We start from the raw sequence: 72,089 nt of genomic DNA on the forward strand, positions 1-72,089 counted from the left end.
TTTCTATATGCTTCCCTGTTCTTTCTCTGTTTCAATTCAAATGTTACATTAATTGGATGAACCAATGCAATGTTTCAAATTAGCACTGTGTTGTTGCGCGAGCCTGGTAGAACAATCATTGTCCTCATTACCATCTCCATACCACGTTGAATGCAATGTGTGTCTACGTGTTGCTTGTTGCATGCGGGCTCGTGCTTGCGTGAGTGCGATAGCCAACCCAACTGCGTGTCCCTGCCTGCTTCTGTGTCGTAGGATTTTGTCTATCTCCTTGCAAAAGTAGCACGTCTTCGCTCGCAACTCTCCGCAGGTCTTTCTGTCCCTCGATCTGTGTGGCGCTTTCCCCCGCGCTTCAACGCATCTTCTGCGCGTTCCTCGGTATAGCCCATTCAACCTATTCTCCGCAGTGCTGAAATAGAGAGTGAGTGAAAGGAGGGTGGCAAAGGAGAGAGAGAGGAGCAAGGGGCGATACGGGGAAACAACCGAGAGAGAGTCAGATAGAGGAGAGAGAGAGAGAGAGAGAGAGAGGAGAGAGAGGAGAGAGGGGGCGATACGGGGAAACAAAGAGAGAGAGTGAGAGAGGAGGGAGAGAGAGAGGGGGGGGGGGGGGTGCAAAAGGAAAATTGCACAATCCGTCAAGGCTCCCTAGCGCGCGGATCTTTCGACGGCTGCACCATTAATTTGGACGGTCGGAGAGTGAGTAGTGCCTGTTGCTTATATGTCATCATTACGCTATACAAATGAACATTCGTTTCATAAACCGTCTTGAAAAATGTCTCATCGTACATCATCATAGTTTTTCATTTTGGGTTATAGCAGTTCACACGTTCATGATGATGTCCGTCTGTCAGTGTGTTGTGGGCTACAGTCAGTCTGTCTGTAACATTTGCTGCATCTATTTAGTCTGGCTGAATACACACAAGAAATGCATGCGACTGACATTTGGGTTTGAAATTCTGAAAAAGCAGTCTGTCATTCTATAATATACTGCCTTGGGTCTCCCTCTCTCTCTCGCTCCCCGCAAGATGTGCGTGTGGCGGGCTCTGAGAATGTTACCTTCATGAATATTTCCTTCCCATGACATGTCTTGACGATTAGAATAATTTCCGTGTCGCTTTTGCCACTGGTGAGCGTTGTTCATTGCAGTGCAACAGCGCACTGTAGTGTGTGGTAAAGCTCTGTGTGGATGTTGTGAAGAGAATGGGAATCACGACAATGTTGGTATGTAGTTGGTATGGGAGACTAAAAGTAACGCCTGTTACTTGGGGAAACCTGAGGGGAATGTGATGGTATATGATGTGTGCTGCAGTAGCTAGTTGTTCTGTATCTGGGTCCATGTGCATGTTTAAAATTGTGTGTGTGTGTGTCGAGTTTTTGATTGGGGTGGGTGGGGGGGGGGGGAGTGTGGCTTCTGGGTGTCCAGTTTAAATGCTCGGATGGGTTATCCCTGTCTCTATCAGTCAGTTTTAATAGCTTTCAATGCCTCTGCATATAACGCTAAAGAAAACAGACATGGCCGTTTATAGATCCTGGATGTATTTGTGAATGGTGGTTGGTGCCCGTCACTGTAAGAATAGTGGGCTTTGTACAGGCATGTGTAGGTTCAGTCAGAGCTCTTGGATGCTCCTACATTTTTTGGGGCCATGGTCTTTCCCTAGACTTGTCCCCACCCAGACATGTCTCCTCCCCGCCCCCCTCTCCATCACTCTCTCCCTACAGTTGATCTTCTTCCCCCATTGAGCACATTTGATGTTCGTTATCTCTGTATCATTCATGGATTCCAATGTACTACACTCTGTACATTCATACAATGTACTGCACTCTGTACGTTACTGCGCTTTTCATGTACTTTCTCCTGTGCATGGTTTTTCTCATTCAAGAAGCTGATGTCAGACCTACTTTCCCGTCCCTGCTTTAAATACTGCGTTCTTCATGCCAGTTGGCCGAGCCTGCTGACAGTGGAACATATTGCCGCCTCAACAGAAAACGACACCCTTCCTGAGCCTTCATTGGCCACTTAGCTGGGAATATCAACTGTGGGGCTGGTCCCGGTGCCTTGGGAGTTGTAGTTTCTGTACCACTCAGCAGTTGTCTTTGTCCACTTGACCCATGATCGGTCCAGATTGCCTTATCCATCCATCCCTTCTTCTTTCCATCACACTGTCCCACGATTCAACGCTGTTCTAGGGAGACAATGCACAATGAACCGCCGTGACTCTCCGTAGTGTTCCAAGTATTTCTCCGTATTGGATTCCATAAACGGCTGTGTGTCCTTGAAAGTCGCTGGATCTGCTACATTTCATTGAGAGAAGCCTAGTCCCATTGGACTGTACCTACATGTATGTCATAACACGCTCATTAGAACTACGAGTTACATTGAATTACATTGTCATGACACGTGGGGACATTTTCGACACCAATGTTTTCATGCAGGCTGACATTGGATCCGCTGCTAATGTCCCATCATGACATGTTAAGATAATGGATAATGCTACTCTTGTGACAGCCCTATATGCTGCATGATGCAGGGCACAATACCTCAAGTAAAGTGCCTATTCCCAGACTCCATTCCTCACTGGTGGAAGGTCTCAATTATTCAAAAATATTAGTATTATTACATACTTATCACCTGTATGCTAATGACCCAACATTACTACCTTAATGAATAAACCTATCTAATTAATTAAGTGTGACGTTTGTTATTTAAGCTACAAAAAAGAGCTGACCCATTACAGTAGTGTGCTTGGACCCATGCATGAGACTATAGGCTAATAGTGTCCTTGGTTTTACGCTCTTACGSTCTTTACGGTCTTATGATTTATATTATCTTGTTTGATATTGTACAWTTAAWTGTACAATATCAAACAAGATAATATAAATCATAAGACCGTAAAGASCGTAAGAGCGTAAAACCAAGGACACTATTAGCCTATAGTCTCATGCATGGGTCCAAGCACACTACTGTAATGGGTCAGCTCTTTTTTGTAGCTTAAATAACAAACGTCACACTTAATTAATTAGATAGGTTTCTGGTATTTCAGCACCTCACTCATGGACAGCTCCACACTCTAACCATGACCTCAAACATATCCCCCTTAGCCAGCCTCTCTCTCTCTCTCTCTCTCTCTCTCTCTCTCTCTCTCTCTTCTCTCTCTCTCTCGTCTCTCGTTCATCTCTCTCTCTTCTCTTCTCTCTCTCTCTTCTCTAGTTTTAAGCTTTCTATTATTCTGTTATTTCAGCACCATACTAGTGGACAGATCCACACTCTCACTGACCTCAAACATTTTTCCTTTGAAGCTTCTCTCTATTTCTCTCTCTCTCTCCAAACTCTCCCTCTACTGATCCCTTCTTTTATTTATCCCTTCATGGATTCACTATTCATCCCCCCCATTCAAGTGGCATTCCGTACATTTCCTCCCAGAAACCTAAGCTCTCCCAGTCCCAACACAAAGTGGTGGAGCCTAGAGCTGGGACGATAGACTAAAAATAATCGACACCGACCATACCGATCACTTATCGCATGCTTTTTGCTGATCAATACGATAAGTAGCCTATACAAGAGACATTTTAACATGAAATACGTTTGCTAATATTGGTCATTTTTAATGGGACAATTGATTTGACCAACCATCAAACTAGTAGCAGTAGTTTAAAGGATATCAAAAAAAAATGTGGTGCAAATTCATGTTATAAACTTATCATTCTATTTGTCATTATCACATCAATTCAGGCAATTCATTGCAATATAGATGAATGTCCAAATTGCCCAGCCGTAATGGAGCCTAGCTGAGGGTGCAGCATGGGAATTGTGGTTTATTCTGTAGGCTTTAACTACAAAGGGAATCTCATCCACCCCAATGCCCCATCTTAGAGAAACATAGGTCTCTTCATGTTACTGAAGCCCAGAGTGTTTCAAGGGAATGAAGAATCAAGGGAATTGTTCTTTCTCATCTCTTTCCCCGCTTCAAAATGTGAGAGCCCATAATGAATGATCCATGAGGGATTGACCCGGTCCACGATCCATGCCTCTTACTCTTACTTTTGTCCATCCGTAAGGCCAGATGGTATCTATTACCCTTTCCACACATCGTGCCGAACCCAACCAAACTGTGCAGGCTTGGATATTTAATTTTTTACGTTGCCCTTTTCAGAACGGTTCCAACAACTGTGTATACAGTGCATTCCATAAGTATTCAGACCCTTGTCTTTTTCCACATTTTGTTACGTTATAGCCATATTCTAAAATATCTTAAATGAATGTTTTTCCTCATAAATCTACACACAATACCCCATTATGACAAAGTGAAAACCAGTTCTTAGATTCTTTTGCAAATGTATTGAAAATAAATTTTTGCTATGAGACTCGAAATTGAGCTCAGGTGCATCCTGTTTCCATTGATCATCCTTGAGATGTTTCTACAACTTGATTGGAGTCCACCTGTGGTAAATTCAATTGATTGGACATGATTTGGAAAGGCACACACCTGTCTATATAAGTCCCACAGTTGACAATGCATGTCAGAGCAAAAATCAAGCCTTGAGGTCGAAGGAATTGTCCGTAGAGTTCCGAGGCAGGATTGTGTCGAGGCACTGATCTGGGGAAGGGTACCAAAACATTTCTGCAGCATTGAAGGTCCCCAAGAACACAGTGGCCTCCATCGTTCTTAAATGGAAGAAGTTTGGAATCCCCAAGACTCGTCCTAGAGCTGTCTGCCCGGCCAAACTGAGCAATTCATGGAGAAGGGCCTTGGTCACCAAGAAGGTGACCAAGAACCCGATGGTTACTCTGACAGAGCTCTAGAGTTCCTCTGTGGAGATGGGAGAACCTTGCGGCACTCCACCAATCAGGCCTTTATGGTAGTGTGGCGGAAGCCACTCCTCAGTAAAAGGCACATGACAGCCCGCTAGGAGTTTGCCAAAAGCCACCTAAAGGACTCTCAGACCATGAGAGACAAGATTCTCTGCTATGATGAAACCAAGATTGAACTCTTTGGCCTGAATGTCAAGCGTCACATCTGGAGGAAACCTGGCACCATCCCTAAGGTGAAGCATGCTGGTAGCAGCATCATGCTGTGGGGATTTTTTTCAGCGCCAGGGACTGGGAGACTAGTCAGGATCAAGGGAAAGATGAACAGAGCAAAGTACAGAGAGATCCTTGATGAAACCCTGCTCCAGAGCACTCAGGACCTCAGATTGGGGTGAATGTTCACCTTCCAACAGTAACAATGACCCTAAGCACACAGCCAAGACAACGCAGGAGTGTTCAGAAAACAAGTCTCTGAATGTCCTTGAGTGGCCCAGCCAGAGCACAGACTTGAACCTGATCGAACATCTCTGGAGAGACCTGAAAATAGCTGTGCAGCGACGCTCCCCATCCAACCTGGCAGAGCTTGAGAGGATCTGCAGAGAAGAATGGAAGAAACTCCCCAAATACAGGTGTGCCAAGCTTGTAGCGTCATACCCAGGAAGACTCGAGGTTGTATTCGCTGCCAAAGGTGCTTCAACAAAGTACTGAGTAAAAGGTCTGAATACTTATGTAAATGTGATATTTCAGTTTTGAAAATGTATAAAAACCTGTTTTTGTTCTGTCATTATGCAGTATTTTTATCCATTAGGATAAGGCTGTAATGTAACAACATTTGGAAAAGGTCAAGGCGTCTGAATACTTTCCGAATGCACTGTAGGTTGGTTTTGGCTTAGTTCGGTTGCTCAGTAGTGTGAAGGAGATTTTACTACAAATTGTCATAGTATCTGTTTGAGACTGGTGTTTTCCCTCTCTCTGGCTGCCATGTCTAGCACTCACAGTCAACACTGTTTATAAAGAAGCCTCTTCTCAGCTCCCATTCAAATTCGACGGCGTGCCTCGTCTTCACATTCTGTTTGACCTTGCAGACTCAAGTACACAACTACCGAGCACAACAGATGCTAACTGTTTCACCTCCTTGCCACCTCCTCCTCTATCCAATCATCGGTGGTTGCCTTGAGGGAATCTTGTGAGGGAATCTTGACACGTACACAGTCCTCCCTTTACCCTCGGTCACTGTCTTCTTGAGTTGACAATGTTTATTCAACAGATTTCTGAAGGTCTGGGTAGACTATGTTCACGCGAGGGAGATAGAACGGGTGCTGCTTCTTACCATATCAAATATTTGTAACTGGTGAGTCATCATGAGTGAGAAAAATCCATTGTGACATTCGTGAATGTGCAGTGCTGCATCTCAGATCAGTGATGAGGTCATTGGTTTCGGCACCACAGTCGCTCTCCTCCTCTCCTCCTCTCCTGCTCTCTTCTTTCCCTCGTGCAGGTTTTTCTTTTTTCTTCCTTCTCACCGGTGAAATGGTTGAGTGGGTAAAGCCACACTGTCATCAGTGGAGGAGCCTCACCTGTAATTTGCAGCACGCTGCTCTGTGGTGGTGAGGTCGTTCCATTCACTGGCATAGCGGGCTGTGCAGTCATGTGTTGCATTTTTAGCACTGCTTATGTATTCACCGCTTATGCTACCTATAGCCTACCCGCTGCACGCAGACGTCAATTCGACGTCTATTCCATGTTGGTTCAACGTAATTCCGTCCAAATGGTGTGGAAACAACGTTGATTCAACCAGTGTGTGCCCAGGGGGTAGTTAAACCAGACTGACTGCAACATTCAGCTTGGTTTAACCAGGTTAGTATGTGCAGGATATGTACCAGTAGTCACCGTTATGTATCCAAAGACACTGGCAGATAATCCTACACTTTCCTCTGTCTTTGCTCTTTGAAGATGAGTTGAAGACAGAAAACTGTTCTTTGGTTAATTATCTTCACTGAAACGTGAAGCATTGTGATAAAAGGGATCATTCAGTCATGTGGAGAAGCTTTCTCTTCCTCTAAAACTAACCAAGTGATAAAACTAACCAAGTGGTTCCTCTACTGTAAAATCGTCTCTGTTGAGTTATTCTGATGAGAAAACCCACCAGGGGAGAGGCCAACTCCATTTCAACCAGGCGTTCCATTCATCTGCCGAATTAGCTGAACTGAAATAGACTCGACCCCAAACCTCACCTGTCCGCTCACCTCCTCTCTCTTCTTTCTTATCCTCTCTCCTCTCTTCCTCAGATGAGCATGTTCAGCACGCGGGCACTCACACTCCTGTCCTCGGTGTTTGGGGCGTGCGGCCTGCTCCTGGTGGGCGTGGCTGTGTCCACAGACTACTGGCTGCTGATGGAGGAGGGCGTCATTCTGCAGCAGAACCAGAGCATGGAGGTCAGGATGGCCCTGCACTCCGGCATGTGGAGGGTCTGCTTCGTGGCAGGTATACTGGAATAGACACATTTAGTTTATATGTACAGAAGCACGCATGAACGTATAGTACACATAATGCTTTGTGGCAGGTTTCACGTGAGGAAAGCAACACGTATAAACAGTAGTTCATATGTACAGAGGCACACACATCTACACGTACCTTACTGTAATGCTTTGTGGCAGGTACTGGAATAAACATAGGCTATATTTCACATTTCGTTCTGTCACACACACACACACACACACAAACAAAACATATGCACGTGTTTTATTGTTACCCCTTTGTCTTGCGTCAGATCGCATCACTCATACAAGGCGCTCATCCCTCAATGGTTGTCACTAGTTACCAAAGCCACAAAGTCAAAATTGGCTATATCGTAAAAATGTATAAAAAACAAAAATGTGCTTTTTGGTCTTAATTTAAGGTTAGGGTTAAGCATAATGTTAGCAGTGTGGTTAATATACACTGCTAAACATTTATACCACACCATATACAATCGTTCTAGCTATAGCTATAGATATAGGCTGAGCGTACAAAACATTAGGAACACCTGCTCTTTCCATGACATAGACTGACCAGGTGAATCCAGGTGAAAGCTATGATCCCTTATTGATGTCACTTGTTAAATCCACTTCAATCAGTGTAGATGAAGGGGAGGAGACGGGTTAAATAATGATTTTTAAGCTTCATCACTCATCACAAGCAGGCTGTCATGTGCCTTTTACTGAGGAGTGGCTTCCGTCTGGCCACTCTACCGTAAAGGCCTGATTGGTGGAGTGCTTCAGAGATGATTGTCCTTCTGGAAGGTTCTCCCATCTCCACAGAGGAACCCTGGAGCTCTATTAGAGTGACCATCGGGTTCTTGGTCACCTCCCTGACCAAGGCCCTTCTACCCCAATTTCTCAGTTTGGAAGAGTCTTGGTGGTTCCAAACTTCTTCCATGTAAGAATGATGGAGGCCACTGTGTTCTAGGGCACCTTCAATGCTGCAGACATTTTTTTGATACCCTTCCCCAGATCTGTGCCTCGACACAATCCTGTCTCAGAGCTCTACGGGCAATTCCTTTGGCATCATGACTTGTTTTTTGCTCTGACATGCACTGTCAATTGTGGGACCTTATATAGACAGGTGTGTGCCTTTCCAAATCATGTCCAATCAATTGAAATTACCACAGGTGGACTCCAATCAAATTGTAGACATATCAAGGATGATCAATGGAAACAGGATGTACCTGAGCTCAATTTCGAGTCTCATAGCAAAGGGTCTGAATACTTGTACAAATAAGGTATTTCAGTTTTTTATTTAATACATTTGCAAAAATTTCTTAACCTGTTTTTGCTTTGTCATTATGCGATATTGTGTGTAGATTGATGAGGAAAACATTGATTTAATACATTTTAGAATAAGACTGTAACGTAACAAAATGTGGAAAAAGTCAAGGGGTCTGAATCCTTTCCGAATGCACTGTATACTTATATTGTGTATTTAAAGAGTAATACACTGAGTATACAAAGCATTAAGAAACCTGCTCTTTGGAACGCTTTTAACACATTGAGTCAATGTCCCAACCAATTGAGGCTGTTCTGAGGGCAAAAGGGTGTGTAACTCAATATTAGGAAGGCATTCCTAATGTTTTGTATACTCAGTGTATAATTAAGTGGTAAGTCCCGAGAAGCCACTGTTTTGGAGGATATATTGGCACGGGCGCTGTTAGACCCGAGACGAAGAATAGTAACTTAGGGCACCCAAACAAAACTCTAATTAAAAACTCTTAAATCAATTGCTATAGTATTGTAATGAGGTTTTCTCTAATGCAGATCATGGTCACACAGGGATTGAAAAACGTTGTAAAAAGTGGGCAAAATTTGTAAGAATGAGGCGGGCGGATTTGAGCGTGCTTTATCACCCGAGCATTATCACAGGCTTCAGTGAGCATAGAAGTGAACCGGGTAAGTGAAAGAGCTACTATACCTCTATGCTAACGTTATCTAGCTATAGAGCTACTGCATTTAGCTCACGACTTCCATCTAAATAACACTGATAAAACGAACCAAATGCTAACATGTCTGCCAGCTGTTGGTAGCTAACTGCTGGTGCTATCATACTATGCATAAACTCAGCAAAAAAAGAAACATCCCTTTTTCAGGACCCTGTCTTTCAAAGATAATTAGTAAAAATCCAAATAACTTCACAGATCTTCATTGTAAAGGGTTTAAACACTGTTTCCCATGCTTGTTCAATGAACTATAAACAATTAATGAACATGCACCTGTGGAACGGTTGTTCAGACACTAACAGCTTACAGACGGTAGGCAATTAAGGTCACAGTTATGAAAACTTAGGACACTAAAGAGGCCTTTCTACTGACTCTGAAAAACACCAAAAAAAGATGCCCAGGATCCCTGCTCATCTGTGTGAATGTGCCTTAGGCATGCTGCAAGGAGGCATGAGGACTTTTCACAGCAAGAACTGGCAAATCTGGTGCAGTCCATGAGGAGGAGATGCACTGCAGTACTTATTAATGCAGCTGGTGGCCACACCAGATACTAACTGTTACTTTTGATCTTGACCCCCCCCCCCCCCCCCTTTGTTCAGGGACACATTGTTCCATGTCTGTTAGTCACATGTCTGTGGAACGTGTTCAGTTTATGTCTCAGTTGATGAATCTTGTTGTGTTCATACAAATATTTACACATGTTAAGTTTGCTGAAAATAAACACAGTTGACAGTAATAGAACGTTTCTTTTTTTGCTGAGTTTAGTACAAGCCTTTGGGAAAGAGTAGTTTTGGCTACGCCAGAGGTCACTGTTAGTGTGTAGAGCCCTATGGCTGGTGCCAGAACTATGTGCGTGGATGACTTGTCGGATGGATCTGTCTGCGCGTGTTGATGCGACACCTCCAGTAGAATTCTATTCTACATGGACTAGGGCAGTGTTCTCCAAGGCTTTCTTCTCTAACACTTCTGTAAAAAGCCCAACGATACCCTTGCTTTCCTATTTTTTATTCGTTTTGTGTTGTTTGCGGTAGCAGCACGTGATTCAGGTGCCATGGATTTTTAACCATGTTATTGCGTCTGAAAGTACAAACTGCACCAACCCGGCAGACACTGAGACCAAATGAAGTGCACAGATTGGCCTACCGCTGGTCAATCAGATAGCTCAGATCCCAGTGTCTGCAGAAAATACGGAATGTCATTGGTCTGCAGCTTTCACGAGCCCACAGCGAAGTCGATAGTCAACTCTACTGTGTGAGATCTCAAATCTTTAAAAAACATCACTAGAGAGAAAGACTGACAAATACAGCAAAGAGCTGCTGTTTTTATGAGTGAGTTCATGTTTAAGATTTTATTCAGCACTGTCAACACTTTATTCAACACATTGCTTACTTATTATATATATATATATATTGCAGATGGATTGTGGCTTCCATCAGCTTAATTGTCTGCATAATTTCCAATCCCCCACATCATTGTTTGTAAATATATATATACCTTTTTCGTAATACATTTTCCTATATTATTTTCCCCTAACCCTAGTGTCAAATCAAATCAAATCAAATATTTTTGGTCACATACACATGGTTAGCAGATGTTAATGTGAGTGTAGCGAAATGCTTGTGCTTCTCGTTCCGACCGTACAATAATATCTAACAAGTAATCTAACAATTTCACAACTACTTTATACACACAAGTGTAAAGGAATGAATAAGAATATGTACATATAAATATATGGACGATCAATGGCCATGCAGCATAGGCAAGATGCAGTAGATGGTATAGAGTACAGTATATACATATGAGATAAGTAATGTAGGGTATGTAAACATTATATAAAGTGGCATTGTTTAAAGTGACTAGTGATACATTTATTACATCCAATTTTTAATTAGAAAAGTGGCTAGAGATTTGAGTCAGTATGTTGGCAGCAGCCACTCAATGTTGATGATGGCTGTTTAACAGTCTGATGGCCTTGAGATAGAAGCTGTTTTTCAGTCTCTCGGTCCCAGCTTTGATGCACCTGTACTGACTCCGCCTTCTGGATGATAGCYGGTTGAACAGGCAGTGGCTCGGGTGGTTGTTGTCCTTGATGATCTTGTTGGCCTTCCTGTGACATCYGGTGGTGTAGGTGTCKTGGAGGGCAMGTKGTTTGCCKRCGGTGATGCGTTGTGCAGACCTCACTACCCTCTGGAGTGCCTTACGGTTGTGGGCGGAGCAGTTGCCGTACCAGGCGGTGATACAGCACGACAGGATGCTCTCGGTTGTGCATCTGTAAAAGTTTGTGAGGGTTTTCAGTGACAAGCCAAATTTCTTCAGCCTCCTGAGGTTGAAGAGGCGCTGTTGCGCCTTCTTCACCACGCTGTCTGTGTGGGTGGACCATTTCAGTTGGTCTGTGATGTGTACGCCGAGGAACTTAAAACTTTACACCTTCTCCACTACTGTCCCGTCGATGTGGATAGGGGGGTGCTCCCTCTGCTGTTTCCTGAAGCCCACAATCATCTCCTTAGGTTATTTTCCTGACACCACACTCCGAGGGCCCTCACCTCCTCCCTGTAGGACGTCTCGTCATTGTTGGTAATCAAGCCTACCACTGTAGTGTCGTCTGAAAACTTGATGATTGAGTTGGAGGCGTGCATGGCTACGCAGTCCTGGGTGAAGAGGGAGTACAGGAGAGGGCTGAGAACGCACCCTTGTGGGGCCCCAGTGTTGAGGATCAGTGGGGTGGAAATGTTGTTTCCTACCCTCACCACCTGGGGGCAGCCCATCAGAAAGTCCAGGACCCAGTTGCACAGGGCGGGGTCGAGACCCAGGGTCTCGAGCTTAATGACGAGTTTGGAGGGTACTATGGTGTTAAATGCTTAGCTGTAATCGATGAACAGCATTCTTACATAGGTATTCCTCTTGTCCAGATGGGTTAGGGCAGTGTGCAGTGTGATTGCGATTGCGTCGTCTGTGGACTTATTGGGGGATAAGCAAATTGGAGAGGGTCTAGGGTGTCAGGTAGGGTGGAGGTGATATGATCCTTGACTAGTCTCTCAAAGCACTTCATGATGACGGAAGTGAGTGCTACTGGGCGATAGTCATTTAGCTCAGTTACCTTAGCTTTCTTGGGAAGAGGACCAATGGTGGCCCTCTTGAAGCATGTGGGAACAGCAGACTGGGATAGGGATTGATTGAATATGTCCGTAAACACACCAGCCAGCTGGTCTGCGCATGCTCTGAGGACGCGGCTAGGGATGCCGTCTGGGCCGGCAGCCTTGCGAGGGTTAACACGTTTAAATGTTTTACTCACGTTGGCTGTGGTGAAGGAGAGCCCACAGGTTTTGGTAGCGGGCCGTGTCAGTGGCACTGTATTGTCCTCAAAGTGAACAAAGACAGGGCTGGTTTTATTTTTGTAATCCGTGATTGACTGTAGACCCTGTCACATATGTCTCGTGTCTGAGCCATTGAATTGTGACTCTACTTTGTCTCTATACTGACGCTTAGCTTGATTGATTGCCTTGTGGAGGGAATAGCTACACTGTTTGTATTCGGTCATGTTTCCGGTTGCCTTGCCATGAAACAGTGGTTCGCGCTTTCAGTTTTGCGCGAATGCTGCCATCAATCCACGGTTTCTGGTTGGGGAAGGTTTCAATAGTCACTGTGGGTACAACATCACCGATGCACTTGCTAATAAACTTGCTCACCGAATCAGCGTATACATCGATGTTGTTGTCTGAGGCTATCCGGAACATATCCCAGTCCACGTGATTGAAGCAATCTTGAAGCGTGGAATCAGATTGGTCGGACCAGCGTTGAACAGACCTGAGCACGGGCGTTTCCTGTTTTAGTTTCTGTCTATAGGCTGGGAGCAACAAAATGGAGTTGTGGTCAGATTTGCCGAAAGGAGGGCGAGGGTGGGCTTTGTATGCGTCGTGGAAGTTAGAGGAGCAATGATCCAGAATGCTGCCAGCCCGGGTCGCACATTCGATATGCTGATAAAATTTAGGGAGCCTTGTTTTCAGATTAGCTTTGTTAAAATCCCCAGCTACAATAAATGCAGCCTCAGGATATGTGGTTTCCAGTTTACATAGAGTCCAATGAAGTTCTTTCAGGGCCGTCGAGGTGTCTGCTTGTGGGGGATTAACAGTTGTGATTATAATCGAAGAGAATTCTCTTGGTAGATAATGTGGTTGGTATTTGATTGTAAGGAATTCTAGGTCAGGTGAACAAAAGGACTTGAGTTCCTGTATGTTGTTATGATTACACCATGAGTCATTAATCATGAGGCATACACCCCCACCCTTCTTCTTACCAGAGAGATGTTTGTTTCTGTCAGCGCGATGCGTGAAGAAACCGGGTGGCTCTACCGACTCTGATAATTTGTCTACCTTGTTGTCAAGAGACTGGACATTGGCGAGTAGTATACTCGGGAGCGGTGTGCGATGTGCCAGTCTACGGAGCCTGACCAGAAGACCGCTCCGTCTGCCCCTTCTGCGGTGCCAGTGTTTTGGGTCGCCTACTGGGATCCAATCCATTTCCCTGGGTGGTGGTCCAAACAGAGGATCCGCTTCAGGAAAGTCGTATTCCTGGTTGTAATGTTGGTAAATTGACGTAGTTCTTCCCAGCTGTATGTAATAAGACTTAAGATTTCCTGTGGTAACAGTGTGTAACGGTTCTCCTCTTCCTCTTCATCCGAAGAGGAGGAGCATGGATTGAACCAAGACGCAGCGTGATACTTAGACATGATATTTATTTAGACACGACAAAACAACGAAGACAAAAAACGAACTATACTTGAATTAACTAACAAAATAACAAAACGAATGTAGACAAACCTGGACGTAAGAACTTACATGTAACACGAAGAACGCACGAACAGGGAAATGACTACATAAAAACCGAACTAACAAAATGAACAAACAAACCGAAACAGTCCCGTATGGTGCAACATAGACAGACACTAACACAGGAGACAACCACCCACAAACAAACAATGTGACCCCACCTACCTTAATATGATTCTCAATCAGAGGAGATGAAAACCACCTGCCTCTAATTGAGAACCATATTAGGTACCCAAACCAACATAGAAACAGAAAACATAGACTGCCCACCCAAACTCACGTCCTGACCAGCTAACACATACAAAAACTAACAGAAAACAGGTCAGGAACGTGACACAGTGTAAGAAATAATACATAAAAAAACGAAATACTGCATAGTTTCCTAAGAACGCGAAGTGAGGCGACCATCTCTGTCGGCGCCATAATTAGTTCTCCCCTAACTGGCGTAAACTAATGCACAACTACTCTTAGGCTTCAACTTCCAGCTTATACACACTATATACATTTTACAGACACAGTGTAGTTTACAATAGTTTTATTTTGTTTGTTTTAATCCCATCCTTCAGCTACCATCAACCCCTCCTGTCTATCTTTGAACACCAACCAGTTTTGATTCCTATTTGCCATATATTTCTCAACTGTGCTGTGGTGTTTCACAACATTTCTGAACCTTTCTATTCTCATAGATTCTACATATTGTAAATTAAAGATAACCATTTTTGCTAAGAGTATTATTATATTATTAACCGATTGACTATTACTTTTTAAATCACCTAGCAGTACTATTTGCAGAGTTAACTCCAGGTAAATGTTGCAATTCTTCAGCCATTCCTGAATCTGCAACGAAAAACAAGCTACGTATGGACAGTACTAAAACAAAGGCACAGCTGTCAATTTTTGGTCCTTAAATGAAACTGGAATACTTTTTTATTTATCAAAAATTTCTTAAGCCAATTTTGGTCTTTAATGCATGGCCGAGAGACAAGTTCCTTACTTTCTCCCCCTTCCACTTGCCTCTTCCATTTTTGCAGTAATGTTGCAATTGGTTGTAATTTTGAGACGAGCAGACATTTCCATATATTTTTGTTAGCTGCGTGTGTGACATAACTCCACCAGTCCTATTTATGATATAATTTACAAAGATTAGACCAATTTTATCAATTAGTATATTTCAGTTTAACCATAATATTTGTTGGAATATTTGTTATGTCGTTTCTGGTGGATTAAAATAAAGTGGTGATCCTAACTGACCTAAAACAGGGCTTTTTGCAAGGATTAAATGCCAGGAATTGTGAAAAACTGAGTTTAAATGTATTTGGCTAAGGTGTATGTAAACTTCCGACTTCAACTGTATGTATTTAGTTGGTGAGGTATATGAACTAATATACATGGGTTCCAGCTTGAAAAAGTATTTGTTAGTATAGAATTGTACAATTTATGCTCCCTGCATATAAAACCACGAAGACCGCTGGAAAGCTCCGAACGCAAGATCACAATTTCTGACTCACGCGGTGGAGGAACATATTGATTGTAGCCTACTGTACATGGTAAACTGGTGTGCACTTTTTTTTATGGAAAACAGCTGAGAGGATTGTTCTACAATATTCACAACATATTTATTACTATCTTTGTAGAATAAACATTTAATTTCATCAATTACATGTGGAAAAACGTATCTGAGTGAACATTAGCAAGCCAGCAGCAGATGAAACAGAAAGTGAATTCTCTCCTCCCTCTCTCTCTCTGGTTTTAACTTGCGGCTATCTGTCTAGCTGGCTAGGTTCAGGATATTTACTAGCCAATACCCATACGCTTCAACAAGAAGCAACTGTGACAACATTGATTCTAAGATCAAGAAATGAACTTTCCCATTGAGCAAAATCCACAATCCACCCCTCCAAAGAAATCCTGTCTCCGGAGCTTCTTAGAAATGTCACCAGATCCACGATCGGATCCAATGCGAAGCGTCACATTTCAGTTCAGCCCGCACTCGGAAAATCCCCCCAGAGCCACAGAATGGCCGACTTAACGCAGTGTGCAGCCCCCACAACGGGCAGCCCCAACATATTACATTTTCCGTTCCTAAAATCTGCCATCAATCCAGTGTAGGGAATATCTTCGTGATGCCCTAGCCCTGTGGTCACCAACCTTTTCTGACGTAAGCATTTGCAATATTAACCTATTAAAAATTAAAAAGTTATCTAACAATGAGGTTTGTGCAGTAGGCTATTCTTCTCAGACCGTTTTAAAATGATATTTCAAAACGTGCGGTATATCACACTGGTAAAATATCAATTGTTTCTTTACTGGACTGATGGTGCCTGCATCTGTTGGTTAGTCTCAGAGAGAGAGAGAAAAAGAGAGAGAGAGAGAGAAACAGCAGCAGAGAACTCCACTGAGTGCTGCTGATTGACCAAAAATGGGACACTGTCTTCGAGCTGATGGCAAAACTCGAGTCGCACTTCATTATTTCTGACTCATGCACCAATTCATGTTGTTACTCGTCTGACAGGAGAACGTGAAATATTCCTCGATATTAAATAGACACAAGCCGCCAACAATAACAACGCAAGTCAATCGATACACGTTGTATCGCGAGTGGATAGGGAGAGGGCGTTTTATGGCTTATAAAATAATTCAATTAGTGCTTAATTTGAGCCGGATCCTGGCACCTCTCCGTTTTGGACTGTTTTGTTCAAGATCCGGCAACTCTTGTGGCATGAAAAATAATTGTTCATTCAAATTGTCTCTTCATTAATTCTCCTGCCCCCACAAAAAAACGTAATGTTAAAAAGTAGATTTTCTGCACAGGCATTGTAGGCCTATGTGTGAGACCAGCGCGTGGCTGTATCTTTTACATAACTAAAATGAGATTCACTTTCTATGATCTCTCCCTCTGCCCTGATAGACATGAACCTGTAACTCTCATCCTCCAGCGTTGACATCATCATTTATTTCCTTATAGAATCATAGAATCAAGGAACTGCAGCACCCCTAATAAATTGAAATACATTTGCCAAAGTTATAGAATAACTGCTGTCTGTTCAGAAAGTAACGGAATCATTCAGAATAGCCTACTACACCACGAGAAGGACTATAATTTAGCCACAGAGGATAAATAGCTTCTTTTAAAAATAGCCTAGCTGTGGATTGTAGCCCAATAACAAGGAATAGCCTACAGTCAGGAACGTGCGGCAAATCTGTCAGTGACACAAACAGCATGCAGACAAAACAGGCTTTTCGCAATATTTAAAATACAATCAAGGGAAAACACAGGTTGGAAAGCAAAAGGCTACTGCTGAAAAGACTCTATGCTGTAGGCTACCAAACTATTTGATCAACTTCCAAATATTGTTATACAAAGTAAACCAAGGAGTGAGGCTTTTGGCATGCGCGCATCGGCCATCAACAGCGAGTGAGCTGCGCATCATTGGGTAAATCAGTGAAACTGGCATTTTTAGGACTAAAATGTCCTCCTCATATTGTAGCCTACAATATGTCTCCACACACCTAGGCCTAGGCTATTGATGGATTAAAGACAAGGTCGTTTTTTATTGATCTCAGTTTGTCAGTGTCAAAGTAGCCTTCCATTTCGATCATTTGTGCGGTATTAAAAAATATTCCGCCAAAGATTCTGCCATATGATGTAGAATAGCATGAAATGCATTTATAAAAAGCCAAGTTTTTCCCAGTGTGCAACTTCTGAAAATGCCTATACGCTGCTGCTCTATGGCACTATGCAAATGAAATCATATGCACGTAATGCTTCTGGTACCTCAGAACTCCCCCACCCCCCCTCTCGAGCTCACTTTTAGTTCCGGCACCTCTCGATTAGCAAATTATGCTCTGTTGTACGGATAAAAATGGTAGATTATCAGATACTCAACAAGAAAGTCTGATTTCATTATTACTGAAACAGGACCCAAGTGGTAAATATAAAGATCCAGTCCATTAAAAAAATTGGAGGACCCTTACACTTCAGTGTTGTGATGCAAAGTTCATAGCGCMTAGAATTAAAAGGGTATTGTAGGATATTATTCATCCTAATCAGTCAGGTTTTTATACGGATGATACATTGTAGATAAAATCAGACAAGTACTGGTAACAATAGAACGCTATGAAAAAATCTGTCAAACAAGGTATGGTATTCGTAGCTGACTTTGAAATGGCTTTTGATAAAGTATGTCTGGAATTTATATTAAATGCCCGGAATATTTCAAGTTTGGAGAATCTCTTATACAGTGGGTTAACATTATATATAGTAACCTTAGGTGTAAAATAGTAAATAATGGCTACTTCTCAGTAATTTTTAAACTGTCAAGAGGAGTAAAACAATGTTGTCCACTATCGGCATACCTATCTACTATGGCCATCGAAATGTTACCTATTAAAATCAGATCCAACAATAACATCAAGGGCCTAGAAATCCAGGAATTAGAAACAAAGGTGTCATTGTACGCTGATGATTCATGTTTTCTTTTAAATCCACCATTTGCATCCTCCCACAGGGTCATAGATGATCTAGATACTTTTTCTAACCTCTCTGGATTACAACCAAATGATGATAAGTGTTCTTACTATATTATGTATTGGATCACAAAAAAAAGACAACCTTTACATTACCGTGTACTTTACCAATAAAACGGTCTGACGGTAAAGTGGACATACTCGGTTTTCATATCCCGAAAAAAAGAAATGATCTCATTACAATATGTTTTAATAGAAAGTTAGCAAAAATATATTAAATATTGAAGCATTAGACCTCTCACTGAAGGCTTCCATCATTCAAAAGTTATACTTAAATCCGAACAGGTTCTATAGCAGATTAGTAAGAATGTCTCACCCCATGTTCAAGAATGGCCTTTTTCCACTTATTCAGATTACAACCTCTCACTTTTGGTTATTTGAAAAAAATCAAAAAAATCTCGCTATTTTTAAACAAACCATAGAAAGTTGGTTGCAATTTCAGTTTAAAACTTCTTAAGGCTAGGGGGCAGTATTCGGAAGTTCGGATGACTGACCATAGTAAACTGCCTGTTACTCAGGCCCAGAAGCTAGGATATGCATATAATTGCTAATATTAGATAGAAAACACTCTGAAGTTTCTAAAACTGTTAAAATAATGTCTGTGAGTATAACAGAACTGATATGGCAGGCGAAAACCCAAGGAGAATCCATCCAGAATTTTTATTTTTTGAGGTCAGCACCCATTGAAATGCTTGTCTATGGGAAATTCAAAGGAAATCCTCCCAGATTGCAGTTCCTATGGCTTCCACTAGATGTCAACAGTCTTTAGAAAGGTTTTCAGGCTTGATTTTTGAAAAATGAATTAGTAGTTGTAGTTTTTCAAGGTGGCTCTCATTAGCTAGATACATGTGATAATATCATCGTAAAGTATGTTTTTTCAATATAGTTTTATCAGATTATTGAAAGTTTATCGTGAGTTTTGGCGGTTTCCGTTCTCTGCGTTTGGTGAAGATGGACAGCTTCGTGCCACTTGGCTAGCTTTGGTTGCTAATTCGACAGGAGAAAAGGACATTCTAAAACCAAACAACGATTGTTCTGGACAAAGGATCCCTTGTACAAGATTCTGATGGAAGCTCAGCAAAAGTAGGAACCATTTATGATGTTATTTCGTATTTCTGTGGAAAATGTTTAGTACTATTTTCCGCCCTCATTGCAGGCGCTGTCTCGCTATAACGTAAGCTGTATGTCGTACTAAAGTTATTTTTAGAATTCTAACACGGCGATTGCATTAAGAACTAGTGTATCTTTCATTTGCTGTACAACATGTATTTTTTAGTAAGGTTTATGATGAGTTATTTGGTCAGATTAGGTGAGTGTCAGAAATATATCCGGAGATTCTGGGAAAAAGTTGCTACGTTTTCACAATGTATAACCACGGATTTCAGCTCTAAATATGCACATTTCCGAACAAAGCATAAGTGTATTGTATAACCTGATGTTATAGGACTGTCATCTGATGAAGGTTGTCAAGGTTAGTGAAAAATTATATATCTTTTGCTGTTTTTTTGCGATCGCTAACTTTTGCTGCTGATAAATGGGTTGTGTTTTTGGCTATTGTGGTAAGCTAATATAATGCTATATTGTGTTTTCGCTGTAAAACACTTAAAAAATCTGAAATATTGGCTGGATTCACAAGATGTTTYTCTTTCATTTGCTGTACACCATGTATTTTTCATAAATGTTTTATGATGAGTATTTAGGTATTTCACGTTGGTCTCTGTAATTGTTCTAGCTGCTTCGGTGCTATTTGTGATTGTAGCTGCAATGTAAAACTATGATTTATACCTGAAATATGCACATTTTTCGAACAAAACATAGATTTATTGTATAACATGTTATAAGACTGTCATCTGATGAAGTTGTTTCTTGGTTAGTGACTAATTCTATCTCTATTTGGTCGGTCTTGTGCAAGCTACCTGTGCTGTGAAAGAAATGTCTGTGCTTTTTTGTATTTGGTGGTGAGCTAACATAAATATACGTGGTGTTTTCGCTGTAAAACATTTGAAAGATCGGACATGTTGGCTGGATTCACAAGATGTTTATCTTTCATTTGCTGTATTGGACTTGTTAATGTGTGAAAGTTAAATATTTCAAAAAAATATTTTTGGAATTTCCTTTTCAGTGGAATGTGGGGGGGGTTCCGCCAGGGGCTAGACAGGTTAATCAGATTTTGAAAATATGCTTTACAGCGAAAGCAATCCAATCGTTTGTGAGTTTATCAATCACTAGACAAGAAAGTAAGAACAGCTAGCCCCAAATTAGCATGGTCACAAAAGTCAGAAAAGCAATAAAATTAATCGCTTACCTTTGATAATCTTCGGATGTTTGCACTCACGAGACTCCCAGTTACACAATAAATGTTCTTTTTGTTCGATAAATATTAGTTTTATAACAAAAAAACACCATTTGGGTTGCGCGTTATGTTCAGAAAACCACAGCCTCGTTCCGTTCCTGAAAGGCAGACGAAAATTCCAAAAAGTATCCTTAATGTTCGTAGAAACATGTCAAATGTTTTTTATAATCAATCCTCAGGTTGTTTTTAACATACATAATCGATAATATTTCAACCGGACGGTAACCTATTCAATAAAAGAGAGAAAGAAAATGTCGAGCTACCCCTCTCACGCACAGGAACTAATCAAAGGACACCTGACTCGTTTTGAAAAGTCTCTCTCATTTTTCTATATAAAAGCCTGAAACGATGTCTAAAGCCTGGTGACAGCCTGAGGAAACCATTGGAAAATGAATCTGGTTGATACCCCTTTAAATGGAAGAGGGGCAGCCAATGAAACAAGGATAAAAAAATACAAAAAGCACTTCCGGGGTTAGATTTCCTCAGGTTTTCGCCTGCAAAATCAGTTTTGTTATACTCACAGACAATATTTTGACAGTTTTGGAAACTTTGGAGTGTTTTCTATCCTAATCTGTAAATTATACGCATATTCTACAATCTGGGCCTGAGAAATAGTCCGTTTACCTTGGGAACGTTATTTAAAATAAATAATAATAATCTGGTCCCTAGCGTCAAGAAGTTAAAGACACAGTCAATTTAGTGTATGTAAACTTCTGACACACTAGAATTGTGATACAGTGAATTATAAGTGAAATAATCTGTCTGTAAACAATTGTTGGAAAAATTACTTGTGTCATGCACAAAGTAGATGTCCTAACCGACTTGCCAAAACTATAGTTTGTTAAAATTTGTGGAGTGGTTGAAAAATAAGTTTTAATGACTCCAACCGAAGTGTATGTAAACTTCTGACTTCAACTGTATCTGATAGGGCTATCTGGACTTAAATAAGATCAATTATAGAAATAGGCGGGTTTAGCCATAATTATGTGGCTGTGGCAAATAGCGAAGACCTCCGTCAACCGATCTGTCTTGTAGGACGTGGAACTCATCTTAAAATTGTAGTACTCCTGAGCATCCGCTTTTTTATGTCACTGCGCTCTATGAAATAGGCAGAATAGCTAGCTAAATTATATCACACGTAGTGACGGGATTTAATACTTTGCAATTCAATTTGCGAGAAAATTAAAACAAAGTGGTGGCAACCACATCGGTGGCCATGACATGATGAGCTGTTTACCCAACTTGTTGCAATTGTAGCTAGCTTACTAAGATAATGGTAAGCTAGCTAGCTCTCTCTACCTTTACTGACTTTTAAACAGCTTGCCTAGTTTGCCCTGGAGTTGTAGACATGCTGCCCCAAAATTAAGAGGGTGTGTTATCAGAAATCAGTCCGTAGATCAGCATGTTTCTTGGTGATCATTAAGTTGAGGTCAGCGAGTGCAGCAGCAGAAGAGCTGACTATTTTAGGGTGAAATAGGATTCACTAGGCAATGTCACCTAGGTAATATCAGAGAGGGAGGCGAAGCGAGAGCCCTCTATCTGGCCCAAATATGTCCATGTTAAGCAGATCCTTAATTATTGTATGAGGGGCAATGAGAGTGTCGAATTTAGTCAAGATTGACATGAATTGCTATTTTGACATGTGAGGCTTGTTTGAACTAATATACGTTTTGTAATGCTTAGGTTTTTACGAGTGTAATGATATAAGTGTGATGCACGTGACATCCCGGCAAACCCTTAATATCAGAGTTGTCCCTGTTGAAATTCAAGAAGGTCTATGCATATTCATGAGATTAGCATCTCACTCTCCGTTGAATACAGGCAGTTGACGTCAACACCCCTCATCGACTATTCGCAAAATAATTAAAGTAACGAGGTGTATCCACCAATCCAAATTTAATAGGCGAGAGCTTGACAGCCTGCCGTTCTGCTTTGTGGACAACAAACACCATTATTAGAGAGGAGATAAAAGCATCTCGTCATTATGTCCATATCACTGCTTATACTTTATAATTTTATGGCAGCCCATTGTAGCCAGATTACCCTTTGCGAGATACGAGACTGATCGAGGATGTTCTATCTGCTGACCGCAGACTGGGGGGGGGGGCATGTGGGGCATGGCGTGTAGTGACGATTGATTACACACCACACCTACCAAGTAGTGCCATGCGAGAGTTGGGTTCAATAAGGTCTGGCTCCAACAGATATGTGTACAAGCTAGCTAGTGTGTACTAGCTAGCTAGCTAGTGTGCATGTAATGACGTAATAAGTGGAGGATCCTCAGAGGAGGAAGGGGAGGACCATCTTCCAAAATGAAGAAGAAGCAAGAGAGAGAGAGAGAGATTTAATTTATAAAAAATCGCTTTCAGTTTCACTTACTTAGTTAGCAAATGCAGCTAGCTAGTTTAGCCTACTCAAACACCCTGCTCAAACAGAGAGATGCTATGTTAGCTAGCTGGCTATGACTATCCAACACAACACTGGAACTTTTCAAAATCAAGGTAAGCTTTTGGTTTTACTAATTTAATGCCACCTTGGCCTGCCGGCGTAAGTGCTGAACTGCTTACTGACTGTACACTGTACACTGTAACTGTAACGTTAGTGCATGATTGTAACGCGTTAGTTCTATTAGCTATGTTGACAATGATGTTCCTTTAGCTAATTTGGTAAAAACGATGTAGGCTGTGAGTAGCGGTTATGATATGGTTTGGCTTGGAAATWTTTTTTTTGCCTGGTCACGTACAGCTGATGTGTTGTGCATTGAATCCCACAAGCGAAGAGAAAAGTTGAGAGGAGTAGAGCGCATAGATGCGAGAAGTAATACAACGTGGCTGCTATGAAAGTGAACTGTGTTACGTGTGATCATGGGCGATTCTGTTGAAAAACGTTTCTTAAACGCAAACTCTTGTTTGCAACTGTTAAACTAATAATTACACCCTAAATTAGCTAGATGCAGGCTAGAGTGGCGGTATTGAATGTGTCACTGTAGACCTGTCCATGTGTCAATGCCTGTCACCTCACATTTTTCTCTCGACTTGTGTGCACCTACATTGTAAACTTTCATTCATAGGCTAGGTTGTAGAAACCTCATGATGGGTAGAGGGGAAATTTGAGTATCATGTAGTAGTAGCCTTAACCTATCCATGTTACATTGAACTGAGTGAATGGAATATGAATGACAGTCATCCAATATGCTGTAATAGAAATAAGGCCATGTTCATGAAAAACAAAAATTGTCCTCCCACGTCTTAAACGGCACCGACCACCACTGGACATAACGCATGTAGTGACATAATGCTAATGGACGTCGTACTGTTACAAGTACGCTCAATGCCAATGGGCGCGGGGTGTATTGGGTGCAGCGTGTAGTTACTGCAGTCCGACGATACTTTTTATTGGACAGATCAGTGCAGGCGGATACGACGCGCTATCTGACGTAAGACAATGATTGTTACCCGTGACTCAGAGGCATTGAAAGGAACGCTTGAGGTTGAAAGGAACGCTTAAGGAAGAATGCACACACACACACACAACACACACACACACACACACACACACACACACACACACACACACACACACACACACACACACACACACACACACACACACACACACACACACACACACACACACACACACACACACACACACGCTCCTTTAGCCAGAGTTATACTGGTGGCCCTCCAGCAGTATTGCGTGGTTTGCCACTGGGTGCCTGGTACGTAAGGTGGAAGGTGGAAGATGCTACTGTCGTGTGGAATGTGGCTTTCCTCGCTGACTGTTCACCTCTGTGCCACTCTGATTAGGTGTCCCGCTCTCTGTCCAAATTCCAGGTTAACGACTTACTCTCTATTCCACCCCAAGTGTCTCTTCTGCTCATCTGTCTCTGTCTCTCTCTCAGGACCTGAAAAGGGGAGATGTGTAGCATCAGAATACTTCACCACTGAAGCTGAGATAGATATTGTGACCGAAAACACTGCAAATATACTAAGTAAGTGACAACAGCGAGAAACGTGCAGGAAAATAACCCCTGCATGTCATTGTGTCATTGCTTTATGCACCTTATGGCTCTATCCAGGAAACATGGTGAGGCAAAATAGTTCCCAACCTCTTTTATTTAAAACCTGTGTTGAACACTGCTGAAGTTCCCTTTTCTTTATTTAAGAACTATTTAAATTATTCAAGATATGAAAACTTGGAAAACCTTGTAAAGCGTAGAACATTGTGGCCCAAAAGTGGACTATATAGACTACAATGGGACCTGACACGCTACGACAAAGGACATTACCTTTACTACAGTATATTGTTTTGTACAGCTGGCTGCAGGCATAACAACCTGTAGGGAATGATAAACTGATACAGGAAATGTGTTCTTGGGAATGAATGTTACTTAATCCTTATTTTGTATGATTTCCTTTCTTCGTGATTGACAAGTAAAATAATTGAATTTAGAATGGTGGGGGCTAGTATTACATAAAGCATTTATTTCTGTACAAAATTGCTCCCAACCTCAATTCAAGTCAACCTCTGTAACTACTTCATAAAGACTTTATAGTCATGTAAGAAAGGTAATTTTTTTCTGTATAATTCAAGTGTTCACTCATGACACTTTTCATTTTTCTTTAACCTTATGTTCCAAGGCAGGTCAATTAAAAGCAAATGATTATTTACAATGACGGCCTGGCAGACACTTGGCAACAGCACAGATACATCAGCAGACAGACAGTGGAAATAAAGCAGGAGCGATACGACCATACTATACGAGGAGAGTTCCTATGGCAACAACTCAACATGGCACAAACACTGTTAAGCGCAGACAACAACAGCACGAGGCACAAAATAGGCAGAGACAAAGCACATCACGACAATAGAGACATCGCAACACTACATGATAGGAGATCTATGGCAACAGTGCAAAACATTGTAGGAACAGGCAATAGCACGGGAAACAAAGTAGGCAGCACGGATAGCAAAATATAACAGGAAAACCCAGTTAGAAAAAAAAGTGTCAGACTACAATACAAGTAACATAGCACTACTGAATAGACAAATAGACAAGGCAACAAATAATTGCAGCGCAAGCAGACAAAGACACGTAGCCTTAGTTATTGGTTTGCGTAACAGCTAAAACCTAACAGTTACAAATCGTTCATACACTTATACAACAATTTAGACCATTCATGTTTTTTTCTCCATGTSTTATGTACTGTGCATTCATTTACAGTACCAGTCAAAGGTTTAGACACACCTACTCATTCAAGGGTCTTTCTTTATTTTTACTATTTTCTACATTGTAGAATAATAGTGAAGAAATCAAAACTATGAAATAACACGTATGGAATCATATAGTAAACAAGAAAAGTGTTAAACAAATCCAAATATATTTTATATTTGAGAATCTCACCCAAGTGAGATGGTTTGGGATGAGTTGCTCAGCATATGTGGGAACTCCTTCAAGACTGTTGGAAAAGCATTCCAGGTGAAGCTGGTTGAGAGAATGCCAAGAGTGTGCAAAGCTGTCATCAAGGCAAAGGGTGGCTACTTTGAAGATTCTCAAATATAAAATATATTTAGAATTGTTTAACCCTTTTTTGGTTACTACATTATTCCATATATGTTATTTCATAGTTTCAATGTCTTCACTATTATTCTACAATGTAGAAAATAGTAAATATAAAGAAAAACCATTGAATGAGTAGGTGTGCCCAAACTTTTGACTGGTATTGTATTTATTAACTTAATTATTCATAAATAGAGGACGTGTAACATAAAGCTTTTTTCACTGAACGCGGCTTAATTATCCCAGTGGGACACTGAAACTTGGATTAAAACGATGTAAGAAATGTCGAATATTTTTTATATGTTGAATATGTTTATAATTCTTTTTTTTTTTAGTGTTGAACTTAACTTTCCCTCCTTATCTCAATATATCTTTCCCTCTTCTTCTGTTTTTCTCATGACCTGTTTCCCTCATCAGAGATGGTACGTACGGCCACACCGTTCCCCATGGTTTCGCTGCTTTTCGTCTTCACCGCCTTCGTCATCAGTAACATCGGACACATCCGGCCCCAGCGCACCATCCTGGCCTTCATCTCTGGAATCTTCTTCATCCTCTCAGGTAAGGTGCCACATAAAAGTTTCCCATTGGCTGTTGTTTTAATGATATTCAGTATTCAAGATACTTATTGGTTGATGAAAGCTGCCAATGGTATGTAAAATAGGTTCTGTGTGATCTGMGTCTGGAACCCTCCTGATTGGTTTTTGATTTAGTGGCTTGGCTAACAGTTTATCCTGATCCTCAGTTGTCTATAAGATTACATCAGTTTCTATTTGGGGGGTATTGCATGTCTTGCTCACAGATGCTAGCCTAGCATGAGATGCTGCTGACAGAGCAGTTATGTGCCTATCTTGTCCTTATTACATGTCACTGACCTGCAGCAGTGAACGATTGCACCGTTTCAGGCGCAAATTGAGTATGCTGTGCTTTTCTAGTAGTTAACTCGATGAAAGGTATTTTCTGTTTATTATGTTCTACTGAGCCATTTACTTTATGTTCGTATTCTTGTCTTTTATTATTTCTTGTTGTTGTTACATTGTCGAGAAGGAACCTGCAAGTAAGCCTTTCGTTGGACGGTGTAGACCATGTGTATCCTGTACATACGACTTATACAACTTGAAACGGGAAACTTTCTGGGCTGTGGGTTTAGAATTTTTTTTTATAAATAAAACTTTAAATATTGTAAAACCACGACAGCTTCAGGTAATGGGTCTTGAGAAATCAACGACTTGAGAAATCAACTGGACTTGAGAAAATATTCTGTTATTCTGAAGCCATTTCAACAAACTGACAGCTCTCTAGTTTCTCTGCATGACATTGTTCTCAATGTCTGTTCTATAAAAATGTGGTTGCCATAGAATAAAATGTCATCATCATTTCACAACACAAATGACTAAAAATGTCCTCGCAAACAAAACGTTTTCACATCCTGATTCAGGATCAGCTCTCCATACACATTCTCCTAACCCAAACCATTCTGAAGAAACAGAACGGACGACGCTTCAAACTGGCTCCGGTGCAGCCTGCCTTTCTTCAGAGAGGGACAGTGTTTTCTAGCACGCCCACGCAGAACGGCTGACTGCTGCTGAGAGGGAAGCAGGCGAGAGGGAAGCAGGCGAGGAGCTAGCAGCAGCTAGCCACACAGCTCCCCCTGCTGACCCAGTAAGGGGAAGCCAGGTCACTGGTTCCCAAGAGCTTTGGCCGCTGCTGCAGCTGTTACTGCTGCCTGCTCGAGCTTGCTGCCTGAATCTCCTCCTGCTGTTGTTGTTGTTGTGGTGCTGGTCAGGGTTGATTATGCAGTGGGGCTGTTGTGCTGGTTAATGGTGGAGGAGGATTTTAGGGTCAGAGACAGCAGCAGCCGAGGCTGGCCGGCTGGGGAAAAGCACAGACACATCCTTTAATTAGGTTTTCTTTCTCTTCCACCACTGCTCTTGTCTGTTGTCCTTGTTTATCGCAGATTCACAGGCAGTGGTTGGGATTTGGTTTCCATTTAGTATAATGAGGCTAATTTATTCCAAATAATGAATCGTTAAAATGTGGTTCAAGAGGACGTTTTGAGGACCTTATTCAGTTGTTTTATTGTTGTTTTTTAATGCGTCAGGGGAAATGTGCTCAAATGTTTGGCCATACGAGCTCTTTTCCGTGTGAAGGCAGAAACACGTAGCAAAAATGGTGGCTTTTGGAAGTTTAACTGAGAAAACATTTGAGAAACTATGATTTGTTTTTGCAGTGGTGACACTAATTTAGCTAGTCTAGTGTAATACAGCCGTGGTAGTAGTAGTAGTAGTAGCAATGGTTGGTCATTTGCACTGTATCGTAATCACATTTTACCATCTATAATTTAGGATTCTTGTTTTCATAAAATAATGATCTCATAAAAGAACAAGAACAGTGGGGTTTTCCTCAAAGCTCCTGTCTGTATCCTATGCCCTTTGAGTAGACTACTGACTTTGGCTCGAAATATGGTGTTTTTGATCCCATTCCAGCGGTGTGACTATAGGCCACATACTGTCCCACTTTCCAGCTGCCTCACCCTTTATGTCATATGTCAAGAGGATCTATTTGGATGCCAAGGCAACAAGCAGTCAGAGATGTACTCATATAAACATTCCACCTCTCTTTTCATCTCCAACTCTCTCCCTCCATCTTGCCCACTGTGTATCCTCCTGTCTCCAAATCTCTCTCTCCCTCTCCCTACCACCCACCCTCCCCTTCATGTTCACACTCTCTGACCCGCTCCCCCATCCACTCTTGCCCCTGGCGTTTGTCCCTTCCCTCCTCCCTTCCTCTCTCTTTCCTCTACCCTTTTCTCCCTCTCTCATTCTAATTTACGATACCCTTTCTCTCTCGCTCACTGTTTCATATAATCTTCCCAATCCTGTACACTCCTTCTCTCCATTCTCTCTCTCCTTTTCCTCTCTCACCCTCCACTGGCTCGCCTCTTCTTCCCTCCTCCTTTCTCTCCCCTCCTCTCTCTCACTCTCCATTCCATCTCTCTCTCTTTCATCTACTCCTTCCCATGTCTTTCTCTGCTTCTATGCCTCTCCATTGCCTCTCTCTCCCCCCTTTCCCTCCCTCTTTTTTTCTCTCCATCACCCTCCTCTCCCCCTTCTCAGGGCTGAGCCTGGTGGTGGGCCTGGTCCTCTACATCAGCAGCATCAACGATGAGGTGATGAACCGGCCACGTGAGCCCGAGCACTTCTTCCACTACCACTACGGCTGGTCCTTCGCCTTCGCTGCCAGCTCCTTCCTCCTCAAAGAGGTCAGCACACCTGTCCGCCTGCCAGCGTAGCGCCCGACCACTAACTATTAACCCCTGCTAACTGCTAACCGACTAGCTTAGTGCTTCACTGTTAGGACCCCCCCCCCAACTCGCATCAATATTCATAAATGTTAATAGCGCACACTTTAGGGCGACAGCTCTTGTCACAGCGGCAGCTTAAAAACGCTGCTGTTGTCACATGAATATACAGTTCGCTAGAGGGCTTTTCTTTTTTTCCCAGCCCCTCTGCAGTGGCAGGAGGAAGAGGAGGGGGAAATAGCGCTTAGCATTGGCGTCGACGTGCTCAAGTTTCAAGGATGTTGTATCAAGATGTCAGCGATGAATAGTGGARGAGGTGTAAATGTTTGGCGCAACATGAATGCATTTTTGATAATGAGTTATTACACGGAGGAGCGGTTTGGTTGAGTCTGAGCATTATTGTCTCTTCAGTGCATTGCAGGGTAGGTTGCTAAGGCACTAAGAGGTTTGTGCATCATATAATATATTCCACAGTTGAAAATAACATATGCATGTAATATTATTAAAATGTTTCATATTTTATATTGATTCAAAAAAAAAATTATAGATCTTTCAGGATGCTATATTACATCCTGTTGTATTGAGGGCTATTGTGCTTTATTAAAGGCCCAGTGCAGTCAAAAATGAGATTTCCCTATGTTATATGTATATTTCCACACTGTGAGGTTGGAATAATACTGTTAAATTGTGAAAATGATTACAATGCCCTTTTACTGTATGGACTGTATGAAAAGACCGCATGCAATTTCAGCCTGTTTGGGTGGGATGGAGTTTTGGCCTGCCTGGTGACATCACTAGGTGATACATTTGTTGATATACCAATCTGAAAGAAAGTTGTTCTCAGTAATCCCCTCCCCACTCAGACCACTCCCAGACAGTCCTAGCAAAATTGTTGCTTGAGAAATGGCTCTTTGCTTAGAAGCAATTGTTCTTTTTTTTTTTTACCATTTTAATTGAAAACAATCACAGTAAGGTACTTAATTGTTACCCACAAACAATTTGATATTGAGATAAAAATGGCTGCATTGGACCTTTAAATGTTCCAGTATTTATTGTATTTCATGGCCCAGTACTTTATGTGATTTTTATATAATATGATTTATTTTTAGTCAGCCTTCTTTTTGCTGTGGTTCAGAGTGTCCCTGATGTATGTATGATGGCCCAATGTGTCACTTATGACTTCTTTATGATGGTGTTTCAGTTTCATGTCATGCATTAATATGAGTCATAGTATTTCATWGTGTACTTGCGCTGCTCTCTCCCAGGGGGCCGGGGTGATGTCAGTGTACCTCTTCATGAAGCGCTACGCCGAGGAGGAGATGTACCGGCCCCACCCGTCCCTCTACCGCCCCCGCCTGTCCGAGTGCAGCGACTACAGCGGCCAATACCTTCACCCCGAGTCGTGGCCTCCTCCAAAGAGGGGCCGCAGCGCGTCTGAAGTCTCCAGCGACATCTCCATCCAGCTGAACCAGACGCCCCCGCCGCCCAAGGGCAGCTCCATGCAGCAGCAGCAGCAGCAGGCCCCATCCTCTGGCCCCTCCTCGGGCGCCAGCTACCAGCAGTCCTCCTCCTCCTCCTACCCCCACCACTCCATGTCCTCCCACCCCCTCCACTCCAGCCACCACACCATGTCCTCCCACCCCAGCGGGCCCCCTCCCCAGTCCATGCCCATGGCCATGCCCCCCTCTGCCCAGCCCCCTCCCCGATACCACCAACACATGCACATGAGTGCCTCGCCATGCTAGAAGGGGGGAGTGAGGGATGAGGGAGCGAGGGGAGGGGGGGATAGACAGAGCAGGGGTTGGCTCTGTCATACGTCCAACACACAGAGACAGATGCAAACACACACACACGTGCACACACATGTGCACACACAGAAGTGTGGGAGGAGAGATGGAAGAGGGGAGGAAGGAAGGATATTTAGGAGATCAAGAYAAAGAAGGGAATGAACGAAGGAAAGAAAACGAGATGGGTGGAGGATGATTCACAATTGATGCTGTGCTTAAAATGAAGACAGATATTTTAAACGAGGGAGAGAGAGAGGGAAGGATATGATCATAATTTACACAATAAGAAAAAGAGGGAGGAGGAGAGGTGAGGGGGTCTATAAGAAATGGTGATGCTGTTTCAGAAGAAAAAGAATACGATGCATTTCAAGCACTAATACACACACAAGAATCAAGAACAAATTGTATATGCATAGAGATTTATACTTAAACTGTATAGACATTTTTCTTTCTCTAAGTCCTGGAAAAACAAATGTTGAAATCTTAACCATGTTTGTCTTTCATGAGATGTGTATTCCTGTATGATTAGTTCTATCATTTTATTCATCGTTTGTATTTGAGAGGCAAGAATTGTGAGTACGAAGACAGAAATCTGAGACATCTGAAGATCATTCAAGAGGGTTCTGTGACTTAACTGTACATACTGTAACATCTCAGATTCCCCTCTGCAGTAGCATTCTTGTAATACCCTTACACTCTTGGAAAAAAGGGTTCCAAATGGGTCTTCGGCTGTCCCCATAGGACAACCCATTTTGGTTCCAGGTAGAACCCTTTTTGGTTCCATGTAGAATCCTCTGTGATTCTAAAAGGGGTCTAGCTGGAACCAAAAGGGTTCTACCTGGAACGAAAAAGGGTTCTTCTCCAATGGGGACAGCCGAAAAACCCTTTAGGTTCTAGATAGCATCTTTTTTTTTGTGTGTATAAATGTCCAGGTCATAGGCTTCAGCATCCATAAAAAAAACACTTGAATTGTTGTTTTATGTTTTTGACTAAAATGTCATGGTAACAAAGAAAATCCATAACTTCCCATCATTTACAAATATTTACGACTGAGAATATAAAAAAAAAAACCATTTTACTACGAAGAATGAGAGCCTATTTGCAGATTCCATGAGACGTATGATCCTCCTTTGATTGCTAATTAGCTTGAGTGTTCATATTCTGTAGCACATGGCTGCTTGCCGGTAGAGTAACTTCCTTCTATTCATAGTTACCAAAAGAGCTTTCCATACAGCGATGGAGTAGATTGATGAAGTAAAGACTGTGTTTATTTTGAAATGTTTACTTTTCTCCTTCTGACTGTGACTGGGTGTATATAATAGATGCTGCCTATGTAGCCTACCTACTGCACTACATGTTTACATTCTATTCTGATGTTTATTGGTATCCTTATACTAAATGCAACACACACACACACAAACCAGCTGCCACAGTCCTGCTATAACTACAATTACTACTACTACTACTATTTCTACTACTAATATCAAAAGAAAGATTGTGACCATTATCATTATCTATGTTTAGAAACATCTGTATTATAATAATGTAAGTAAATGCAACTATATATGAACATATAATAAAACCATAGAGGATGTGAGAGAAAGAAAGTGAGAGGTTGATAAGAGTTTAACAATGTCTAATATAAAGCACAGAAATAAACACTGAGTGTACCAAACATTAGAAACCTCTCCTCCCTCCTCAATTCGTCGGGGCATGGACTCTACAAGGTGTCGAAAGCATTCCACAGGGATGCTGACCCATGTTGACTCCAACGCTTCCCACAGTTGGGTCTAGTTGGCTGGATGTCCTTTGGGTGGTGGACCATTCTTGATACACACAGGAAACTGTCGAGCGTGGGATAAACCTACTCCCATACCCCGTTCAAAGGCACATGCAGTACATCTTTTGTCTTGCCCGTTCAACCTCTGAATGGCACACATACACAATCCCTGTCTAAATTATCTCAAGGCTTAAAAATCCTCCTTTAACCTGTCTCCGCCCTTTCATCTACACTGATTGAGGTGGATTTAACAAGTGATAATCAACAAAAGATCATCGCTTTCACCTGGATTCACCTGGTCAGTCTATGTCATGGAAAGAGCAGGTGTTCTTAATGTTTTGTACACTCAGTGAATTTCACAATAGCGTCCGTTAGTGAATTAAGGTCTGAACGAGAGCAAAACATGACCAATGGGTCTCTGTAGCACCACCTAGTGCTTTTGCAGTGAGTCTGATTGCTCTACATCGAGGTTGAACTTTGCCTTTTGTGTCCTGACATGCTAATTTTTTCTAGCGAAACGCTAGCAATTCCGGACTTGGGGGATAGAAGAACGACTTATAACAAAGTCTTGCAATGTCTGCCTACAAATAGTGAACTAATTCCCGATCAATGTGCATGCATTTCAATTTGAGACATTGAATTGCATTCCAATTGTTTTCCTAATATGATGTGGTTGTTTTTCTGAATTCCATATCTTCTCATGCAATCAGAAAACGTGATCAAATGTTTTTTTAATATCTATATTGTTTTTTATGTAGCAGATGCACATACACGTGTGATGAGTGGTAGCATTCGTTTGTTTGGGACCCGGGACAGCGATGTACAGCCTATAATATAGTATAGAGTAAAATATATGAATGCATTATCAAACAGGACTGGCTCCTGCTGGAGGGAAAATTATAACAAAATAATATTTGTTGCTTGTTCTGTAATCATAATAGGTAGAATAGTGTAGTGGTGTAGTTGTATTAACTCTATAGTGTAAAATATAGTAGGCCTATTATGATTTGGTGTGAGAGGTTGATTAAGAGAGAGAGGGAGAGCGAGAGAGAGGTGAAAGGGGTAGCTATAAGAATTGTATAACATTTATGTTGTCAATGAAATATTATCCTCTGTTGTTTTCCCTCGTTATAATACTCTGCTAAATTGAGGTTTCCTTTCAGAGAGCCATGTCTTGACTAGACCGTGAATGTTATTGAAGTTGAGGACGATTGTGGTTTTCTGTAGCTAAAGTGAGATTCATTGATTTCCTCAAGCTCCTTTTATTGCCTTCACTTGTTTCTCCTCTTGCTTCCCATCCCCGGTATCCCACCTTTTGAACTTTATTGATCATTTGTCTTGGTTTGTCTCTCAAATCCCCATTAATGTAATGTGGGGCAGACTTGTTCTACCTGTCTCTTCTCTTTGCAGGCCTCGTTTTTCACTCATTCTCGATGACTTTCTTCTTTTGTTAAGGCGCTCTCTTAGAACCTGTCTTTGAGCTTTTTAAAATGAACTGTGCCTAACAACAGTAGCAGAGATCCAAGCTATTAATTATTATTAAGATTATTATATAATTCTTATTGTTGTAACTATTATTYTTAGTGTAAATATATTACCCATATTTACCACCAAATCAACGATTTAATGGTAATAATGACAATAAGGACATTTTCTTTTTGCTAAGCAATGCACTAATGAATCTGAAGAGATTGTTCATACCTGAGATACTATTTGTTATTGGATCGATGCCTGTGGGTAGCTGACTAACGTCATTGTTCTACAACTAATGAATAAATCCTAGAGGTAAATCTGTGTGTGCTTAATGTTTGTGGTCAGATGTCTGGCACACACAATCACACACACACAGACACACACACACAAGCACACACAAAATCACACACACACACACACACCTACCGCTGATGTCAGGAACTTTTAGAGCTGAAAAGATCAACATGGCTAAACTATATTGAGATGAAATCCTGTTTGCACACTGGTGTAGAGAACGAATAGCAGGACTGGAGACTGACATGCTCAGTATCTTGGTAATGCCCCCTGCTATTGTGTTTAATCCAAAGCTCTGCTTATTTAAAGCCATAAGAAATGTAGCAGTACCAAGTGTGTGTGTGTGTGTGTAATGGTGTTAATGGGTGTTACAATGTTTTGCGTGTGTGTGTGTGTGTGTACTGTGTGGACCAGAAGTCTCCACAAGAATAGTACCAAACAAAAATTTGACCAACTGGGGAGATCAAATGCTATTTCTAGGGGGTTTAGGGTTAAGGTTAGAATTAGTGTTTAGGGTTTTAATTACGTTTAGGGTTAGGAGCTAGTGTTAGGTTTAGGGTTAAGGTTAGGATTTTGGGTTAAGGTTAGGGTTAGGATTAGGGTAGGAGTACGGTTTAGGGTTAGGAAGAACAGGATTTTGAATGGGACTGAATTGTGGGTCCCCACAAGGTTAGCTGTACAAGACTGTGTGTGTGTGTGTGTCTGTACAGCGGTGGGTGGAGTTCGTGATTTGGAGGCCCCAGGCAGAGGCCAGTCTGAGGCCCCCATGGGTTTTTATAGTAAAGACGTAATTTAACTGTAAGAACGTATTACCTTTTAACGTTCCATGAACACAACCAGTCGTGACGTTTTCATCTGATTGTCAAATCACTTCGAAGAGTAGGTTACCTTTGCACGTTCATCAAAAATAATTGGATGATCTCACGGGGAAAGCATCCGAGCGAGTGAAGGCCATACTCTTCTTGGCCAGACAGCATCAGGTACGTGGGCTACATATAGTAAGACACAGGGGTGCTGTTTCACTCGCTCAGATGCTTTCTCCGTGAGATTGTTTCAGCCATGCGAATTGAAGGAAGGTTGGTGGGTGCACAGTGCACTGTTCGGATGCTGGAATATAAAAAAAAAAAAATGATGACCAGCTCACAAGTCCGCTTGTGTGTGTGTGTGTGATGGGAGAGTACAGATGACACATTACCTATACAGAATCACCTTTGGATATACTGGAAATACAAAGGAAAGTCATTCAAGTTTGCAGTGAACAGCTATTTCAGGCTCGTAATATGTTTGATGCCCATAGAAATATAATTCAAATTCTATGAGTAGGCTTACAAAGACCGTAGGGTGAATTCAATGCATTGTCACAGTTAAGTGTTACACGACTTATGCCGGGCTGAATAGCAATTTTTCTCTCAATTGACTTCATTAATTGACCCACCATAGGCTATAAATCACTTCAGATTGCGCAGTCAAACTTCTTTCAAACGTTGTACAAACTGAAGCCAATACCACGAACTGTTGATGATAGCCTATATCTGCGAATGGATACAGCCCATGTCTTCTGTATCACAGAGATCCTATCCACCTCATTTTGGAACTCTTTTAAAACACGGAAGTCAAATGCTGAAACTATGGATACAACCTCCTCCGTGCTCGCTCATGATCATAATTAATATCCACGCAACTAGAAATCCCTGCATTAGCATGTTTCTGTTAGCTGATACATTGTGACAAAATACACCATATTACCAAGGATTGTGATATTAACAGTGGTGACCTGTTTAGCAAAAAAAGAGTGTGCAAAGCTGTCATCAAGGCAAAGGGTGGCTACTTTGAAGAATCTCAAATATAAAATATATTTTGATTTGTTTAGCACTATTTTGGTTACTACATGAGTTGAATGAGTAGGTGTTTCCAAACTTTTGACCGGTACTGTATATATGATTTTTGTTGTTGCCTGTTTTGCCTGTTATTTTGGCATTAATACGTGTCACATATCAGTTTCCAAACAGGGCAAAAAAAATCATCATTGAGTTAATAAAGCCGCATACAAACATGGTCTCTTTTTTGTTTTCTTGAGTAAGGCAGCTCCAAAATGCAGGTGTTTCAGCCTAGCTCAGTTTTTTCTGTGGTGGTGGAGAAGCCAGCAAGAAATATGGAGCGTATGGGTTGGTAATGCTCTCTAGTTGCGCCGTGATTAGCTTAGTGTTCTGTCACTCATGGGGACACTACATCACCGCAAGATCTACGGGTAGAGCTAAAAAAATTCAAGCCCCTCGGGTGCGGCCATAGAGTTACATTAGAAGTGCTCATCCAAGAAAGCTCAAGGTCATTGGCCACAGATAAAATTAAGTCAAATCATGTTATATCTACCATAGCTTTGATTGGACTGATCATGTCAACATCACACTTTCTAAATCTTAGCTAGCAAACTAGACAAGCAGTTGTCATCATGCATCACGTCGACAATCTACTGGCAAATCCTTTTCAATCCATATGAAGAGAAATTATAAAGAAAACCTATTGGTGCTCATCGGCCATTGGACATAAACATTACACAGGAAGTTGGAAATCACAAATTCAACAATGAGTGGTTTGGAAGGAATCAGTGGCTAAATGCAAGCGTTGCAAAGCAATCACTGGAATGGGTGTGTGGTCCAGGTCTGGGTTTAAAGGTTTCTTTTCCAAGCTTAAAAAGATAAACTTTCAACACCATGGGCCAGAAAAAGTTGAATACATTGGCCATGCTGTCAATCCAGCATGATTTATGCCTCGTTCAAAACAACTGGAAACTCAGAACTGGGAAATCTCAGACTTCAGTGAGTTCTGAAAAAAAATGAACTCTGAAAAAAATGAGCTTCGACTGGGAAAATTTGCWTTGAACGGTCATCCAATTCGGAATTACAACTTGGAATACCGGGCCTCTTTCTATAGCTCCGACCTGAAGATCACTGACGTCGTGATTTGACCTTGTTTTTTTCCGAGTTCCCAGTTGTCCTGAAAGCATCATAAATCCAGAGAATGCCAGACTTTGATGACAAAGTTTGATGACAAACATGGCCCACAAGAACAGCCGATCCACCTTCTAGTTCAAGTGAGCGCAGCACAACAAGGTGCGTCCAAAAATGTATTGTATGCTGCTGCATAAATGATGTAACATACCAGGGAGATATGTATACTGTAGCTAAGAACGTAATACCAAGTGTACATGTTAGTAGTTAGTAGTAGCCCATGTGCCTCACAGTAATAATTTGGTCCCTTTCACCCTTATAACTTCACCTACTGTTGGGAAAATATTTTGTAGTACTATTAAAACTTTATATGAATGGGAACAGTTCCATTAAATTGAAGCATGGCACTTCTCCTAGATTTGATTTGAAAAGAGGAATTAGGCAAGGTTGCCCAAGTTCGCCTTACCTCTTCCTGCTTGCAACCCAACTTCTTACAAGTTTTGTTAAATCCAGCGATATAAAAGGGATCTCTATCGCTGACAGATATTATCATAAATCAGCTTGCAGATGACACAACCCTCTTTTTGAAAGATGCTGACCAGATTTCTAGAGCAGTCGATGTGATAAATATTTTCTTGTCTTTGCCTAAACTTTAATAAGTGTGAATTGTTTGCTGTTAAAGACTGTGTGATACCTTCTATATGCAATATTCCAGTCAATGAATAAGTAACATACCTTGGGTTTACCATTTCTAAGGATCAACAGGAAAAATGCTCATTCAATTTCATACCTATTATTGAAAAAAAAGAAAAGAAGTTGAATCATTGGTTGGTTGCAGAGGGATTTATCCTTGAAAGGTAGAGTAGTATTGCTTTCTAAAGCTGAAGGTATCTCCAGACTTACTTATGTAGCCCAGTCCCTGCATTTTGACAACAAAATAGGTAAAGCGGTTGACCAGATGCTTTTCAACTTCATCTGGAAAAGTCATACACATTATATTAGAAAATCTGTCGTTATGAACACATATGGTGGTCACAATTTTTTAGATTTTCCAACTTTGAATAATACTTTTAAGATGAATTGGGCTAAACACTTCTTAAAGAATCCAACTTCAATTTGGAATTTCATCTCTCATTATATCTTCTCCCGTTTTGGTGGCTTCATTTTTATGTTATTTTTAACTATAACATTGATAAGATTCCTACAAAATGACCTGCTTTTCATAGAAAAATATTCTTAGCGTGGTCGTTAATATATAAACATATTTTTTCCCCTGCATAGGTATTTCATTTGGAACAATAAGGATATTTTGTATAGAAATAAAGTATTTGTTTTTAAGAAATGGTTTAATAATTATAGCCTGCTTGTGAGTCAACTTTTTAATGCAGAAGGATTGTTACTCTGTAACGATTGTCGTCGGGAGAAGGAGAGGAGGACCAAAGTGCAGCGTGGTACGTATCCATAATACTTTTAATTAAGATGAATACGCGAACAAAAACAACAAAACGACCAACGAACAGTTCTGAAAGGTGCAACAAACACGAAACAGAAAATAACCACCCACAAACACAGGTGGGAACAGGCTACCTAAGTATGGTTCTCAATCAGAGACAACAATAGACAGCTGCCTCTGATTGGGAACCATACCAGGCCAAACACATAGAAATACAAAACAAGGACAACATAGAACACCAGACATAGAATGCCCACCCAAACGCACGCCCTGACCAACCAAAATAGAGACATAAAAAGGATCTCTACGGTCAGGGCGTGACATACTCAATTATGAGGAATTTTTATCTCTTTACAATATCCCTGTTACACCTAGAGTTCACCATAGTCTTTGATGCTATTCCATCTGGAACTCTCATGTTGTTTAGAGGTGTAACCAGACCTCACCTTCTTGACCTACCCTCGCTTAGTCCAGTTGACACTCCAATAGGAAAAATGTGTTTCTTCTTGCTCCCTCAGAACAACAGATCTATACATACTTTATTTCAAAGGGACATTGTTTCCATTCCTTATGTCACAACTTACTGGAATACATTCATCAATGATATTTGTTGGGAAAAAGTCTGGTTATATTACCACACAAATACCTGCTTGTTAACAAGGTCAAAGAGGTCTCTTTCAGAATGATCCATACGTATTACCCTGCGAATCATTACCTGAAGAAACTAAAAAAATACATGAATATTAACTGTACTTTTTGTGTTGAGCGTCCAGAAACAGTTTTGCATTTATTTTGTCATTGTCTACCCGTATAGAAATTATGGAAAGATATTCATAGTTTTATAATTGTTAATATTATTGATGACTTAATTTTTTTATGGGAGAATGTGCTGCTTAGTTTCCTTAACTATAACAAGGATAAAGAAAAAACATTATTATTTTTATCCCCTAATTTCAAGGTATCCAATTGGTACTAGTTACAGTCTTGTCTCATCGCTGCAACTGAAAGTGAAAGTCACCCAGTAAAATACTACTTGAGTAAAGTCTAAAAGTATTTGGTTCTAAATATACTTAAGTATTAAAAGTATAAATCATTTCAAATTCCTTAAATAAAGCAAAGCAGAAGGCACAATTTTCTTCTTTTGAAAATGTATGGATAGCCAGGGGCACACTCCAAAACTATGCATTTGTGTTTAGTTAGTTGCCAGATCAGAGGCTGTAGGGATGACCATTTGTTCTGTTGATAAGTGCGCGAATTAGACCAATTTCCTGTCCTGCTAAGAATTCAAAATGTAATGAGTACTTTTGGGTGTCAAGGGAAATGTATGGAGTAAAATGTACATTATTTTCTTTAGGAATGTAGTGAAATGAAAGTAAAAGTTGTCAAAAATATAAATAGTAAAGTGAAGTACAGATACCCCCAAAAAACGACTTAAATTAGTACTTTAAAGTATTTTTACTTGAGTACTGTACTCCACTGCTGATGCAAATGGTTGCCCAATCAGGCAGGCTAGATGCAGTTAATTCGATATGAACATGCATTCAAAACGCCAGGCTTTTGAGCGGTTATTCAAACAACATAGGCACTGCAGTTTACAGCCTAGAGTTTTGTACTCACATGAACTACCTATGATCAACTTAACTTCTTTCTCTTTGTAAATTGACTGGATATATTCACTGCGGTATGAAGCCTAACATTGAGTTTATGAATAATGGGCTAATATGCATACGCTTCTAACATAGGCTATATGTTACATCTCCAGCCTGTCTGTCTTCATTGTTCTGTAGTGCAATTATGCACCTGGCCTCCCCGCTGCCATGGTTATCCCTTTTAAATTGTGTGGAGTTCCAGGAAAAGGCACACTACAAAAGCTTGTTGGACACTTATTTCGATTTCTTTAGCCTACTAGCCTATAGGAGAGATGCAAGCTTGTTCTTGCTTGCTGAATGTAAAATAGGCTACAGCATTATTAACGGGCTGAGAGTTGGAAAGGAGAAACCTATATGTTCCTATAGTAGGCCTATCTTAACAACGGGTTACATCCTGACAAAATAGACCTTCACCATGAGTGGCCTGCTAATGTACCTTCCTGGACCTTCTAAACTAACGAGAATAGACCCAAACTGATCCAAATAGTTGCATAAAGAGGCCTAGACTGTTGGCCTATGCACTTTTTCATCAATGAAACAAAACAGGATATGTGCGTGGTTATTAAAAGTACCCAATACATCACTGCAGTTTACAGCCTATGAACAGTAATTGTGTATTCACTTGATAATAATTGTCTAAAAACATAGGCCTTATCAATAGTGGAGCTTTGCGTGCCCAGGGACCACAGAGTGCAGCCTGGAGGAATTTCATTTCATAATCTGTTAATTTATTTTTCTTACACTTTGCCAGGTAAATATTTAGCCTATAGTCCTAATATTTAACTAATGAATAGCCTAATATATAGCTAATATTTCGCTTTTTACTTCGGGGTCACATCATTAGCCTCTCTCTTCCAGCTGCTACCGTGCGCAACAGGCTATAGACTACGCAAGCCTCTCCACAATAGGCAATTCCTCTTCTCGTGAAATCCCAGGAAAAGCTATCGGCTACAAACGATATAGGACATTTATTAAAATATGTTTTAATAAATAGCTAATAGCCTATTCGGGGAAAGAAGCAGGCTTGCTCTTGCTAATTGCTGAATTTATAACAGGCCTACAGCATAGAAAATGCATGTCGGAAATGACTTGCAAACCACTTGAGCAACGAGGCAAATACATGCTGTAAAAGATGCGCTGGCTAATGGGCGTTTGTTGTTGAATTGCGACATTTAAATACGAGTTACTATATTTTCATTAGGCCTACATGTACATTTAACTATTATTTGCAGTTTTCACTATGACAATGAATACACCCTGAAAGCACTGAACGGTCTGAACCAGTATCTCAGTATCTGTGTGTTAGAGAAGCTGTGCGTTTGATCAGTTGATTGACATATGTAGGACTGTAGCTACATGAGAAACTTTCCTCCAGTGTGGATGCTCACCAACGTTTTATAGTTATGTAGCCTATAGGTTATCATTAGAGTTATCGTTGTAGTTATTGACTTGGTGGATGGCTCAGGCCTTAACTCTGACACAACAGAACTAACGTTATTATCACAACAGAACTAGCCTACTAGTAAGTCTAGCTGACGTTAGCGAACTTGAACGAAATACATAGAAAATTACACCTGTACACTCACATTTATAATTGTTTACTTGACTTGTATACTCTATAAATGGACTCTTTCAAATGATTTACTCTGGCAAGTTTGCCACCAGCGCTACAGTAGGGAAGTAAAGCAGAAGTCGAATCCGTCACTTCCGTTGTTTGGCTTTGCCCATAGCAATGTTCGAAAATGAGGTGGATGAGGTGGATACATTTTCATATAATTATAGATACAGTTAATACAGGTTTTTACCAATTTTCTGTATAAATAGCCTGTAACATATATGCAAACAGACCATAAATGTCTCAATTTATATTTTCTTGTAAAACTGTGAGTGCTATTATATGATACAATATAATACTTGTTGCAGTTACAACTTATCATCCTATCATCAACTCATTTCATCCAGTGTATGGCTGCGGATTGACTGCATTGTTTTATTGGAATGTTGGCATATTGGCAGTTAATTAGAAAAAGTTATGTCTCTAAAACTGTCAGGCTAGCTAACAGACATAGGCATACAGTGCAGATAAATTCTTCAAATTCATTATTTTAAACAGTATCTTATCACAGCATTGCAAGGCATGGTGTAACAGCTCCAGGACCAAAATGGCTGACATTTATACCGTCATAAGATGGTTCATGTAGGCCTAATAAAGCCACTTGAGACTGGCATTACATTCATAGGCTATAACCCCCTCCCTAATAAACCTTGATAAATTATCCAATAATAATTTTAATAATCAGAGCCTATTCATTTATGCAATAATGTTTATTATAATGGATGACATACTTAAGGAATTAAACATCTGATTTGACCTTTTATTCAAAAACACCTTTTTCTCTCACTGCACCCCCCCCCCCCCCKCACCCCCTCCAACTCCCACCACATCCCTCGACGTTCATCCTAGCAATATTTACCATTCATTCTCACGTCTTGCACATGCCTCGCATACGGAGTCCGTCCACCGTAACCACTGCAGAAGTTCAAGAATTACAGGTAAGACATTAAGCAGAATAAAGATTGTATGCAATATGTATATGATATGCTTCCGGAAAAGTTATTTTATATATACATGATGAAAAGAGGGATGTGCGTTTTAAGTCTGCAGAGCAGGTCCAGGTACATAATTAGCCTAGTATTCATTTTCGCAATATTAGCCTACATATCGAAATGCACATACTGTAATTATCCTACATGTTTTTTTAAAAACAATATTGCATTGAAATAAGAGTTATTTATTTCATGTTTACACAGAAATGTAGGCTACTCGGTACAATGCCAGCTATGCTGTTAATAACTCAACATCTTATTTTAAATCAGATTTTTTTAAATCAGATTTTGTCAGGTTTCTTAACCTGGCATCTCTCTCTCTCTCGCTGCTGGTCTCACAAGTGGTATATGTTAATAAATAGATGGAATTGATCTCAGCCTAGAAGACAGAGGAAGCGCTACATTTAGACAGACCTCCACTTGTAGGTTGTCTTTGTCCATGTACATTCATCAGCTAATAAATGCAATGGTTTTGCTTCTGCTTTCTATGATGCTTCAGTATACAACACATTTTCTTAGCCCTTCAGCAGCAATTGGTTAATGACCATGAAGGTAGTTTGCTTAACCAGGGTGTTGTGCATTTACTTTTGCAGATAGCGATAGCCTTATCAATGCAATGGTTCTGCTTTATGATTTCATGCACACACGCAAATACGCACTAATGCACACACGCGCATACACACAGTAAGTATTCGCGAGCTACTTGCCTCTCCTCAACTTTTGCCGCACAGTTCTTCTTTACTGACAATACACTTTACATACAGTGTGCAAATCAGGGGACATTTCAGGATTCAGACCAAAGATGAGGAAAGTGTGTATCTCTGTGTGCTTCTGCGTGTATGTGTGTCTCTGTGTGCACAATGTGGAGAAGTGCAACTAATATCGAGGTTATCCTCTTGTTGTTTAACCCATACTTTCTGTTCACTCTGCATTGTTATAGTCTTACAGAATCTCCCCAATCACCCGTCATTTAATGCCACGAATGTACCCCAAAGCTGTACATTCATGCATTTCAGTATGTGGTTCTGGTTTGTCCGTGAACTCGATCTCTTCCTTTATCATAATTCTGTGTTGATGTGTTGCCGATGGCAAAACTCCTCCATATCTGTCCATCTAGGTTACTTGCTTTCTGAACAGTACGTACCCAATCAACTATAGAAACAAACACCTTCTAATGGTTTTGACATGGAGGAAAATCATCTTTGTGTGTAATTTAAAACCCGTTTCAGTAGGTTCAGGTATGGATTGAACTAACTTTTCTTCTTGAAACTGGGGTAGAAATCGTGAGTCATAAACCACTGTTTGATGACTATCACCTAACTTTTGGGCTGTGATTTTATCATTACAAGGTTCCTACTGCAGTACACTGAATCATTTGATTAATGATGCATCCATCACATCATTTAATATAGAAAAAAGTAGCATTTTAGGTAATTACTGTAAACATAACTGTATTTGCTGCTCATGAATCATTCTGTATGTACGTTTGCATCGTATGATAAACGGAAAGTATGTGGACAKCTCTTCAAATGAATGGATACGGCTATTTCAGCCACACCATTGCTGACAGGTGTATAAAATTGAGCYCACAGCCATGCAATCTCCATAGACGAACATTGSCAGTAGAATGGCCCGTACTGAAAAGCTCAGTGACTTTCCAACAAGTACGTTTGTCAAGTTTCTGCCCTGCTAGAGCTGCCCCGGTCAATTGTAACTGGCCTGCACAGAGCCTTGACCTCAACCCCATTGAAACCATATTTGGGATCAATTGGAACGCCGAACCAGGCCTAATCACCCAACATCAGTGCCCGACCTCACTAATGCTCTTGTTGCTGAATGGGATCAAGTCCCCGCAGTAATGTTCAAACATCTAGTGGAAAGCCTTCCCAGAAGAGTGGAGGCTGTTATAGCAGCAAAGGGGGGAACAACTCCATATTAATGCCCATGATGTGTACCGAAGATGCTCACATACAGCATATGTTAGCTCAACTACATAATGATACTGAAGTGCTTGTCATCATCTGAATGCGCTTGATTACTTCCTTAATTGAACAGTACACTAGGATTCTACATGTTTTATCATGGCTTTGAAATGACTCACTCTTATTAAAAATATATATTATATTGAGGTCTTCGGCATCAGTATTTATATTCGGTTTAATCGCGGCAAAATCCCCTCAGCTGTTCCAGCTGCCCCTCACCCCCCACTCGCTTCTCACTCGCCGTGTTCTGTTCCATCCTAGACTTTGGAATTTACTGTTGCCATGGCAATGGAATAGAGCACACTCTCTCGCTTCTTTCCTGTTCCCTCTTGCTTTATATATCCCTCTGTCTCTCTCTAGGTGAAATGTGGAAACGGATCAGCCTCTTTCCTTTCGGGTTGGTCCATCGCATAATGTACAAACCAAGTTGTATTAATGATTCATCTTTTTGTAAGGTTAAGAAAGACCATTTTACTTGGCTTCCCTCTCACATCACATGAATTTATTAAATCCTTTTCTTTTTTCTTCTTATTCTTCAACCCCACAGGAGCAACGCTGAGACCCATGCCACGGCCACTTACTGAGAAGAGGGACGGAACCTCGAGTTGTGGATCCACGTTCACATAGAGACGGAGGTAGTGAGAAGGGGAGGAACACGGGAGCAGAGAGAGAGAGAGACAGGGGAACGAGAAGAGAAGAGAGGAAACGAGAGAGGAAGAGCGGTCTATGGATGCGGCTTGGACAGAGGGGACTCTGAATGCGCACTCTTCACTGACGAGGAACAGCAAGCTGCAGACATGGAGGCAAAAGGCAGAGGCATGCCCCAAGGTAACACACATTTCACTGGAAACACACTTCACCAAACACACAAACACACACGCGCACACACACTTAACGTTAACACTTAACCAAAGACACACTTAACAGATGCCTGGATTCAAAAGGAAACAATATGATTTACCCAAGTAATTATTCTGTAACTAGACTAGACAGTTATACTGAAGTTTTCAGTTTTTGCCCTTCTCAAAGGGCTTTTGTATTAAAACAATTACAAGTCATCAGAGAGACAAAGCACTGACAATGCTTTTGTAATTGTCCCTCTGGGATTAATGAAGTCTTATTGAATTGAAATCGACACACCAGGTTTTGGACATCCAGGTCAATAACGGGTCAATTGCGGTATATCGGTTTGTTTCCTTTGAAACACAGACAAACCCACACCTCTCAAGAGGATACTCTTGATTTGTAGCTTTTCAGGCGTCTTTTCCATTTCACCAGTTCTTCTCTTTCTCAATCCCTCTCTCTCRTCCCTCTCTCCGGCCCAGTCATGGTGTGGTGGGAGAAGGGGATCCAGGTTGTCCTCACCACTTTGGGGGCGTTTGCAGCCTTTTCCCTGATGGCTGTGGCCATTGGGACGGACTACTGGCTGTACGCACGGGCCTTCATCTGCAACAGCACGGCCAACTCCTCTCAGGACGACCCCAACAACAAGGACAAGAAAGACCCTGGTGCCCTCACCCACTCTGGCCTTTGGAGGATCTGCTGTCTGGAGGGTAAGGGGAGGTCTAGATGTGTGTGGGGAGGGGGAGAGGTGATGGGGGGATCAGTGTATTTCCAGGGTTTTGGTGGGGTCAGATGAATGCCTCAGTGTGTGTGTGGGTGTGTGTGTGGGTGTGGGTGTGGGTGTGTGTGTGTGTGTGTGGGTGGGTGTGGGTAGGTGTGGGTGTGTGGGTGGATCACTGTGTTTGGCTCAGTGTGTTTACATATTTCCCCCTTTGTGTGTGCACGCACGTTTATGTGCACATACGTGCGTGTGCAGGTGTGTGTACAAGAGTGTGTGTGTTGTGCAGCTGATGAGCAGCTCAACCATGAAAGACACGGTTCGACACAGTGCGACCTGGAGTGCATTTAGAGGACATCCAGTGGGCAGTGGCAGACAGTCAGGAGAAAAAAAGGCACATTTCAAGAGGTGCTTATCTAACATGATCACACATTAGCATTTTTCCCCTATTGTCATCTGCGAGAAACTAATCTTGTCGAGAACCATGCGTGACAATGACTTGATTTTGAAGGTTTGGCTACGTGAGACCAGCGAATGCCAAAGAGGACAATTGTGACCGACTGGTTCGGTTCAGTCTTATGTAGCAAATTTGAAATGGTGTTATTTTTTTTTTACATTGGATACAGGTAGAGACTCAGAGCTAGAAAATGGTTTATCATACACTACAGTTGAGGAACAATGGGAATGTAATTCTGCTTTGAAAGTTGATAAACTTGTAACCTCACTTTTGAGAAAATGGCCTTTGACTGTTTTGGTACACCTACTGGAGAGCTCTTCTTTGTCTACACCTATTTAGCATCGTTCACACCCTCTTAAGCTTTAGCCCCACCCATCTCTTTAAGGGTTGTTCCAAGCGTTCTGTCCAACAACAGCAGTCGGGCACCCAAGCTAACTGGCTAACGTTGGCTAGCTTGCTAGCTACTTCCAGACACAAATGAGAGAACAGCTCACTCTGACTATTTTACTCGCCCTAGCAGAGCTGGTTAGGCTGTTTTTATGTTATCCAGAGCCTTGGTAACTCAGACGAGAGTGCTCTGAAATTGGAGTAGATAGCCAGAGCGAATTTACCAGCTACGTATATCAATAGTTGTTGCAGTGACATCGTTAACATTCAATTGAAATGGAAACTTGCATAGTGGTGTCACGTAGCTAGGAGTGGTGGGTGCGGAGTCAGGCGCAGAGAGCATAGGGTTCTTTGGGTTTGCCGTATTTATTCCGGTAAGAATAAGGTCACGCCAACAACAACAGGCGAAAACAATGACCTCCCCAAAACAGGACACCAAACAGTCCAAAAACATAACCAAACACAACCATCCACACACAGAACAGAAAACAAGCCCGCACAAAGCAGGCGGGCCTAGAAGGCTTAAATAGCCCTGAACAAAACCCCAAACGAGAAACAGGTGAAACCAATACAGACATAACCAACAGAAAAGGAAAAGGGAATCGGTGGCAGCTAGTAGACCGGTGACGACGACCGCCGAGCGCCGTCCGAACAGGAAGAGGAGCCACCTTCGGTGGAAGTCGTGACAAGTGGAGTCTTTTGTTTAGACATGTAGCTAGCTAGCTAAACAATGAACCATAATCCCAATTCATGACGTTACTACCCTGCATGAATCTGCAGGTAGCTAACCAATCAGGTTCAATGTTAGCTAACTAGCTAACATTATGCTATAACTAGCAAAGCAAATAATATTATTACACAGATACACGTTGCATACATGTAATGTTAGCTAGTGAGCCAGCCAGCTAACGTTAGCTAGCTAGACTATCTTACCCATATACATGGATGGACGCTTCTCCCTCTGGTTGCCCTTAGTTTGAAAATGTAATCCGGAGATAGGTGTTTTCTCCATTTCCTTGGCTACTGTATCATACTCTAATTCCACTGATTTCAAAACTCGTTCCTCCAGAAAGTGGAGAGCAACACTTATGCAGTTCTACTACGCAATATATATATATATATTTAAACTACGTTAGAKAGAATTGCCTACACATACTGACCAGCTTAAATAGATAGAAGCGTGCTACATGGCAGACCAATCCAAACTCATCTCTCGGCGTGTCAAGCCATTCATTATCTCAGCCAATCATGGCTAGCGGGAAGGTTGCTGACTTTTTCTGTGGCTAAACCAACTAGGCTCGAAATTTAACAATTTTATTCATATTTACAGATGGCATACATGTTTGATATTAAGGCACATGAAAGTTCACATGTTCCAGAAGGCATTTCCGCCCAAAAATGCATTTTGATAAATAAAAAAAATGTCTCTCCTGTGAAATAGTGACGCGGACATACGCCTAGTTTCCTGTAACGAGTCAGAGTGATGAGTCATTAGTGATAGTCTGATGGAGTGGTTCTCCATTTGCTACCTACAGTAAGTGATAGACCGCAAAAGAGGACAACAGCCATTTTATATAATATTTGTGGCAGATGCTCAACATACTGATTACAGCTTCTTACTTATTGATGAAGTCTGTTGTTTTCTTCAGAGTACAAAGGGTTGTTTGTGGTTCATTTGACTGTCATAATTGACTTGAAAAGGGATTCAAATGAATACTTAATATGTCCATACACCAAGCCCCAGATATCTGTCCTGTCCTGTTTCGGTCTCTAATACCCATCTCTCTCCCATATTTCTGTTTTCTCTCTCTGTCCATCTCTGTTTTCTCTCTTTGTCCATCTCTGTTTTCTTTCTCTGTCCATCTCTGTCCATCTATTCCTCTCTCTCTCTCTGTCCATCTATCCCTCTCTCTCTCTGTCCAGCTATCCCTCTCTCTCTCTCTCTCTGCCATCTATCCTCTCCTCTGTCGCTCCTCTCTCTCTCTTCTCTGCTTACTTCTCTCTCTTCCCTGTCATCTTCTCTCTCTGTCCTCTGTCCATCTTTCATCTCTCTCTCTCTGTCCATCTATCCCTCTCTCTCTCCTCTGTCCAATCTATCCCTCTCTCTCTCTCTGTCCATCTATCTCTCTCCTTCTGTCCATCTAATCCCTCTCTCTCTCTCTGTCCATCTATCCCCCTTCTCTTCTCTCTGTCCCTATCCCCTCTCTCTCTCTGTCCATCTTCTCTCTCACATCTTCTCAATTTTTCAATTCAATTCGCTTTATTGGCATGACGTAACAATGTACATATTGCCAAAGCTTATTTTGGATCTCTCTCTCTCTGCTCTCTCTTCTCTCTCTCTCTTTCCTCTCTCTCTCTCTCTCTCTCTCTCTCTCTCTCTCTCTCCTCTCTCTCTCTCTCTCTCTCTCTCTCTTCTCTCTCTCTCTCTCTCTCTCTCTCTCTCTCTGCTCTCTCTCTCTCTCTCTCTCTCATCTCTCTCTCAGGGCTGAAGAGAGGAGTGTGTTCTCAGATCAAATCATTTCCCGGACGATGCAAGACTATGATCAGGATGCAGCAGAGTATCTCCTGCGTGAGTAAGGGGACGTGGGATCAGCAGAGTATCTCCTGCGTGAGTAGGGGAAGTGGGATCAGCAGAGTATCTCCTGCATGAGTAAGGGGACGTGGGATGCAGCAGAGTATCTCGCTGTGAGTAGGGACTGGGTCCAGCAGAGTATCTCCTGCGTGAGTAAGGGGAATGGGACCAGCAGAGTATCTCCTGCGTGAGTAAGGACGTGGGATCCAGCAGAGTATCTCCTGCTGAGTAAGGGGCTGGGATGCACAGAGTATCTCCTGCGTGAGTAAGGGGACGTGGGATCCAGCAGAGTATCTCCTGCGTGAGTAAGGGGACGTGGGATGCAGCAGAGTATCTCCTGCGTGAGTAAGGGGGCGTGGGATCCAGCAGAGTATCTCCTGCGTGAGTGAGGGACGTGGGATGCAGCAGAGTATCTCCTGCGTGAGTAGGGGACGTGGGATCAGCAGAGTATCTCCTGCGTGAGTAAGGGGACGTGGGATGCAGCAGAGTATCTCCTGCGTGAGTAAGGGGACGTGGGATTCCAGCAGAGTATCTCCTGCGTGAGTAAGGGACGTGGGATCAGCAGAGTATCTCCTGCGTGAGTAAGGGACGTGGGATGCAGCAGAGTATCTCCTGCGTGAGTAAGGGGACGTGGGATACAGCAGAGTATCTCCTGGTGAGTAAGGGAAGGGTGGATGCAGCAGAGTATCTCCGCGTGAGTTAAGGGGACGTGGGATACAGCAGAGTATCTCCTGCATGAGTGAGGGGACGTGGGATGCAGCAGAGTATCTCCTGCGTGAGTAAGGGGACGTGGGATACAGCAGAGTATCTCCTGCGTGAGTAAGGGGAAGTGAGATGCAGCAGAGTATCTCCTGCGTGAGTGAGGGGACATGGGTTCCAGCAGAGTATCTCCTGCGTGAGTAAGGGGACGTGGGATACAGCAGAGTATCTCCTGCGTGAGTAAGGGGAAGTGAGATGCAGCAGAGTACCTCCTGCGTGAGTAAGGGGACGTGGGCAGTGGGAGGATGTCACTAGAAAGATGTGATGTCGAATTGAAAAGAAATGCTGGGAAACAGCATTAGTGAATGCCGAGGTACAAGGTTATGAGTTAGCTAACTCAGTCAGTATCTCTCATTTGCCGGAGGGAATTATAACAAAGGAATAGGATATTCCAATCAAACCAGAACATCGGTTGGAATATGAATGTAGGATACATTTAGTCATTTATGAAAGGTGTTACAAAATAAAAGCTTAGTGTGGCATATTACTCTACCCCAGATGGTGACAATGTCACATACGCAGCCGGAAAAGCWAGGGTTGGAACCAGTTCAGGGAACAGAATCAAAAACTGGAAAATAACTAAATGATTTGAGTAACGAAACCCGTGATCTATACTGTTCCAGAACGGAACCGTTATTTTAAAAGCATGGGAACCGGCTAATAACATTATTTTACATTCCGGACATTTTTTTTCTCCAGTCCACAACAAAGCCCCTATGTCACTCAGAAACGTATTCCAGCGTCTGCCTGGCAGCTGGAAATCTTTACCAGTGGGTGTGCGTGTGTGTGTAGGCTACCTGCATAGGTTACTGTAGCCACCTGATGATGTTACAAGCATGATTCCGAAATTGGGGAGATATACTGTAGTTACCACATTGGATTTATTAAGTACAGAAAGGTAAGACGTGTTTTTAATTCTAGTGCTGCTCTGCACGCACAAGCTTGTTAGCTAGGTACGTTTGCTCTGGTCCAACATTAAACCAACTCAGAAGTTCAAAGACATTCAAGTTCCTCCATAGAGCTGCTCCTCCTCCGTAGGTGTAATTCTGTGGGCGTAATTCAGATAACGCATCATAACAAGATGCCCAGCGCTTCAAGGCAAGCCTTCCTCCATCCTCTCTTGCTTTGTTCTCACCTGTAACATTTCAGTTGCATCTGGCGCCTTACACTGTGACTGGCAGCACAGTGTGTGTGTGTTTGTCTTTCATTATGATTAAACCATGCTGTTACGGCAAAATATAATTAGCTCTTTGTGACTTTCCTATACAGATTAAATCGCTTACCTGCTCGTTTAGCTGCTCTATCCGCACTGATTGGTGAAGTAATTTAATCTACAGCTAAATGTAATATTTTTTTTGACTATTTTAGAGGTTAAAAATGGAACAGAAAGGAATAATATAAACCGGTACTTTTTGGGGAGTTCTAACCGGTTCAGAATTTTATTTTGCTGGTCGGAACATTGGAACGTAACTACACAAATAACGGTTCTGTTCAGAACGAAACGAGAGGAAAATAATTTTGGGTTCTACCCCTGCAAGTCACCTTCACAACTATCTTTAATCATTCATCTTTAGTATGTATTTGCTCAGCTCAGCAGGTTATGACACAATAAGGTTGCAGTCGCTTCCAATATTATCAGAGGATAGGAAGTAATATCTAATGCATAGTTGTTCCATGAGTAAAGATTACCCATAGGCACAGATCTTAGCTCGCAAATATTACCCCCCCCCCCCCCCCCCCCCCCCCCCCCCCCCCCCCCCCCCGCCCCCCCCCCCCCCCCAAACCAACAACTAATAACCATTAAACCACTTTCAACAAGAAACTGACCTTAGATCAGCGACTCTAAGGAACATTTCACCACCCTCCGTCTGCAGGTTGGTGGTCGAGCCTCCAGTATTTCCCCCATCCTCGAGTTGCTTATGACGTCCGTCCTGATGGGGAGCATGTGTGTTGCATCCAGCAGCTTCTACAAGAGCAAGAGGAACATCATCCTAGGAGGAGGCATCCTGTTTGTGGCTGCTGGTAAGGCGCTGGCGTCTTGTTCTTGACGGTTTCTCTATTACTCAGTACACATGGGGCTGGTTTCCTGGACACAGATGAAGCCTAGTCCTGGAGTTCAAATCCTGCTCAATGGTGTCTCATACTCCTTTTCCTCTTGTTAAGATGGAATGTTCTCAATGGTCTCTGAACTCGGAAAAGAGTGTTATTGTTAAGGCTAATAACATCCATCCATGATATTCACTTTTGTGTTGTTTTTCCCTCCCCATCACTCGTCTCATGTTAATGATGTTGGTTGCGGCTTAGATTTCCCACATGTAATTTTTTATAATTTGATTTAACTAGGCAAGTCAGTTAAGAACAAATTCTTATTTACAATGACGGCTTACCGGGGAACAGTGGGTTAACTGTCTTGTTTAGGGGTAGAAAGACAGATTTTTACCTTGTCAGCTCGAGGATTCGATCCAGCAACCTTTCGGTTATGCCCAACGCTCTAACCACTAGGCTACCTGCCGCCACATACAGTATATCATCCCTTGAGTGGAGACTCAGGTCAATGAGACATAACACAAGAGAAGTAATCAAGTTGAGATGGTTCGTTTAGAGCCATTCCCCCACCCCCCTATGGAAAAGCTCAGAGAAAATCAAAGGCATATTATACTGAACCAAAATGTAAACGCAGCAGGCAACAGTTTAAAAGATTTTACTGAGGTTCCAGTTCATATAAGGAAATCAGTCAATTGAACTACATTTATTAGGTCCTAATCTATGGATTTCACATGACTGGGCAGGCGCGCAGATTTGGGTGGGCCTGGGAGGGCCCTCCCAGGCCCACCCACTTGGGAGTCAAGCCCACCCACTGGAGAGCCAAGCCCAGCCAATCAGAATGAGTTTTTCCCCACAAAAGGGCTTTATTAGAAACAGAAATACTCTCAGACGATCCCACAGGTGAAGAAGCCGGATGTGGTGGTCCTGGCTGGGCTGGTGTGGTTACATGTGGTCTGTGGTTGTGAGGCCGGTTGGATGTACTGACAAATTCTCTAAAACAACGTTGGAGGCGGCTTATGGTAGAGAAATTAACATTCAATTGTCTGGCAACAGCTCTGGTGGACATTCCTGCAGTCAGCATGTCAATTGCACGCTACCTCAAAACTCTGTGGCGTTATGTTGTGTGGCAAAACTGCACATTTTAGAGTGGTGCACCTGTGCAATGATCATTCTGTTTAAACAGCTTCTTGATATGCCACACCTGTCAGGTGGATGGATTATCTTGGCAAAGGAGAAATGCTCACTAAAAAAGGATGTAAACAAATCTGTGGTCAAAATTTGAGAGAAATAAGCTTTTGTACGTTTGAAACATTTCTGGGATCTTTTATTTCATCTCATGAAACCAAGACTCTACATGTTGTGTTTATATTTTGTTCAGTGTAGATTCCAGTCTATATCTCACTTTTTTTCTCACTTTCCCCCAGGCCTGAGCAACATCATCGGCGTGATCGTGTACATCTCTGCGGCGCTAAGCGACATCTCGCCCAAGAAGGACGAGGACAAGAAGTGGCATTACTCGTACGGCTGGTCCTTCTACTTCGGAGGCCTCTCCTTCATCCTGGCTGAGATGGTGGGCGTCCTGGCCGTCAACATRTACATCGAGAAGAACAAGGAGCTGCGCTGCCGCTCTCGCACCGAACTCTTCAAGAGCACCACGAACGCCATGCTCCGCCTGCCCAGCTACCGCTTCCGCCGGCGCTCCCGCTCCAGCTCGCACTCTACCGACCCGCCACACTCCCCCCGTGACACCTCACCCACAGACGCCAAGAGCTTTGCATTACCGCCGTCTGCCCCGCCTTTCTCTGTGGCCACCCTTCCCAACCCGCACCATGCTGGTGGAGGAGTAGGGGGCGATATCTCCATGTATACCTTGACCCGGGACTCCAAGATGGGGAGTCTTGGTGGCGGCGGGCCCCCCCTCTACGGCACGGTGGACCGGGCCTCCCTCTACCAGCTGCACAGCTACTTCCCCAATGAGGAAGTGGGGGTGATGATGAGCGGTACACTGCCTTCTCTCTCCAAGTCCAACCTCTCTGCGGCGGGCCAGAATGCCACGGTCGGCGGCACTGCCATTGCGCCCCTGAATACCTTGTCGTCCTCCGGTCCTACCCCCCAGCAGCCACCTCTGTCCACAGGCACCATGGAGAGAGAGAGGGGCATGGGCACCCTGGACCGGCTGGGGGGCAAACGGAACAGGGACACTGACTCGGACACGCTGAACAGGAGAACCACGCCAGTGTGAGCCTTGGAGATAGGAGTAAGAGCCATGGAGGTACAGGGCCATCTCAGTCTGTTTTTGACTACTATGAATATATCTATTCCACTGACGAGAATATCAAATGTATTATTAACAACATTATTGAGGATATATTCATTTTGAAATGCACAATATGTCTATAGTTGTAAACTTTGGTTTGTGCTTGATTATCATAGCCAGGTTGCAAGACTGTAAAGATGGTAACTTCTTGAATATTATCACATTGCTGTTGTTTTTATTCTCGTAATCGTAAATGCAGGGTAAATTTGTACATTTTGAACTATGATTTTTGTATTTTTGTATTTCTTGAAAGTTTTCATTGATTTCTAGCTCCATCACATTAAATCTGATGGCGTCATGCGGGAAGCATGTGCGCAAATTATGAGTGTAATATTGTATTTGTATTTTATTTCAAATATATTTTATTGGATTATTATTATTAATAATAATAATATTGTTACTATTATTATTGTTATAATTATTGTTATCATCACATTTTTAAGGCTATTGTTTTTGTTTGTTAATACAAGTATAACCAACATAGCCTAATCTGTGTTTTTTATTCTTCATGACAAGTGTATTAGATTATAGGCTTTATTTTAGTGATGGTATATACTGTATTCTTAATGTTTTTCTTTAAAGTAGTGATTCTCAACTCGTGGGTCGCGACCCAAATTTGGGTCACGGGAGGTTTTGAATGGGTATACCCATTGTAACTTCTTGAATATTATCACATTGCTGTTGTTTTTATTCTTGTGTCTGAGTATAAAATTAAAATAATTAAAACATTTACTTAAACGACTAAAAACCAGGTAGAAAGTGATGAACTCATTTCATCTCTGAACAATTTTTCTTCAATCATAGTATTTTCAATATAGACTTTGTGGACTCAAACAATCGAGTTTATTAACATTCTTCATCAAGAATATGGGTAACTTTGACAAATTTCCTTTGACGTATAATTGCTACAATTACAATCAATATGGAATTCAAAATAGTTTTCCAGATTGCGTTTTCACATATTTTCCTTTTGCAAAGCAAATACTGGGTCACGACTGAGACCACCTGGTTTAATATGGGTCCCGAGGAAAAACCAGTTGAGAACCACTGCTTTAAAGATCCTACCTTGGGGTTAGGGGGCTGAGAGCCTGTGATTGAAGAAGACAACAATCTCTTCATAATAAATGATATTTCTACTCTAATACACATTCATCAAACTAAGGACATTTGTGATGTTTAAGCAATACAACATTCTGAGCCTCAAAAATACAAAATAAAACWAATATATTCAATAAAGTTATATATGAAAATGTATTGTGTGGAGTGTGTTATTTGACATCTAAACAAGATGGTAATAATACAAATGAATGTAAAAATGTTTGGAAATGAAATGGTGCACATTTTTTCCGTTCATATTGCTGGATCTACTATAACGACACAGGGCGAGGCCCAGATGCAGACACAGGAGGCAGATGGTTCGAGTCTGACATTTATTAAAATACAAAGGGCAGGCAATAGGCAGGTCGAGGAAAGGCAGAAGTTCATTAACKAGGTCAGAGTCTGAAAGGTACAGGGCAGCAGGCAGGCAGCTCGAGGTCAGGGCAGGCTGAATGGTCAGGCAGGCGGGCTCAGTGTCAGGGCAGGCAGAAAAGGTCAGAACSGGGAGGGCTAGAAAACAGACTAGGAAAAACAGGAACACAGAAAAATCACGCTGGTAGGCTTGACGAGACGAACTGGCAACAGAKAAACAGAGAACACAGGTATAAATGCACTGGGGGTAATGGGGYAGATGGGCGACACCTGGAGGGGGGTGGAGACAAGCACGAAGACAGGTGAAACAGATCAGGGTGTGACATCTACAAAACAGGCTGGGACATTGACTCATCTCAACAGATAACCACTTTTGAGGTGACAAAAAACATGTGTAATGTTTGTTCAATACCTTAACAGGTGACCTTGATTGTCCAGTTGATATTGGGTCAGAGGTCACAGAAATGAACYCTGAGGCTAAGAAAGACACAGGCCCAGAAAAGCTGCAGAATTCCTTAACACATGACTAAAAGTACAGTTGATGAATTGAATAATAATTGAATAACACTGAATCTCTTCACTCTTGGGGTGGAAATGAAAGTGACTGTTTTAATCTCATTAAAGCAATGACTTTGGAGGATGAAGGGAGCTAGGGAGGGAGATGGATGCTCTATTTGTTCAACAGCATGGAGTGCACAGTTAATGTGTAAGTCGCTCTGGATAAGAGCGTCTGCTAAATGACTTAAATGTAATGTAAATGTAGTTGGGGAGTTTCATTAGTCCTTTCTCTCTGGGGAGCCCTGGGTTGTGTTCAGTAGGGTACACTGTAGCAAAACATTTGAAAACATTTGAGTGTTTCTTATTGGAAAATGTAATGTCTCCATGTTTCAAAACTTTTCCCCGTACTGAACCATAGTTCCTGGAACAGTGCTATAAAGGTAAATGTGAAGAGAAAATACCTTGGGTCAGGTTGGCACGATAGTGTGAACATTTGTAATGTGCCCCTGGTCCCTAGAAATCACCCTGACAGGAATTAGGGACCAGTGACATGGACAGGAGACCTGTGATCCCTGCTGGGTCAGTGCGACATTCATAACAAGTTAAGTTACGAGGTGGTGGGACTTCCTTTATTTTGGTCATATCAAGAGAGCTCAGTTCTTCGTAATACGTCTTGATTCTTGCTGACACACACACACACACACACACACACAACAAAAAGGTCATAACACCCATGATCCCATCACTCTCACACACACACACAACACACACACACACACACCACACACACACACACACACACACACACACACACACACACACACACACACACACACACACACACCACACACACACACACACCGCGGCGCACGCACGCACGCACGACCACGCACGCACACACACACACACACACACACACACCACATATACAGGCTACACACACTTACAAGCAAAGGCATTGGAAACGATTAGACACTCTCACTTCACTTACCCACACTGAAAATGATTAACATGTTATATATACAGCTTGGGCCGAGTGTCAGGTGTCTAGAGACGGTTGGTTCGTGTTTCAGGTCTAAATGCCAGGTCAGGAGGGTGGAGAACGGGGGTAGAGGTTAACACAGCATAGACCCCACCACCAATCGTCTGGACCCCGTCCCAAAGGAGGAGCCACCAGAGGCGGGGTGAGACATGAGTAACAGTGTGTGTGGCATTTATAGAGACACATGATAGGCCTACACGAGGACCAGACCGGAATGACTTTTTTAAAAAATTGTGGGAAGGGCGGGCTGAGTTGGTGGTGGGGGAGGGGGGGTTGTTTAAATTGGACGATGTTGGAGATGGGGATCACAGTTTGAATCCAAGGTTTGTGTCGCTTATCCACTTCAGCAGTATTCGCCAAGCTCTACATTTTGTGGCGGAAGGTGATAACATGTGGCAGACAGTGGAGACAGAGCTGGAAAGAGGTCAAGATGGTGACTGAGATGTGAGTTTAAGATGACGGAGAGATGAATGACGAAGACAGAAAAAAGGCGCAAGAGTCTTGTCTTCACATTTAATAGATAAATCAAGTCTTACATACGCAATTATATTCATTAAAAACCACAGAAACAATTCACCTTCCAATACCCACTGAACTCTCACTATAAAAAGATCAAGTAGATCAAACACCTTACAGTATTTATAAACGTGTGACATTTGGGTTACACAGAACACGTGAAATGTTCGTAGGTTAATTATTTACAACACTGAAAGCTCATATGATTCTGAATAGTTTTTTTTACAATGCAACCTTATATATGTTGACTTCAGAAAGTATCTCTATCTCTTGACATATTTCACATTTAGTTGTGTTACAGCCTGAATTCAAAATGGATTAAATTAAATACAAATTCTCACCCATCTACACATAATACCCCATAACGACAAAGTGAAAACATGTCTTTAGAAACGTTTTCAAATGTATTAACATTTAAAACAGAAATATCTAATTTACATAGTATTCACACCCCTGAGTCAGTACTTTGAAAGGTGTATTCATATCCCAGTGTCTGGTGGAAAGCAGACTGAACCAGGCTTTCCTCTTGGATTTTGCCTGTGCTTAGCTCCATTCAGATTTGTTTTATCCTGAAAAACTACCCAGTCCTTAATGATGACAAGCATACCCATAASATGATGCAGCCACCACTATGCTTGAAAACATGAAGAGTGGTACTCAATAACATGTTGTATTTGATTTGCCCCAAACATGATAGTTTGTATTCAGGACAAAAATAAACATTTTGCCACATTTTTTAAGTATTACTTTAGTGCCATGTTGCAAACAGGATGCATGTTTCGGAATGTTTTTATTCTGTATAGACTTCCATCTTTTCACTCTGATAATTAGGTTAGTATTGTGGATTAACTACAATGTTGTTGATCCATCCTCAGTTTTCTCCTATCACAGACATTAAACTCCGTAACGGTTTTTAAGTCACCATTGGCCTCATGTTGAAATCCCTGAGTGGTTTCCTTTCTCTCCGGCAACTGAGTTAGGAAGGATGCCTGTATCTTTGTAGTGACTGGGTGTATTGATACACCATCCAAAGTGTAATTAATAACTTCACGATGCTCAAAGGGATATTCAATGTCTGCTTTTTATTAATTTTTTATCCATCTACCAATAGGTGGTCTTCTTTGCGAGGCATTGGAAGACATCGCTGGTCTTTGCGGTTGAATCTGTGTTTGAATTCACTGCTTAGCTGAGGGACCTTACAGATAATTGTATGTGTYGGGTACAGAGATGAGGCAGTTATTCAAAAATCATGTTAAACACTATTATTGCAAACAGAGGGAATCCATGCAACTTATTGTGACTTGTTAAGTCCATTTTTACTCCTGAACTTATTTAGGCTTGCCATAACAACGAGTTTATTGACTGAAGACATTTCAGCTTTTCATTTTTAATTAATCTGTAAAAATTTCGAAAAACATAATTCCACTTTGACATTATGGGGCCATTAGGCCAGTGACAAAAATTGCAATCTAATTAATTGTAAATTCAGACTGTAACACAACAAAATGTGGAAAAAGTAAAGGGGTGTGAATACTTTCAGAAAGCACTGTATCTGGTTAGTAGCCTAAATGCTGCAGTAAATTGTGGCACTTTACCTCTTCAATAAGGTTTACGATGAAATTGCCTGTTCTTTCAGCCAGAGATGTTTTTAGACAGTGCCGCTTTAGTAATTTACGGCCATTTCTATAATATAGTCACCCACGTACCTGGAGCAGATGGTGCGTCTAACATTTAAAGGGACATTGGACTCCAAAATCAACATTGTCAGATGTTTTTAAGACCTCAAAAGTAGTCTAATGTCAGTATGAGTCCACACATCCCACGCCACTGGTTATGTAGATCAGGCTACACAAYTTAATGGAAAAGATAAGCACCGCAGATCTGGAATTTACATCTTTTACATTACTTTTAAATTGTGGAAAATAACTGAATCTACAAAACATGATGACCTGGGACGTAGACTAATTGTGACATTACCTTTGAGGTCTGAAAATATTTAGATTTTAGAGGGTAATGTCTCTTTGATATATTTATATGCACGGTGCAATTGGAAAGTATTCAGACCCCTTGTCTTTTTCCACATTTTGTTACGTTACAGCCTTATTCTAAAATGTATTAAATAAAAAAATGTACTCATCAATCTACACACAATACCTCATAACGACAAGGCGGAAACAGGTTTTTATAAATTTTTGGAAATGTATTAAAATAAAAAATATCTTATTTACATAAGTATTCAGACCCTTTACTATATGATACACGAAATTGAACTAAGGAACATCTTGCTTCCATTGATCATCCTTGAGATGTTTCTACAACTTGATTGGAGTACACCTGTCTTAAATTAATTTGAATAGACATGATTTGGAAAGGCAGACACCTGTCTATATAAGGTCCCAGAGTTGACAGTGCATGTCAGAGCAAAAACCAAGCCATGAGGTCAAAGGAATTGTCCGTAGAGCTCCGAGACAGGATTGTGTTGAGGCACAGATCTGGGGAAGGGTACCAAAAAATGTCTGCAGCATTGAAGGTCTCCAAAAACCCAGTGGCCTCCATCATTCTTAAATGGAAGAAGTTTGGAACCACCAAGACTCGTCCTAGAGCTGGTCGCCTGGCCAAACTGAACAATCGGGGGAGAAGGGCCTTGGTCASGGAGGTGACCAAGAACCCGATGGTCACTCTGACAGAGCTCCAGAGTTCCTCTGTGGAGATGAGAGAACCTTCCAGAAGGACAACCATCTCTGCAGCACTGCACCAATCAGGCCTTTATGGTAGAGTGGCCAGACGGAAGCCACTCCTCAATAAAAGGCACATGACAGCCTGATTGGAGTTTGCCAAAAGGTACCTAAATGACTCTCACACCATGAGCAACAAGATTCTCTGGTCTGATGAAACCAAGATTGAACTCTTTGGCCTCAATGCCAAGCTTCARGTCTGGAGGAAACCTGGCACCATCCCTATGGTGAAGCATGGTGGTGGCAGCATCATGCTGTGGGGATGTTTTTCAGCTGCAGGGATTGGGAGACTAGTCAGGATCAAGGGAAAGATGAACAGAGCAAAGTACAGAGAGATCCTTGATGAAACCCTGCTCCAGAGCGCTCCGAACCTCTGACTGGGGCGAAGGTTCACCTTCCAACAGGACAATGACCCTAAGCACACAGGCAAGACAATACAGGAGTGGCTTCGGGACAAGTCTCTGAATGTCCTTGAGTGGCCCAGCCAGAGCCCAGACTTGAACCTGATCGAACATCTCTTGAGAAAATAGCTGTGTTTAGCGACGCTCCCCATCCTACCTGACAGAGCTTGAGAGGATCTGCAGAGAAGAATGGGAGAAACTCCCCAAATACAGGTGTGCCAAGCTTGTAGCGTCATACCCAAAAAGATTCAAGGCTGTAATCGCTGCAAAGGTGCTTCAACAAAATACTGAATAAAGAGTCTGAATACTTAGTAAATGTGATATTTCAGTTTTTTTGTTTTAATAAATGTAGAAAGAAATCTAACAAACTGTCGTTGCGTTGTCATTATGGGGTATTGTTAATAGATTGATGAGGGGGGAAAAAACTATGTAATCCATTTTAGAATAAGGCTGTAACGTAACAAAATGTGTAAAAAGTAATGGTGTCTGAATACTTCCCGAATGCACTGTATCTGTATATTAAAGGCAGTTGTAAAAACATTACAATATCATGGGATTGTGTATGTATTTATTTAATAGAAACTCTAGATTTTTTGTACGGTACTTTCTTTCTGTGTAATAGATCTGAAWCCCTGTTACTATCTTTAAAAGTATACTCTCTAATGAGACTGTCGATCACAACATCATCAACGTTTTGGCAAAAATACTTTAAAAGTAATGTTTACAAATTCAAAAAACAACTGTAAACAGTTGTTCTTGTTACGTTCATTTAATGTTATTTTGAATAACTTGAATTTCACACTTGGGGAGATGTTTGAACATACAAGCACATTACACTTTTGCCCATGCAATGTGATATTTTCGCTGTCAACTAACACCTMTGATTCTCCCAAGAAATGTGTCAGTAGCTAGGTTTCCATCCAATTGGTGACAGATGTTCAGGTGAGTATTCTAAAATCATCATAAAAACAAATATGTGCATTTTCCCAKCAGACATGTTTCGATCAAATGTACTTATTGAAGATTAAAGGGGTTTTCATCCCATTTTCAACTCTACTGAGTTTTCTCACAAAAAAAGTTTGCGTTATATAGCGTGGTCGCATACACTGGTWTTGTCACTTGAGCTTGAAGCCACAAACGCGCATTTCGCTGTTGGCTAGAGCGCACCTATAGCCTACCATTATTATGGACAAAAGAGCAACATTATTTTTATTTGTCAAACGGCAGCCAAGCATCGATTATCAGTTCACCAGAATAAGACCCTCAATATTTATTGGAAAGGAGCATCAAGCTCATCACCTTGCACTTTCACCAGCCTGTGAAGTTTGTCATAAATGATTTAATCTGTAGCCTAATAGACTGCATGCTTTCCSGACGAGTCGTAGTGGGAGGACCACACAACATGTCATTGCGTGACTCAAAGTTTACTCGATATGATGGTTAAAGTCGTTTCCACCGACATTTCTCGCATAATTCATTTTACCGACAAAGAAAGATCCCACCTTGTCTGGCGTATTTTGATTTGTTGACATTTGGAAAGTTTACCCCCCAAAAATGTTTCCAAAAAATATGTTTTACGCCTGTCATGACATTTTGTTATTCAACATGCATTTTACTCACATATACATGTTGGATGGAAACCTGGTTATCGTAAGTGTTAATTATTCAGCTTTCATAAGTCAAGAGCAGTATAATGTCCCTTTAATGAGCTCTACTGATTTATGCAAAATAAAGAGAGAGAAAACATTTAAGACAAGGAACATCTTCGTGAAATGTAAAACTGCAAGAAACACCATTTCTCGACAACAGTTATAAGACATACAGATAAAGTGCAATACTTCCTTCTCTTCACTAGCTGTCACTTTCATTTTTMGGGGGAAAACACCTTCGCCAGGGGCTGAATGGCAGTGCAAGCAAGAGAAAGAGGATTCCGCCCAAAATAAGCATGACCCCTGCACACCCAATACAGGACACTGACCAAGACAGCTCGTGATGCAACGGCACCGAGTGGTCACTGGCTAGGAAGGAGAGGACCGATTGGTTGAAAACAGTAAGAGATAGGAGCATCAGGAGGCCTAAGAGAGAGAAGGAGAGAGAGAGAAAGAGAGGGATGAAGAACAAAAGAGAGAGATATTAGGGGCTTGGTGTGTGTGGAGATGGTAAATACATCTTACTGATGGGTCGGTGGAGGTGGTATTGATGTATGTGACCTTTTCCTCATCCACTTCTCAGAGCCTCAGAGTATATCAGGACTGGACAGGTGCCATGACTAATGCCCTGTGTATCTAATTAGTGAGCTCCCTTGATACACTTGAATAATAGCTCTATGTTTTTTGTTTAAAAAAATTATAATTGTGTTGAGTACCAGTAGCTTTGTTTTGTTTCTGCTGCATGCACAGGTTTAGTCCTAACTGGCTCCTAACTCTCTGCAACATGGGTAAGGTCTGAATTGTTTTCTCCTCGCATCCTATCTCCTATCTCCTTCTCAAAACCCATTGGATGACAAAGCCAGAGGTCCTTCCCCTCTGACCTTCTCCTCCAATGGATTTTGAGAAGGAGACAAGGAGAGAGGACACAAGGAGTATGCAATTGAGCATGAGATCTTCCCATGGTCTCATTAGATATGTGACATTTAACCATTGTAGTTATACACTGAGTGTACAAAACATTTTTAACAGTTGAACCCCCCCACCCCTTTTGCCCTCAGAACTTGTCGGAAAGCTTGCCCATGTTGACTCCAATGCTTCCCACAAGGGATCAATAAGGGATCATCGCTTTTCACCTGGATTCACCTGGTCAGTCTATGACATGGAAAGAGCAGGTACTCTTAATGTTATGTCAACACAGTGTATAATACCTTGGCTGTCACATGTCTACTCGCTCACCTGACAGAATGAAGCAAACCGAAGCAGGCTTGAGGAAGAACGATTCTCCTTTGCTGAGGGCTGTGGTGATGCATATGGCCCCCATGACCATCAGGAAGAGACCGAAGAGGGCCATCATGGCTGCCGCCACATTCAGACCTGGGAAGAGAGAAACGGTTGTTGTCTTGATACAGGTACATTCCATTATTCATAGTACATTTGCACCGGGTACAGTTACATTTTAGTCATTTAGCAGACTCTCTTATCTCCGGATAAGAATGCCCTTGCAATGAGGGCATTCAACCAAGGTAAGTAAAACAACCACATAAGTGAAACATTGTTCAAAAATGGCAATCTACAAAAAGGTAAAGGTCATGGCATCCACGTATAATTCTAACAGAAATTGGTACATCACCTCTGACTAGCCTAGAGGATAATGGAAGCGTTAAATGTCACACTCCTGACATACACGGCATCATTCCCATTGAAACTAATCCAAAACACAGAAGACATTGTTTCTTTTGCGCATAATAAATCCAAAGATGTTGAATTTGGCCCTCAGTGCCCCTCTTAAACAATATGGTGCACGACACTTCTGGTTTAGAGCTCGAGAAAATAACAGGATTTCACAATTGGTCCCCATAGACCCACGAAGAAAAGCCGTCTTGCTGACTTCAATGCCATAACAGAAAAGGAGTAGGAGGAATACATTATAGACACTCACTGCAGTCAATGGCTGACCCAGTGAAACATAGACGACAGACTCCAAGAAGAAAGAAAGAGAGTGGGCGGGKAAGGTGGGACATAGGTTGAAAGAGGGCAGGGGGACAAGCTGACTCACTCTTTTCTGTCGTCTTCTGGAAGATGACAGCATTCTCTCCGGTGGTGTAGAACTTGAAGTAGTTGCAGTGAGATTCTGAAGGAGATGAGGAGAGACGAGGAACGTATTTGAAACGGATGGAGACCTTATCCACTTGCCCATCACCATCATTTTATTGAGATTCGTACGGCTTGCTGCACACTAGTTATCGTACATTCACGCACATCAATGACAATACCAAGGCTATTATCTCTTCTATACAATTAGTGTCATGGCATCTCGTAATCTAATACATGCAGTTGATCCTACATATAGACTACCATACAAATATACTACAGCACTGCCTTCACTAGTATTCTATTTTAGTACAGTATTTGAGAGTAATATGTGTGTTAGTTCAAGGTAAGCATCTATCTAAGCATCTATCTACAGAATGTAAATGTATATTGCAGTCCATCTGTGACCCAGTCTACACCTGCATCCAGTGGTTGGATTGTGGACACAATGCTAATACCTGATATCTAGCCGTATCTAATGGTGGGGGCTATAGCTATGTAATTAAATCATAACTGTCACTTCTGGCCTTGAAATCATGAGATTTGGCTGAACTACCCCTTTCAAATCTGTCATAGAAGGGTCCATAGGATTTCTCAAGAGAGCGTTTTGTATAGTTTTGAATGAATGAGTTTGAGTGAATGCTGTTTGGTTTACACAAAATCATGCAGGCCTATTCATGCAGCCCCAGAGCAGTCACCTCCTGGCAGTTCAGCCGGCCCACAGCTCTCTCGCTCAGGGTCAATGTCCGCCACCCACAGAGTCCGGGAGCATCCTTTCCACAGCCCGTAGTGAGCCGCCAGACACGTCTGGTTGTTGTAGAAGTTCTTGGGCGGGGACAGCTCCACCCAATACTCTGTGCCCAAGCCCAAGACTGTCAATACCACGCCCACGATGGCCACGAAGAACGCCAGCTTAATCTTGCCCTTCTGGACCTCGCTCATGCCCCCTGGGTGTCTCGATGTCAACGCTTTTGCCCGGCGCTTAACTCCCATAGCACCAGCCCCAGCCCCTCTGCCACCCATGACACCGGTCAGTCCCAGTGGACCTGCTCCTGGTCCTACGCCCAGCCCTGGTGGAATCGGTCTGCCATCCTCTTCGTGCAGAAAGAAGGTGGACCACATAACAGCTTTGCAGATGTTCACGATTGGAAAAAAATGAATATGAATAATGGCTAAAGACAGGTAGAGAGTGCAGGAGACAGGGAATGGGTTTCTATGGTGAAGTGGCAGTGGAGCAATAGAAATGATGCTAGACAGGGATTGTTTTGGCAAGCGGGATGGAGGGACATGTGGGAGGACAGGGGGGAAACAGGAAGATGTGGGAGGACAGGAAAAGAAGGTAAATGGGAATTAGCAGCACTGCTGACTCAGTTTATGAAGCAAACATGCTAAACCCATGATAAAAAAGGATAAACCATGTTTAGGATTATCAGTGCAGAAATATATATTTTTTTGTTTTTTTGGTGTCGGCACAAATCATTAATTGTAAGTTAGTAACACCAGACATCGAAAGCTTGATGTAAAAGGTGGTTTGGAAGAAGGATGAAATGATGAGTGGGTCATAATGAAAAATGAGTCATAAATTAGAATAGATTTGGAAAAAAGATCAAAAAGAGAGGTAGCTTCTGGGTAGAAGTTGGGAAACAGAGTTATGGAGGAGAAGCCAGGAAGGCGAAAGCAGCTTATTCTAAATTAAGAAAAAAAATGAGTTTTAACACCAGTAGAAGACAATCTACTGACTWTAAACAATCACAATGTTAGTATAAACTAAATGTTAAAACTGCCGTATCCCCCTTATAGTGGCTGATAAAATCCAACATGGCAAATATCATTTTCATCTTGACGGCTATATGATGGACAATTTAATGCTGCACATAATATTTTCCAACTGCATGGCTGCTACATTGACACTTTCTCACCTTTCAAAGCAAATATTGTGTGCACATATTACATCAGTTACTATCATCAAGTCAGAGTTGTGTTAAAGTCACTTTTTTAAATGGTTTTGTACATCTTAAATAACCATATCTACATTTAGATGTCGACTGAAAGACGGACAACACATTGCTACTGTATCTTACAAAGAAGTCTAAGCAACTAGTACGCTAACTCAAAATAAGGCAATGAAAAGGCAATAATATTTGCACCTCATTACCGTTACCCTCACAGGTAAAAAAATTGACCGGAAGAGGAAGTTCTGAACAATAAAGATTCAAATTACAGATGCAAAATAGTCCGGTATGATTCAGTCTTGAATACCTCTTTTGGGTTGGTCCCTTTTTTTCAATTTACGCCTAAAATGACATACCCAAATCTAACTGCCTGTAGCTCAGGCCCTGAAACCAGGATATGCATATTCCTTGATACCATTTGAACGGAAACACTTTGTGGAAATGTGAAAGGAATGTAGGAGAATAAAACACATTAGATCTGGTAAAAGATAATACAAGAAAAAAAATATTTAAAAAAATAAAAAATTGTACCATCATCTTTGAAAAGCAAGAGAGAGGCCATAATATATTATTCCAGCCAAGGTGCAATTTAAGTTTTTGGCCACTAGATGGCAGCAGTGTATGTGCAAAGTTTCAGACTGATCCAATTGCATTTCTGTTAAAACTTTTGTATCAAGACTGCCCAAATGTGCCTAATTTGTTTATTAATAACTTTTCATGTTCAGAACTGTGCACTCTCCTCAAGCAATTGGACAGTGCAGTTAGATTAACAATAATTTAAGCTTTCTGCCAATATCAGATATGTCTATGGGATATGTTCTTGTTACTTACAACCTCATGCTAATTGCATTAGCCTACGTTAGCTCAACCGGGACCCACCAATCTTGAAGAAGTTTTAAAGTGCCTCGCAATATTCCATTCAAATCAACTTATTCCATTTCAATACCCATTGAAATATACAACATTGTGATCAGTAACTCCATTAAATAAGCAAAAAAAACGCAAACTCAACCAGCAACAAATGCCGACACCCCAGAGCAAATTTYAAGGCCATAATAAGTATAAGCAATTCCATTTATTTTTCAATTATGTAATTCAATATCCCTCTACGACGGACCCAAATTAATTTATTTCTACAAATTTTGCTTTACTATACACTCAGTCATGGCCACATTACGAATCATAACAATGATATGAAGAAATTGCTGACCTGTTCGGTGTGCATGTGGTTCAGTTCGGAATGAAACAGGGCGAGGCGAAGAGAGGGAGTGCGCAAGAGAGGGGTCGCCGAGGAAGAGAGGAAAGGAGGTATGGGGAGGGGAAAGAGGGTGGAGGCCAAAGTAGTCTTGTGTGAGTGGGTGTGTTTAGTAGCTATGTGGCCACACGCCTATGCCTGTGTATATGTTTGTTTAGACATGCACGTACAGTTGTGCTGGATCTATCTGTCTTTGCTGGCCCCTGTAATATCTATGTGCAAGAATATGCGTCAAGAGTGTGTGGTCTCTATATCACTGTGTGTATCACTCTATATCACTATATCAGTGTCTATGTGTGCGTGCGTATGTGTGTGTGTGTGTGTGAGCGTGCACCTGATAGTGTGTGTGTGAGCGTGCACCTGATAGTGTGTGTGTGAAGCGGTGTGTGTGTGTGTGTGGTGTGTGTGTGTGTGTGTGTGTGTGTGTGTGTGTGTGTGTGTGTGTGTGTGTGTGTGTGTGTGTGTGTGTGTGTGTGTGTGTGTGTGTGTGTGTGTGTGTGTGTGTGTGTGTGTGTGTGTGTGTGTGTGTGTGTGTGTGTGTGTGTTTTGGGTGTGTGGTGAGAGAGAGACAGAGCGCGCACCCGAAATAATTTAGTGTGTGTGGGTTTTTCATTCTATTTTTGACAACCACCTGTTAATGACATACATGTGTTTTTACTAGAGACACAGGCCTGCTGATGAGTTTATGTCAGGAAATGGGGTAAAGGTAGATTCCTGGGGCTTCTGTTAGTATTTTGTAGATTCAAGAATTGTGGCTGCAACACTTCAAATCAGGAACTTTGCATATAGCCTTGGTGTGACGTAGGCTGAGCGAGATCGAGTAATGGCAAGGGGCAAACCGGATACTCTGCCTTTTGCTGACACCTTCAAACCCAGAGTTTATCCATGGTCAATCTGGGTTTGTGTAGGAGACAGTATTATCTGATTCCAGCTAAGCAGCTGGAGTTTCAGGATCTATTCACAGGGTCTATAACAGTTAATTGTAACATACCCTTGAGCAAGATCCAAGGACTTTAAACCTGTATTGCTTGAGTTGACTGGAAGCCTATTTTAAAGCTGCTATATTAAGACGCTATGCAAAAGTGAGTGTGAGTTATGTACATTGCCCTAGATAAAGGCGTCCTCTTGGCAGGAAAAAATATGAAATGGAGACATTTATAAATGTACTTGATTTCTTCCATTCTAAAGGCAACATTATTACAATTGTTTCTGGGGAGACTTAATAAATGATTGATAAAACTCAAATTCAAGCTGAGTCAAACGACCCTTTCTCGTGTATCGGAAAGTTCAATTAAAGATTTGAGCATACCTGTAAATATTTTACACCTCTGCTGCCCAATGCACAACCTTATACAGTGAGTGCATGGGGATGGCTGTTAGTGCCACTACTGTATGTCGAGCACATACCATTCAGATCCTATGTCCAGAAGCACATACAGTACACAACATAGGCATAAGGACCTCAACACCACACCACAACTCCCTATCAGGGGGAAAGATTTATGTAGTGAGGTCATACAGGGACTCCAGGGATGACTGTCTCCAAACCGTGCTACACTAACAGACAGGAGGAGTGTAATCAGTTCTAGACAATATAAACAGTGATCCTGAATACATTTTTTGACTTGTTTGATGTGTTTATTGCACTAGATTTGCATTTAAAACAAATATACATAATGTATGCACAAATCATTTTTTGTAACAAAAATACATGTATATAGTATACAGCTGGTATGTACATTTGGGCCCACATAATAACATATTAGACTATGAGAATGCAACCCAGGGGTATGTGTGACCTCTCTGGTCTAAACAGTGCTTCAACAGGGTTGGTAATTATGCGACTGGAAACATTCATTCGCACAGGGAATTATTCTCCTGGCAGTGACAGAATGCTGCAGTCAGATGTGCTCAGCATTGTGATAAGTAATGAGAGAGACTGGGGGGCCCTGTTTGAATACTTCAGAAATGCATCCTTCCTTCCTTGTTTCCTGGAATATCTTTGAAATGCCTCCTTCGTTCCTTGCGTCCTTGAGGTAAGCACAGATTTAGAAGTGATCGGATAGGCGTAAGCAATGTTATCACCAATCCAACTAATTCAGAGCTCTGATTACTTCAAGAAAGGTAGGAAGGAAGGATGCATTTCTGAAGTACTAGAAAAGGGCCCTGGACTGCGAGTTACTAAGATAATGCAGTAGGGAATGATCTCCATAAGATGGCACTACCAGTCAGAGCTTTGTGGGGTGGCGGTGCTGACAAAATGAGCCACCCTGATTTAAAAGTCAAGCATGGCGAGGTTTGACTCTAATGTGTGATAGGATTAGACCAGTGCGAGGTGATTCGTTAGGGACAAAGTTGGGGTTGTGTTGCATTGGAGTGGTACTAAAATCCACCCAAAAACACTCATTCCTTTAATTTAGTGTTATTTAACATTAATACGTGAGGACAATATTTTTTGTGAACAAATGTTTCATTTTGGCGTTATAATAAGGTTGGTAGCAATATGGAAAATCGTTGTGGAAATCTGTTGCAGGTCAAGTCGACTACAAAATCCACAATGCAATGC

The 72,089-nt window shown here is 41.7% G+C and overlaps 2 protein-coding genes and 1 pseudogene across 3 annotated transcripts; 2 read left to right on the forward strand and 1 right to left on the reverse strand.

The window, feature by feature from the left end:
• The first annotated feature begins 614 nt into the window (after window positions 1–614).
• Window positions 615–35,199, forward strand: LOC111955608 (voltage-dependent calcium channel gamma-7 subunit). 2 transcript variants are annotated; one of them, XM_070436368.1, is made up of 6 exons: window positions 615–700; window positions 7,098–7,288; window positions 24,886–24,975; window positions 26,962–27,102; window positions 29,658–29,803; window positions 31,108–35,199. In XM_070436368.1, the coding sequence occupies exons 2-6, from the start codon at window positions 7,099–7,101 to the stop codon at window positions 31,585–31,587; spliced, it is 1,047 nt and encodes a 348-aa protein (XP_070292469.1). In that variant the 5' UTR covers window positions 615–700; window position 7,098; the 3' UTR covers window positions 31,588–35,199. The 2 variants fall into 2 exon arrangements, with proteins under 2 accessions (XP_070292469.1, XP_023831596.1); XM_023975828.3 differs by lacking the exon at window positions 615–700 and having other exon boundaries at window positions 7,093–7,288.
• Window positions 35,200–43,689: 8,490 nt separating this feature from the next.
• On the forward strand, window positions 43,690–57,166 carry LOC111955623 (voltage-dependent calcium channel gamma-4 subunit-like; annotated as a pseudogene).
• Window positions 57,167–59,423: 2,257 nt separating this feature from the next.
• LOC111955630 (voltage-dependent calcium channel gamma-6 subunit-like) lies at window positions 59,424–69,576 on the reverse strand. Its single transcript, XM_023975849.2, has 5 exons — window positions 69,479–69,576; window positions 67,015–67,443; window positions 66,282–66,356; window positions 65,462–65,599; window positions 59,424–64,651 (listed from the first exon to the last, which is right to left on the reverse strand). Exons 2-5 carry the CDS (start codon window positions 67,436–67,438, stop codon window positions 64,428–64,430), a joined length of 861 nt encoding a protein of 286 aa, XP_023831617.1. The 5' UTR covers window positions 67,439–67,443; window positions 69,479–69,576; the 3' UTR covers window positions 59,424–64,427.
• Window positions 69,577–72,089: the final 2,513 nt, after the last annotated feature.

This window comes from Salvelinus sp. IW2-2015, linkage group LG31, assembly GCF_002910315.2.
Source record: "Salvelinus sp. IW2-2015 linkage group LG31, ASM291031v2, whole genome shotgun sequence".
Lineage (NCBI taxonomy): Eukaryota > Metazoa > Chordata > Actinopteri > Salmoniformes > Salmonidae > Salvelinus > Salvelinus sp. IW2-2015.

What these genes read in the sequence shown, in the direction of transcription:
- LOC111955608 (XM_023975828.3), top strand. Translation starts at nt 7,093, where the DNA reads ATGAGCATGTTCAGCACGCGGGCACTCACACTCCTGTCCTCGGTGTTT. An exon ending in GAGGGTCTGCTTCGTGGCAG is followed by an intron (nt 7,289 to 24,885) that starts GTATACTGGAAT and finishes TCTCTCTCTCAG; the next exon opens with GACCTGAAAAGGGGAGATGT. An exon ending in GCTCCTTCCTCCTCAAAGAG is followed by an intron (nt 29,804 to 31,107) that starts GTCAGCACACCT and finishes GCTCTCTCCCAG; the next exon opens with GGGGCCGGGGTGATGTCAGT.